Source organism: Zea mays, chromosome 6 (assembly GCF_902167145.1).
Source record: "Zea mays cultivar B73 chromosome 6, Zm-B73-REFERENCE-NAM-5.0, whole genome shotgun sequence".
NCBI lineage: Eukaryota > Viridiplantae > Streptophyta > Magnoliopsida > Poales > Poaceae > Zea > Zea mays.
The window spans coordinates 167,657,313-167,727,639 of NC_050101.1; the positions used below are offsets into that span (position 1 = coordinate 167,657,313).

The window sequence follows — 70,327 nt, forward strand, 5'->3', positions numbered from 1 at the left end:
ATATAACATAATTTGTTAGTGAAATAATGCATTAAGACAGTAATTAAAACATTAAATAGCTTATAGAAATCGACAAAACTCAAGCAATAGGCAACATAAATGAAAAAACAAAATGGCCCAAGACAGAAATCAACACTGATAGACCCGGTAAGACACGTCGTCGACTCCCTAACCCCCGCACGCGCATTCGGCCCAATAGCTGGCCCATGCAGGTGGTCCAGTGATTCTGCCTCCTCACGCAATCATCACATGTGCGCTATGATCCGTTAGCCGGTCCACGCAGTCAGCCTAACCAACTCAACTGCTCGTCTGTTCCATACAATCCTTACACGCGTTGCATTCAGATAGGCTAGTCCACTGCCTAGTTTAATTGGGGCGATGACACAGGGTCCCGAAAATTTTGCCCCCAAAATTGGGTTTTCTGAAAATAAATAATATAAGTCAATAAATATTGTTTGATGTTTTACAAAATAAACTACAAAAACTTGACTTTGAAGTGGATAATATGAGAGGGCAGGAATATGATAATAGATCAAAGGTAAAAGGATCAAATATAAAAGGGTCTATTTTAGACTACTTCTATCCCTATATATTGTAGGTCATAGGACCTACTTTTATGTTTTGCACCAGGGCAAAAAAGACTCAGAGACGACCCTACATCGAGAAACCCTAGCTCATTCATCTCCTCTTTTCTTCCAACATCATTCGAAGCCCAAGCTTGCGCTCGCATCACCACCATTGATGTTGTCGTGCCTCGTCCCGACACTAGCACCTTTGTGGGCCTTCTCGCTAGCGCCGCATATAAGCAAGTCGTGTGCGACTCTGTCGAGGGGTTCCACCTAGGTGTTTCTTTCGATGGCAAGCGCACACACATTAAGGACGACGAGTGACATGCCGACTCTGGGTCTAGCGAGAGCAACAGTGGACCAGTCTTAGGGTCCACACCATGCTCTGCCAGATCCACTCGTGCACGGCGGATCGTGAGCCATGTGACGAGTCGGGTCACGATGCGTCTGGCATGGCGACCCATGGTTGCACATGCGTCTCATGACCATCACACTCGTCAGACAGGACTACAACGTCCACGCGCGATGGCTCATTATGCCACATGTGGCCGTCAATAGGAACTTGGTAGGTCTCTTCTCATCTTAGGGTTAGGGTTATGGGATGGTAATTTTGGGAATTTTCTAATTTGGCTTTCTAATCATGCAATTTCCCTCCTAATTGCTTATGCATGCTTAGTTTCATGAATTAGCCTCTAATTGCTCTTAAGTTGGACTAATTTCGTGAAAACAGTGAAACCCTAGACCTACTCCACAATTCAATCCTTAATCTAACCTTAATTTCTTAACTTTAATCATCATGATTTGGCCTAAACATACACTGATCTACTTAAATTAGGCGCATATTTTTCTCACTAGGGTCATGGAATTTTAGATAGCTCAAGAATTTGAACTAAAACTTGAACTTGTTAAGGAAAAACTTAAACTTAAATATCAAATCGTGCATGATGCTTGCATGAATCTAATATACTGAGGCTAATTTCACATAAAACAAGCATCTAACACATCATTATCCACTATCTGGCACAAACCAATCAAAACCAACATGATCAGGGGCTCATCCTTAAGACTTAGGTGCTGGTGATGGATCTAGATAGACTAAGATGGCTATGATACCAAATATTAGTTAAAAATAGGATTAACATAATGAGTGATTACCTACAAGATCTCTTAGTCTATTACAGGATCAGTAGATCACGTATATAACTTAATCTTATACGGAATTGGGTAGGAAAATTGTATACGACACTTATAACGATCTCTCTGGTTGGTGTAGTGGTAGCAGAGGTGATGGAGTTCACCAATTCAAGAGCACAAGCTCTGAATCGACGCTTCAGTGGCTTGGGGGCGTAGCGCGTCCCTCTGGGCGCCACCGGCATTGGCTTGGATGCGGAGCACATGCATCTGACCTCTCCAGCGCTTCTTAGTGATCGATAAGGATTGGTGGATGCACTGACTCATTCAGAGAATAAATCCTCTCTTAGTTTATATAGAGCGTCGTGGAGCCAGGGTCATGTCCGAGTTTCCTTAGGTTTGTCGCCCGATCAAGGCAAGTCTTGGATGCTATAATGTTGTTTACTTATGCATTTCAATATGTTTACTTTGTGTTTTTTTCCGTATCTCTGCATTCCCTTTGTTGATCGAAATCACCCAAGGAAAGTCCTAACATTGGTCACGCCATCTACCATGCAAAAGCTTGTAGCTGTACCATTGCCCACCACCATGGACCTACCCCTCAATTAGATATTTGTAACTTTCAACGAATCATTCCACACGAGGAGTTATTATTATTCTTTTTGAGTTGTGTAATACTATCTCCGTTCTCAAATATTTATCATTCGATAGTGTATTTTTGAATTAAAGTGTGACAAATAAAAATGAACGGAGGGTACCACCCTTATTTATTTTTTGTGCATTTTTTTTTGCCAAATTCTATTTCCAGTTTCGATTTTCCACCCCCAATTACAAAATAGGCTGATATTCATTTTCTCTTAAATTCTTGATCTCTAAACCTTATTTTCCTTTGGTTTAGTGATAAAGGTCTTGTTTAGCCGTTTAGGGGAGCTCCGCTCTTTAATACTTCAGCTCTATTCCTTGATTTTCTGGTAGAGTGATTCTATCTTAGTCCTAGAGTGAAGAGCTGATGAGAATTAATTCTCTGTTATCCTCAATAAAATATAACAATGAGCTTGGTGAAGTAGAGTTTTTTCTTCTAGCTTTTAGTGTAAATGAAGAATTGATGCTCTCCCGTCGTCTGAATCAGTTGACATTTTGAGCGTTTGGAGTGCTTATCTTCGAAGTTTAACAGCTTCGGTTAAAGAAAAGGCCAGCTAGCTAGCTGTTAGAGCCTGTCCTGCGCATGAACTGGGTGCATGTATATATAATTCATTCCCGGGAAGCGTCTTGAAATTTCGCTGCCAATTCTGTGCATCGTTCCAACTTCCAAGGTGTGTGTGAAGAAAAGAACTTGCTAACAAGTTTCAAGCTCTTCATTATTTTTTCTTTTTTAGCCACGAACGCATACCTCGTGCAGTCACATGAAAATTTACTTGCATCACATTTTTTTCCCACCCCTGCCGTAGTTCATATCCTATCAGAAATTTCAAACGTTTGACGTTTACCACTACTTCGGTGGGAGAGGGGGGATTTTTTTGGACTTTATATATTGTCAGTTGTCACACAAGTGGGGGCCTTTCAATAGTTTTGCTGGTTTATATTCCTTCCGCTTCCGGCCTTTCAATGCAGCGAGCGCACGCAGCGCGGGAGAAGGCGAAGCGCGAGAGCAGAGGCGCAACGCGGCGCCGGCATGGACTCGGGCAGCAAGAGCTGGAGCATCGATAGCTACCTCAACGAGCACTTCGACATCCCCGCCAAGAACCCGCCCAGCGAGGCCCGCCTCCGCTGGCGCCGCGCCGTCGGCCTCGTCGTCCGCAACCGCCGCCGCCGCTTCCGCATGTTCTCAGGCCTCCACGCCCTCGACGACGCCCAGCGCCGCAACATCCTGGTACGTACCTCCCTCTGGGCCGGCACCGGCGCAGCTGTACAGCCGTACAGGCCGTAGAATTGGAATCCTTCTCCGCGTCGCTTTCGTTGAATTGCGCCGTTCAAAACAGTGAATGCGCATTACGGGCTTGCGAAATTGCTAGGAAACTTCCTCGGTCCGGATCAGCCTTGAGCCGTGGTACGTTATGTGGACGAGCACGCTCACCTCTGGCAGGCCATTGCTTTGCCTTTGTACTCGAGATCCATATCGCTACTCAGGAGCTTGATCGTTTTTCATCGACTCATCGACTTCATTTCCTTCAGCACCACTCTCAAAAAAGGCCTCGTAACCCTCTTTACAACACTACCACATCATCAAGAGTGTCATAAAACTAAGAATGAAACAGTATCTCTAAATGCAAAAATTCACTTCATTATTTGGTAGACTAACCTACCAATTAAATGCTACAACTGAATGAACAATAGAAATTAGTAAAATATGTGAAGATGAAACAAATCACTCTTAATGAAGGTTTCACACGGTTTCTAAGGCATTGGAAACGTGTTGACATGGTTTTATCCCCATAAAACTAATTTTATCTCACAAAACTCATTCATCTTAAATGTATGGCATGTCATCTAAAACACTGATATGATACACTATTAAATGTGCATTTGAGAATAGCCTAAAGACAAGTGGTCGTGCCAGCAGCCACGTTTTTGCTTGGCGAGCAAGCTGGCTATGCCGCCACATGGCACGCGAGGAGGCACTAGTGCCACGCCAGCCATACCTCGAGCAAGCAAGTCATCAGTGTCGAAGAGATGGTTAAGGCTGCGCTTCCAGGTCCATGAACTCCTTCCCGCTGGCCCTACTTCGCCATCACGGGTAAGCCCAATCCATGAGCTCTAGCTGTCCACCCTTCCGTTTCGAATCACGGCGGCATCCCGATGACCTCGTCATCGCCGGTGGTGTCGACCATTATGGAGACCAAGAAGGTCTTGCCTCAGGGACCAAAGGATTTAGATCCTCTGCAGTCAGTCGACTGTAGAGGCTATTAGGTGGATCTAGCGAGTGGATCTACATATGGTCACAGATGTCCTCTGCAGTGCAGAGGATCCGAGTCTACGCCGAAGATGGAGCAGGAGGAGGGGAATTTGGTGTAGGCGCGGTGGTAGTGGATGAGATGACTGGGAGGTTGGGAGCTTTGATGATTACGACATACATGAACGTGGTACATACTATATACGGTCATGTGGGGCGTGCTAAATGGGTCGATGTTAGACACGATAGGACCCGTAGTACTTCGATACGACATTGACACGATATATATAGTGCATGTGCTGGTACGGGGTCCAAGGTCGTCACCCCCGACATGAGCACGACACAATTAAGTTGTTGGCACGATTATACACGACTTAGGCGAACTGGCGGTCCATAAATGTGATTGTGATGTATGTGTCTATGTGATTGTGAATTGTTATTGTTTTAAATATAATAAACCCGTCCTATAATGGTTTCAATGTTCATATTTTAAAATTATATATGTAATCTTAAAGATGTTCTAGATCTTTTTGAGCTCTTAAAGTGAAATAGTACTTAGGTTGGCACAAACACTACTAGGTCCTAGTGTCATATTATAATGGTGGTATGGCACGATTAAGCATTATAGTGTCGTGTCTGGGCCGATGTTAGGTACTAGTGCTAACACACACAACACGACACGATTATTAACAATATCTAATAGTATCGTGCCTAATAGTATCATGCTTTATAGTGTCAAGTGGCAAAGGAATCGGTATGCCTTAGTATGTCAGCTGCCATACCTCAACTTTCAAAACCTTTGTATCTTTCGTTCTAATGATGAAGGTGTATGTGGCGGGTGGTTGCACTCCGACCTTTGCATCTACAGGTTGTGGGTTTGATTCCCACAATGTTGCAATATTTGCTCACTTTTTCTCATTTTTCTATTAGCTACTAGGTAAATTGCCCTACCTTGTTTTCCTTTTGCCCTCCGCCGCTTATAGTGTCAATGCCAATGTCGGCCGTGTGGTCTGTTTGGCCATCTACAGTGCAGAGTATAGAGGTCTGTTTGGCCATCTACAGTGCAGAGTATAGGGCATCAGCGACAGACTGTTGGGCTTGACATAAGGGAGGGAGGGAGTGACGGTCTAGCGGGTGGCGCGAACGCATGGTGCTGGCGGACGAATGTGCATAAGGGAGGTACAATATAGATAGAAGCTAACACTAAAACAATATGATTTCAGTTTCAATATAAAATAGGAGTTCAAGATGTTAGGTGCCTTCCTCGTTGCATCTTCGATCACGGGCTTCCCTCATGGCCAAACTCGATAATTTCATCATCTTGATTTCTACGTGGTTGTCATGATGCAAACATGAGAAAAATGGGTGATAGGGTGAGCACGATGTATACACCATGTGGAACATCTGGAAGGAGAGAAATCGGAGGATATTTGAAAACAGCGGCCTTATCCCTATCCAATTAGCCTTGAGGATTAAAGAGAATGTGTTCACTTTCAAGAGAGCTATGTTCTCCAGCAACAGGGCTGCTGCAGTGGTTTAGCTGCTTTGTGCGGGTCTGTTGGAAGCCTTCCTCACATGGTGTTTGATTGTCTGTATTGTCTCGGTCTTTGGACTTGTACAGTGTGTTTTCTGAACTCTCTCATTTTAATGATTAGGCAGAGCTTCTGCTATTTATTTCAAAAAAAAGATAGGGTGAGCACGATGTATGGAATGCAATTACTGATCATGACCTAATATCATTAAGTTATCATAATATTTTTGCAATTACTGATCGTGAACTATTTGAATACAAGATCCAGCATAAAAACATACAGTCAAAGTCTAATAGTAATTCATGACTCTTATTTTCTAAAGTTTTTTTTTGGAAAACGTTATATATGTAGGGATGAGTACAAAATATGTTTCCTTGTCTAAGAGATATTTGCGTTTTTTTTTTGAAGAATGATATTTGCGTTTGTTACCAGGGAAAAGTTCAGGTTGTAATTAATGTGCACAAGGCAGCGCTGCATTTTATGGACGGTGTGGATTCATCAACTGATACTGTCTGGCTTTCTTCTCTTACTATCATCACCCTGTTGCATTTAACCTTGATCACAAAATCACACAGGTATAAGACGATACCACCTATCTCCTGAGCTTATCGAAGAAGGATTTTGTATCAGTCCAGATGAACTGGCAGCAATTACTGGAATCCGTGAAGACTCTACGATCCTCAAGTCACATGGTGGAATCAGTGGAATATCTAGGAAAATCAAGGCATCATTGGATGATGGCATCAAGGAAACTGAAATAGCAACCAGACAGAAGCTGTATGGCAGCAACAAGCACACCGAGAAACCTCCTAGAAGCTTCTGGACGTTTGTCTGGGATGCGTTGCATGACCTGACGTTGATTATTCTAATCGTTTGTGCCGTTGTTTCTCTAATGGTTGGCCTTGCCACTGAGGGATGGCCGAAGGGCATCTATGACGGCCTTGGCATAATAACCAGCATTTTGTTGGTGGTGCTGGTCACAGCATCCAGTGATTACAAACAGTCACGGAAGTTCATGGAGCTGGACTACGAGAAAAAGAAGATATACGCCCTTGTCACTAGAGATAGGAAAACCAAAAGGGTACTGATTCATGATCTGGTTGTGGGTGACATCTTGCATCTTTCAGTAGGCGATGTGGTTCCTGCAGATGGCCTGTTCATCTCTGGCTACTGCCTAGTCATAGATGAATCTAGCTTATCAGGCGAGAGCGAACCAGTTGATGTTTCTGAAGAAAAGCCTTTCGTTCATGCTGGAAGTAAGGTGGTAGATGGGACTGCCAAGATGCTTGTGACTGCTGTTGGTATGCGTACTGAATGGGGCAAAGTCATGGATACTCTGAGTGCTGATGGAGTGGATGAAACCCCTTTACAAGTTAAGCTCAATGGTGTGGCCACGATCATTGGACAGATCGGGCTGGCGTTTGCTATCCTCACATTTCTAGTGCTCCTAGTGAGGTTCCTGGTGGACAAAGGAATGCATGTTGGGTTGTCAAATTGGTCAGCAAATGATGCGCTGACAATAGTGAACTACTTTGCTATTGCAGTGACAATCATCGTTGTCGCAGTGCCCGAGGGTCTACCACTGGCTGTGACTCTTAGCCTCGCGTTTGCCATGCAGAAGTTGATGAATGACAAAGCGCTAGTGAGACATCTCGCTGCGTGTGAGACCATGGGTTCAGCAAGTTGTATTTGCACTGATAAGACTGGAACTTTGACGACTAACCACATGATCGTTGACAAGGTTTGGATGGGCGATGTATCCAAGTCTGTCAACAGTGATACAAATATGAACGAGCTGAAGGATGCTACTGCAGAAAGTGCTGTGGACTTACTTGTTCAGGGAATATTTGTGAACACTGCTGCTGAGATCGTGAAGGGAGATGATGGCAGAAGATCTATCTTAGGCACACCAACTGAAGCAGCGTTGTTGGAGTTTGGCTTGGGCTTGCAAGGAGATCTATACGGTGAGTACAATAAGATGGCAAGAGTCAAAATAGAGCCCTTCAACTCAGTTAAGAAAAAGATGTCTGTGGTAATACAGTTACCTAATGGAGGCCTCCGGTCCTTCTGCAAAGGTGCATCAGAACTTATTCTAGGGCAGTGTGACAGCTTCCTCAACAGTGAAGGAAATTTAGCACCACTGTCAGAAATGCAAAAGCAGAATGTCTTAGATATAATAAACTCGTTTGGATCTGAGGCGTTAAGAACGCTCTGTATCGCGTTTAAGGATCTGGGTGAAATTCCTGACGACCAAACAATACCAGAGGATGGTTACACACTAATAGCGCTTTTTGGCATAAAGGATCCAGTCCGTCCCGGTGTGAGGGATGCAGTGATGACCTGCATGGCTGCTGGAATTAAAGTTACAATGGTGACTGGAGACAACATCAATACTGCTAAAGCCATTGCCAAGGAATGTGGGATATTAACCGAGGATGGAATCGCAATAGAAGGAAGAGAGCTTCACGATAAGAGCATGGATGAACTGAAGGAGATCCTGCCTAAAATTCAGGTTTAGTTCAAATTTCGTTTGATGTTTGTTTTACTAATTGATTTTGGTGATCCACTTCTCAAGCAATGCCCAAACCTATTTCGTGAGTTTAGGTAATGGCCCGGTCCTTGCCGATGGACAAATATAAACTGGTGACAAGCCTAAAAAGTATGTATCAAGAGGTGGTGGCAGTTACTGGTGATGGAACCAATGATGCCCCAGCATTGAGTGAGTCAGACATAGGTCTGGCCATGGGAATTGCCGGCACTGAGGTATGTCTTCGAGTTTCTATGCCTGCCTTGCGTACTCCCTCTGATTCCAAAGGATTCATCATGGAAAAATACTTTCATAGCATATAGCTTTGAGTAATTCAAATAATATACTTTACAAAAGTTGCAAGTCAAAGACTCGCATCGGAGTCTGTGTCAATCTCCTAAACGATTTATATTTGGAATCAGAGGGAGTATCATGCATGTTTCCTGAATTAGTACTGTCTGCATTACTTTTTTACAGGCATAGTCCCTAAATAAATCCCAGGATTGTATTGTTGTGCTTCATTCTGTCAATGCTCACTTTCCTAGTATAGGTGCTACAGAGACAAGAGCTTTTCTTTGCATGTGTCTGCTACTTCCCTTAGAGCTTGTTTGGACGCACATGTATCCACTTCAATCTATGTGGATTGGAGTGGTTTGGTGTGGATTTTAAACTAAATTTCACATCAAACCACTCTAACCCATAAGGATCGAGGTGAATCCTGAAAGACCACTTTAGGGCTTGTTCGTTTCACCGTTAATCCATTTGGATTGGGTGGTATTGAGTCAGTTTAAATCCATAACAAGTCAAAATCCATCCAAATCCATTCCAATACACTTCAATCCACATGGAACTGGAATAACCGAACAAGCCCTTAGCTGAGATTGTATTTGTTATTCCATTCAACTAGGCTTTTCTTTATGATACAAATTGTTAGTGTAGATTTATGATGCAAATGTTTGGCTGGATGCAGGTCGCAAAAGAAAATGCCGATGTTATAATAATGGATGATAATTTCAGTACCATTGTAAATGTTGCTAGATGGGGTCGTGCGGTTTACTTGAACATTCAGAAGTTTGTGCAGTTCCAGCTTACAGTTAATATAGTGGCTCTGATAGTGAATTTCATCTCAGCGTGTATCATAGGTGTGCAAATCTAATCATGACCGCTATGAAGTCTTCGTTTTCTGCATGTTTTTTTTGTGGATGGATTCATACATTATCCACTTTGAACTAACATGTAGGTACTGCACCACTTACTGCCGTCCAGTTGCTATGGGTGAACATGATCATGGATACATTAGGAGCCTTGGCCTTAGCGACAGAGCCGCCTAACGATGAAATGATGAATAGACCACCAGTGAGACGGGGGCATGGTTTTATCACTCAGGTCATGTGGAGAAATATTCTTGGGCAGGCTTTATATCAGCTCCTTGTGCTTGGTACTCTCATGTTTAATGGGAAGAGGATCCTTAACATCGAAGGCCCAAATGCTGATAGAACTATCAATACCCTCATATTCAACTCTTTTGTGTTTTGCCAGGTATGACTAGTTCAAGCCACCTTTTCTGATACCTAATGCTTGCAATTTGTGAAGCTTTGACATTGGCTTACTCAGTAGCAGTAAGTAGCAAATTCAACTACTTGATTAGCCCTGCAACTAATTGTCTAATTGAGGGAACTAATGAGCTCAATGTGATATGGATTTGGATCTAGCATGACCTGATGCTGTTTTCCCTTTTTATCAGAAAAAAAAACGATCCAGACAAGTTTGAAAGATTAACAACAACTCAAAGCAATTTTGAACCATCCATAAATGCACATCAGTAATGGGGTGTAGGTTCTAGCGAGAATACATGAAACATTGCGCCTGTTCTAATGACGTAGCTGCGTTTAATTTTCTCATTCTTTCAGGTTTTCAACGAGATAAATAGCAGGGAAATGGAAAAGATCAACGTGTTCAGAGGGATACTGAAAAACTGGGTCTTTATCGGTATATTGACAACAACCATCATATTCCAAGTAATCATAGTAGAGTTTCTTGGAACCTTTGCAAACACCGTACCATTGAGTTGGGAGCTATGGTTGCTCAGCGCTATTCTTGGCTCGGTCAGTTTGGTTATCTCTGTTATCCTCAAGTGCATTCCCGTCGAATCTAGGAAAACGGATATTAAGCCCCATGGCTATGAGTTGATTCCTGAAGCCCCAGAAACAGTTTAGGCCGATTATTCCTGTCCCACATGAATTGGATGAGATTAGAGAAAATTATAAAGGATTTTGATTTATTTGGAATTGAGAGGGAATTAAGTTTGGCTTGTACATAATTTAAATTAAACGACGCTTATTCTAGGATGGCGTATCTATGTCATGTGTGCACACAACACCAAGCTAGTGAGTAGTGATGGTGCCTTTGCGTGCGATATTCTCGTCCAGTCGTCCACAGAGGAGAGAGGCAGACACACGTCTTACGAGCGCTGCACGCTCGGAAGTTGAGCTGCCAAAAACTGCCAAGGAACGACGCGCAGCTCCTGCACTGCAGCACTGGACATATTATATATGTGTGGTTGATTATTTAGTCAGCGTGACACCAAATTCAACCAAGAAACACACGTACGGCCGCTGCACATAACACACGGGCACAAGAGCGCGTGTCCCAGCTGCTAGCTCACCTTGGCTATTTGCAAACGGCGCCGCTTTCCCATGAACCATCTACTACAGATACCGTACTTCTACTATAGTGGCCTTTTTCACCGAACCCCCCATTAAATTTTATCCACGGTTCTAGTGTTGTACAGCGGCTCTTCTTGTTTTTTCACCTCGTCCAAGAGCAACAAGAAGAGAACCGAAAAGGCTCCGCGGTTCCTTGCACTATTGTATCAGCTTTAACTTGGGAACTGAATTACCGCCTTGCGTGCATTGGCATATATACTTGTTCGTTGGTACTAGTTCATTCGCAGCTGTATATATCTAGGCGTGATGAGAATGGCAAGCAAGCTAGCTAGCTTTCACTGGAGAGGTTAAAAATTCGCCGCCAAGAAAATGTTCGCCATCATGCATGCATCAAGGTTGGTACGTAGACAGGGTACGTTGCACCTAATCTCCAGAGGGATCGATTATGTGGCGGTAGTGCATTTGCATGGCATGGTACTTAATTAATTTTAATGCACGCGGAATTGCAGACGGGACGCATGCAGCGCTGGTAGCGACCGGTAGGCCTAGCAGCTATATCCGCGTGTTGACATTTTTGTCTTGCTAAACATCCATAGATTTCTCACTCTCTCTTTTCTTCTTTTTTTTTGTCTGTGGCCTCTGTAGGCTCATAAATCGCACTCATATGTTTCTCAAGTACAGTATAGTACAGTACAGTACAAGCATCTTTCATTTGGTGACCTATAATCTCTTGGTGTTGGACGACTTTGATCCCATTTTACAAATCTGCATGCGTACGTGCAGATATCTTTTCGTCTTGATCGTTAGACGCTAGCTAGTAGCTAGGTTAGATGTGGCTCAGATATTTTTTAACGTATTTCTTCAGTTCAGGGTTTCTTTCTTCTGCCTGCTCCAAAAAAAAATAAAGAAAGGAAGTGTTTTTTTAGATCCATTGCTACGATCCCTTTGCATCAAGGTCCAGGGATACGTACACCAATCAGCTCATTTATTACTGGAGTTGACTCAGTCTTCGACAGGCAAAACAAGATTACCGTACACATACCAGCACACTAAAACAACTTTATACATTGGTTTATTCAAAATATATAGTATGTATATCTCACGTCCATCGTGTACTTAACTGGATACTACTCTAAAAGAGTCCTCTCCATCTATTGTGGTCGGTGAAATATACCGTGTGTTTGGTTTCCTGTCTCCGCCGAGCTCTTGCACCCGCGGATTCCTAAAGCATCTTTTGTTTGTTTTCCTGCATAACGTAACCAGGCTCCGCACATGCAAAAATGGTTTCTCAGCCAGGCTCGTCAGATACGCGCGCCAGGAGCGTAGCTGGTGGAGCAGGCCGCTGCATACATCTTTGGTCTGGCACGTATTCGTAGAGCACTTTTTATTTTGTTTTTCCATTGTATATTTTAATTGAAATATTTAATCACTAAACCAATTTTAGATCTGTGTTCTTGATATTTTTACGAACAAAACTAGATTACACTTGCTATATAAATTTTAAAGATTTATTTATTTATTTTATCCCATCTTTATTTTGGTGCGGATAACCAAACAAATGATACACTTGGTCTGAATGCACTAATACAAACAACCAAACAAAAGTCTGTTGCATGGATCTAGCCTGATCATATGAGCCTGGTGTTGGGGCGAAGGCATAGCCGCCACCCTCCGCTCGAAGTCCTCGCCGGTGCCGCTGGTCCGACGAAGACAAAACGGGCAGGGACACCCTTCGCCCGGTACGACGCCAGACGAAGGCCTGCGACGAGGTCCTCCCACCGTGCGGCCTCGTCCAGTTCGGAGGCCCACGTACGATCCGGCCCATTGTAACGGGCCCTGCGTGGTCGCTGTGTGCTACGGGCCTCATTTGTAAAGGCATTCCTGTAATTACGGTCTGTAACCCTGCTTTATGGGAATATTCTGGGGATAACCTGGGTAGCTGAGGGCACATGCGTCCTTAACACAAGGCGCTGGGCGCTCAGGTACCTATAAATACCCCCGCACAGTGCCCGTGAGAGACTAGATTGACAGAGCTATTACCTCCTAGCACGTAACCCTGTTGTCACCACTGTTCACCCTTGTTGGCCTCCTTGCGTTTGAGAGCAAGTTCCAACATTTGGCGCCCACCGTTCGTGCTACGACAAAACCACCCGCGATGGCACCCAAGAGAGCTAACCCGAAGGCTGACGAGGCTGCGAAGGCAGCACTGCTCGCCGCAAGAAAGGGCAAGGCCCTCGCCCTCACCCAATCCACCCACCAAGAGCCCACCGAAGACAATGTTCCCCGCACCTGCGAAGACGACACCTTCCGCACCTGCGGGCTCGAAGGACAATCGCAGCCGCCCCCAGGCTTCGCCCCACTGGAAGGCGCGGACCTCACTGAGGACGGTGAGGCCCTCGGTGTCTCAACGGAAGAACAGCTACAGCTGCGCGCCCTGCGCCTCAAGAACCGCAATCTTCAGAGGCAGAAAGAGATACTGGAGGCCAAGCGCCAGCGTGTGTCCGCACTAGCCAAAGTGCGGCAAATGATACGCGACGAGGAGCAGAAGGCCCAAGACCTCGAGCGCGAGATCGCGCTAATGCAGCGCGAAGGCCACCTTGGCCTGCAGCAAGAGCCACCCCTCCAGCCGCGAGCACAACCGGAAGACACGCGCGAAGACTACCTCGGCCTGCAGCATGGGCCACCCCTGCAACACCGAGCACAGCCGGAGAACCCGCGTTTTCCCCAGCGTGACTACACCTTCTAGCACGGCGCGCCATTCCAAGGGGTCAACTACCTCGACGAGCGAAGTCCCCTCGCGCCACACCTGCAAGTGACGCCTTGGCCAGCTAACTTCCGAGCAGGAACCTATCCCAAGTACAACGGCAGCACCGACCCGGCGCAATACATAATGAGCTATCAGGTCGCCGTTGCATCCGCCGGAGGGGACGACGCCACAATGGCGAAGTCTTTCATCATCGCCCTAGAGGGCCCAGCACTCACCTGGTTCACCAGATTGCCTCCGCTGTCCATTGATTCATGGAGAAGTCTCAGGGACAAGTTCCTGCTCAACTTCCAAGGGTACCGCCCAGACACCGACGCCTTGGCCGAGCTCTCGCTTTGCAGGCAGCTGGAAAAGGAGACCCTGCGGGAGTATTACCGCAAATTCTTAACACTCAAGTCACAGCTGCCCTCCGTCGATGATCAGATCGCTATCCACTACGCCATCAGTGGCCTTCGTGCCGGCGTCCTCTATAGTCATTGTATCAGAGATCCACCCAAGAACCTCCAGGAGCTATATCAGCTCTTTGAAAAATATGCCAAATCCGAAGAGCTCCACCAGCGCAAGGTTGAGTCATAGCGGAAGCCCAAAGATGCCCCGTAGTCCAGCCGCACATGGACGAGGACTCCGCAGCCAGACTCCGGTCGAGACGGCCTGTCACACCCGGATTTTAGGGGTCCAAAACCCGGGCGCGAACATAAACACCAGGTGTGCTGGGACCAAGTCTCACACATATGATGCATCATGGCACAGGATCGAATGTCACATATTTACTAAATAATAGGAGTTCTTTACAAAATAAATAATTACATTATAAGGAGACAACGGTCCAGCAACCCAAAGTTGACTGGGAGACGACGACCTAAATCTCTCACGAACTCATCGCAGCATCCTCCTTGCGCCTCATCCTGCGGTACCTGTTCTTGACCTGTGGGGGGGTGTGAGACAGCAAGAGTGAGCTCACATACGTTCATCGCTCAACAAGTTGTGGGGAATAATGTGCATGAACTCGCCAAAGGTGGGAGCTCACGTGAAGTGTAAGGCTTACCAACGGAGATGGTTGAAGCTGAGCATTGCTTTTAAAGTTGGTCAAAATTTTATTAGCAATTACTAAGTATAAGTAAATACCAACCCAATTAAGTAGTAGAACAGAAGTAACAACATCACCTGCGATGCAATGCATATGACAAATTGAATTTAAGTTCCATAAATTAATCATGTGAGGGTCCGAGCTGCTCATGACCGTGAGCACGGCTAGTATACCAGTTTTACACTCTGCAGAGGTGGCGCATCTTTACCCACAAGTCATGTTACCCATCTGCCAAGGGATCGCGACTTCCCATACACCTCTACCGAGGAGGCGAGGCAGGGTAACACTACGAGGCCTTTACAAAGTTCCACTAGCTTCAGAAAACCCGCTACAGTTTATAGGAAGCTCCAATGCAAGAATTCCCTTGCAGGACCGCCATCGCAGCAAAATCCTCCCGAGGGCCTCCCTACACTGACCACTCCCCTACTGCCCTTGCCCCTTTCGGGTAAGGTAGTCCTCCACTAGCTTTCCTAATTAATCAGCCAAGGGCGTCCCATTATACCCTTGTGGTAGCACTGTTTTCCCGGGTGGTCGCTCCATGTTCCAATTAACATAATGATCTTATCATGAACAGTGATAATAAACAGATAATAAAAGTGTGATCATGAATAATGTATCTTCATACCCAAAACCACATAAAGCACTAGCAAGTACTACCCAAAAAGTTCAGTGGTAAACAAGGTATAAAGATAATCAAACTAGGGTAACCTATTGGGTCCCATCAAAATTAACCTATGCAGATCATTATGATTAATCAGAACATGAGTAGGTAAAAAGAAGTGATCAAGGGCACAACTTGCCTGAGACTTGAGATTCCAGGTACCAGGATGATCTTCAGATGACTCGTAACCTCACGCTAGTCGTAGCAATACAAATAAACAGGGTATAGGTAAAATTAACATCACACCAAACATAAGATCAAACTGCATAATAATATTCTACGCGTTGTAACAAGATCGTGGGAACGAGAATCACTAAATTCGGAGCTACGGTTGGGAAGATATGGTTTTCCAAAGTCATAGGTGATTAAAAAATAAAACTATATTTTATTAATATAAGTTATGTGGGAAAAGACATAACTAACTCAACTTTTAATCTAAGTTACAACATAATCCTATTTAAGAAGTTGATCTATACTGAAATCCCATATTAACTCAGATTAAACATGTTAACCTTATTTAGTAAAATAGATCTACTATTCATAGGGTACATGAATATCTAATTATAAAAGTATGTGCTATAACAAAATAAGGTTCGCTACCGTGTAGACAATTTTATTATAAAGCCAACGCAACTTGAATGGGCTAAATCGGAGTTAAAATGCACAAGTTATGAATTATCTAAGTTTATAGATTTATTTTTATATTTAAAATCGATTTTCCATTTTTATTTTCTACACTCTGACCTCTCTGGACCGCGCACAACATTTGCACAAAGATCAGGGTTAATTCCACAAAAACCAGGACTTGTTTGTATGGCTTCCTTAACTGTCTGGGATGGTGGGTTGATTTAATAAAACGACAGGGTCTCTTTAGCAAATGATACACAGCGGCAGCACAAGCTTCGTTCTAGGCCGCACATCTGCCGATCAATGGCCGAGGCGAGCCCACACCGAATCGTTACCTGATCTCTAATCCTATCCGTCTGTCCACGAGCCAACGCTCCAGATCCACTCACCAAAAGCGCCATTTCGCGCTCAATCCGTATCGTTCGAAACAGGATCCAACGGTGAGCGATCGACCCCCCCCAAACCAGACAGACGACGCCGGCACCGTCCCCAACCTCCAGCTACCGTGCACGGCGGCGCGAATACTGGGAGTAGCACGCCTGGTTTAGCCGACCGCTCCAGCGCTCCCACGGCGGACGCGCCACTACCGCCGCCGATCTCCACCAAAGCACTGGTGATTCCCAGGCCCCGACCGCGCCATCTTCTACCCCCGGTTCTCTCTCTCTCTCTCTCTCCTATTTCTTTCCACCGCTAATCCGCCATGGCCGAACGCCATGGACATGGCAGCGAGCGAATTTGAGCTCGCCATTCAAATACCATACGTCAACAAGAATATCACGGAGGTCAAATGGCTTACCGGATATGGTGTGCAGCGCCGACGGGGCAAGTAGCTTACAGATGAGATCCCCCGAGCTCTTTTCCCCGCTCATGGTGATACTCCCCCCTGGTCGTAAGCTTATATACCCACGGACGCCCAGCGACTTGCGCGAATCAGCGGCACCCATCCCGCGAATTCCGCGCGTTAGGTAGGGAAGGAAGTCCGTGCTCCGTCGGAGTGCCCCACGAGGCGGCGAGGGAATCGCGTAGTTCTGTTATGGCCTTGAGTCCGATACAGGGGAGGGGGATGTAGCTGACACAAAGGGGCCACATGACAGGGACTCAATGGAAATGAACAGAGGGGGAAGGTGGGCTGTGCAGGAGGAGTAAGTGGGGAGTTGGGCCGCTCGCAAGGTGGATACGGCCCATGGCGCGAAACTGTCTCATTCCTTCTTTTCTGATTCTATTTTCTACCTCAATTTCTATTTAATTCAAAACTAAGTTCAGATTTGTTTCAATTTTGAGTTCGAGGTTTACTGCACAAACAAGAAAACTCCAACATGATGAATATTTATTATTGCTATCCCTATTTCTCTAAGTTAGAATATTTTAACATATAACTTAATAGAAATCAGACCACATCATTAAATGATTAGGGATCAATTTTCCTACCATTCTTTAAATAAAATAAGTAATCAATTCAAATGTTTATTATATATTCATAAATGATCATGAAACCTTTATTGGTCTACACTTTGGTGAAATTCATTCGGAGAATCTTTCAAAGTATAAGTTTTAAATAAAAGGATTATTTTACTCCTCGAGGCTCATTTCATTAGTATTTTGTTTCATAGTATTTCGATCTTGATATACATTTTCCTAATTTGCCTAAACATGATTTTAGGGTTTTACAAATTCTACCCCCCTTAATAGAAATCTCGTCCTCGAGATTTGTAAGGAAAGGAATGTAAAATGCTTTATTTATAGTTTAGCCTTTAACTTATAATTAGTTTAAGAATAAGAAGTTTCGTGTAATTAGAAAGTGACTAGGAAAGCATGGTTATATATATGTATAGTCATTTTATTATAAAAGATGGGTAGGTTAGGGCAAGAAGAGCATGGGGTAAGAAAGTTTATGGTGAGAAAGAACTCGGTGTTGGGTGGTAATGCATCCGAAGGTCGAGTTTGACTTCTCTCCTTCCTTGACGAGGTTGATCTTGTCCTTTTCCAGTCTTGCTCTTTGGTGTCTCCATCCGGGTTTGGGACAAGAGGCGAAGATAGATCTGTTATGTAGGTCAAGTTATTGGGTATGGCCGAACTGATCTGAGTCACCAATTTAGGCTTAGGAGCATGGCCATATCTTTTTGCACTAGCATTAATTAACTCACTCTAAATTAGATCATAATAGATTAGATAAAATCTAGATTAGATTGGATACGACTAGATTAAACTAGTTAAGATCTCATTATTTTGGATTAGGTCCCGGTGGTTACTTTAGGATCAGATAAATATAGTGGTTAGGATAAAACGAATCTTTCATGATAAGATGAATCTATTAGGATAAGGATAACATCTTTTCAAGGTAAGATGAATCTATTAAGGTAAGAGAGAATCTTTTACGATAAGATGGATTTATTAAGCTTAATATATTTCAGTGGGGATAATCTAAGTTGCCTAGTTATTTTATCAACATTTTTCTTACTATATATATTTATAGATGCAATTGTGGACGTTACTCCACAACTCATCACACTCAATCAAAGATCCAAATCAGGCAAGTATCATAAGAACAATCATTCAAGCATATAGAAAAAAAATAGTTTTGTTTTTGTTCCTAAGATTAGGTCTCCTATTCCTAAAAGTCACTTTAGGTACAGGATTTCAAAGTGTGAAATCCATATTTGTCTTTTGGAAGGAAAAGGTAAGAGTAATCAGAGTAAAGCGGAAATAGATGAGAAAAGATTAAGATAAGTTTAGAAAAAGAATCAGAGTAGCAAAGGTAAGTAGACAATGGTTGTCCAGTTCTATCTAGGTTTCGTCCTACAGTCAACATTCCTCTGATACCACTTCTGTCACACCCGGATTTTAGGGGTCCAAAACCCGGGCGCGAACATAAACACCAGGTGTGCTGGGACCAAGTCTCACACATATGATGCATCATGGCACAGGATCGAATGTCACATATTTACTAAATAATAGGAGTTCTTTACAAAATAAATAATTACATTATAAGGAGACAACGGTCCAGCAACCCAAAGTTGACTGGGAGACGACGGCCTAGATCTCTCACGAACTCATCGCAGCATCCTCCTTGCGTCTCATCCTGCGGTACCTGTTCTTGACCTATGGGGGGTGTGAGACAGCAAGAGTGAGCTCACATACGTTCATCGCTCAACAAGTTGTGGGGAATAATGTGCATGAACTCGCCAAAGGTGGGAGCTCACGTGAAGTGTAAGGCTTACCAACGGAGATGGTTGAAGCTGAGCATTGCTTTTAAAGTTGGTCAAAATTTTATTAGCAATTACTAAGTATAAGTAAATACCAACCCAATTAAGTAGTAGAACAGAAGTAACAACATCACCTGCGATGCAATGCATATGACAAATTGAATTTAAGTTCCATAAATTAATCATGTGAGGGTCCGAGCTGCTCATGACCGTGAGCACGGCTAGTATACCAGTTTTACACTCTGCAGAGGTGGCGCATCTTTACCCACAAGTCATGTTACCCATCTGCCAAGGGATCGCGACTTCCCATACACCTCTACCGAGGAGGCGAGGCAGGGTAACACTACGAGGCCTTTACAAAGTTCCACTAGCTTCAGAAAACCCGCTACAGTTTATAGGAAGCTCCAATGCAAGAATTCCCTTGCAGGACCGCCATCGCAGCAAAATCCTCCCGAGGGCCTCCCTACACTGACCACTCCCCTACTGCCCTTGCCCCTTTCGGGTAAGGTAGTCCTCCACTAGCTTTCCTAATTAATCAGCCAAGGGCGTCCCATTATACCCTTGTGGTAGCACTGTTTTCCCGGGTGGTCGCTCCATGTTCCAATTAACATAATGATCTTATCATGAACAGTGATAATAAACAGATAATAAAAGTGTGATCATGAATAATGTATCTTCATACCCAAAACCACATAAAGCACTAGCAAGTACTACCCAAAAAGTTCAGTGGTAAACAAGGTATAAAGATAATCAAACTAGGGTAACCTATTGGGTCCCATCAAAATTAACCTATGCAGATCATTATGATTAATCAGAACATGAGTAGGTAAAAAGAAGTGATCAAGGGCACAACTTGCCTGAGACTTGAGATTCCAGGTACCAGGATGATCTTCAGATGACTCGTAACCTCACGCTAGTCGTAGCAATACAAATAAACAGGGTATAGGTAAAATTAACATCACACCAAACATAAGATCAAACTGCATAATAATATTCTACGCGTTGTAACAAGATCGTGGGAACGAGAATCACTAAATTCGGAGCTACGGTTGGGAAGATATGGTTTTCCAAAGTCATAGGTGATTAAAAAATAAAACTATATTTTATTAATATAAGTTATGTGGGAAAAGACATAACTAACTCAACTTTTAATCTAAGTTACAACATAATCCTATTTAAGAAGTTGATCTATACTGAAATCCCATATTAACTCAGATTAAACATGTTAACCTTATTTAGTAAAATAGATCTACTATTCATAGGGTACATGAATATCTAATTATAAAAGTATGTGCTATAACAAAATAAGGTTCGCTACCGTGTAGACAATTTTATTATAAAGCCAACGCAACTTGAATGGGCTAAATCGGAGTTAAAATGCACAAGTTATGAATTATCTAAGTTTATAGATTTATTTTTATATTTAAAATCGATTTTCCATTTTTATTTTCTACACTCTGACCTCTCTGGACCGCGCACAACATTTGCACAAAGATCAGGGTTAATTCCACAAAAACCAGGACTTGTTTGTATGGCTTCCTTAACTGTCTGGGATGGTGGGTTGATTTAATAAAACGACAGGGTCTCTTTAGCAAATGATACACAGCGGCAGCACAAGCTTCGTTCTAGGCCGCACATCTGCCGATCAATGGCCGAGGCGAGCCCACACCGAATCGTTACCTGATCTCTAATCCTATCCGTCTGTCCACGAGCCAACGCTCCAGATCCACTCACCAAAAGCGCCATTTCGCGCTCAATCCGTATCGTTCGAAACAGGATCCAACGGTGAGCGATCGACCCCCCCCCCCCAAACCAGACAGACGACGCCGGCACCGTCCCCAACCTCCAGCTACCGCGCACGGCGGCGCGAATACTGGGAGTAGCACGCCTGGTTTAGCCGACCGCTCCAGCGCTCCCACGGCGGACGCGCCACTACCGCCGCTGATCTCCACCAAAGCACTGGTGATTCCCAGGCCCCGACCGCGCCATCTTCTACCCCCGGTTCTCTCTCTCTCTCTCTCTCCTATTTCTTTCCACCGCTAATCCGCCATGGCCGAACGCCATGGACACGGCATCGAGCGAATTTGAGCTCGCCATTCAAATACCATACGTCAACAAGAATATCACGGAGGTCAAATGGCTTACCGGATATGGTGTGCAGCGCCGACGGGGCAAGTAGCTTACAGATGAGATCCCCCGAGCTCTTTTCCCCGCTCATGGTGATACTCCCCCCTGGTCGTAAGCTTATATACCCACGGACGCCCAGCGACTTGCGCGAATCAGCGGCACCCATCCCGCGAATTCCGCGCGTTAGGTAGGGAAGGAAGTCCGTGCTCCGTCGGAGTGCCCCACGAGGCGGCGAGGGAATCGCGTAGTTCTGTTATGGCCTTGAGTCCGGTACAGGGGAGGGGGATGTAGCTGACACAAAGGGGCCACATGACAGGGACTCAATGGAAATGAACAGAGGGGGAAGGTGGGCTGTGCAGGAGGAGTAAGTGGGGAGTTGGGCCGCTCGCAAGGTGGATACGGCCCATGGCGCGAAACTGTCTCATTCCTTCTTTTCTGATTCTATTTTCTACCTCAATTTCTATTTAATTCAAAACTAAGTTCAGATTTGTTTCAATTTTGAGTTCGAGGTTTACTGCACAAACAAGAAAACTCCAACATGATGAATATTTATTATTGCTATCCCTATTTCTCTAAGTTAGAATATTTTAACATATAACTTAATAGAAATCAGACCACATCATTAAATGATTAGGGATCAATTTTCCTACCATTCTTTAAATAAAATAAGTAATCAATTCAAATGTTTATTATATATTCATAAATGATCATGAAACCTTTATTGGTCTACACTTTGGTGAAATTCATTCGGAGAATCTTTCAAAGTATAAGTTTTAAATAAAAGGATTATTTTACTCCTCGAGGCTCATTTCATTAGTATTTTGTTTCATAGTATTTCGATCTTGATATACATTTTCCTAATTTGCCTAAACATGATTTTAGGGTTTTACACGGCCGCAGTCAGCAGCAAGTGCACAATATCGCCAACCAGCATCCCGCTGCTGACCCCCCTCGCCGCCAGGAATATCCCCCCCAGGGCCGCGGAAATGGAACTCGTGGCAGGGGCCGAGGGCGCGCGCAGCCGCCGCGCCGATTCTACTGCCTTTTTCACGGCGAAGACTGCGCCCACCAAACCAAAGACTGCCCCGAAACGAAGGCCACCAGACAGAATGGCACGGGCGCAGCCAGCCGACAACCCCAGAATTGTCGCGCACAACTACCAGCAACCCCCTCCACCATATATCCACGCCCCCGCTCCGCATCCACCGCACCACGCTTACCAACACCATCAGGAAGTACAAATCGTACCTCCTCCACCCCCACCTCCACACCAGCAACATCAAAACATCCCCCATGCCCCCAAAACAGGAAGACTTCGCCGATCAACCATATCGCGGAGTCATTCACATGATTACAGGGGGGGTCAAGCACGGACTTCGACACCAAGCGGCAGAAGCGGGACCACTACCGCAGCATCAACCATGTCGCCGTCACCGGCCCAGTCGTGTAGACAAAGTGGTCCCACATACCGCTAACCTTCGACGCACGAGACGTCGACCTGCGCAGCGCCCCCCACATCGACGCCATGGTCATCAATTGCAGCGTGGCAGGCTGGGACTTACACAAAGTCCTAGTCGACAACGGCAGTCAGGCGGACATCATCTTCCTCCACGCCTTCGACCGCATGGGTATAAGCCACAACCTGCTCAAGCCTTCGGACAACCCGTTGTATGGATTCGACGACAAGGGCACCTTTCCCGTTGGCAAGATAGAGTTGCCCCTCTCCTTCGGTGTAGCACCCAATGCCCGAAGTGAGCAAGTAACCTTTGATATCGTGGACATGGTATATCCATACAACGCCATCATGGGCCGGGGCTCCATCAATAAGTTCGAAGCTGCCATCCACGGGCTGTACCTATGTATGAAGATACCAGGTCCGCTAGGCGCTATTACGGTCTACGGCAACCAGCAGACGGCGCGCAACATAGAGCGGGACTTTGTGCCTGGTCAGAGGAACGTGCACTGTCTCACGACCCAGCGCGAGGTCCCTGCGCCCGCCAGCCCAACCGATAAACAGCACGACAAGGCACAGCTGCAGAGCCAAGACGGGACCAAGATTGTCCCCCTCGATCAGGCCACGCCCAAGCAGACAGTCACTATCAGCGAAGACCTTACATCACATGAAGAAGAGAAGCTTCTCTACTGCCTGGCCAAGAATAAAGATGTCTTCGCCTGGTCCGCCCTCGACCTGGTCGGAGTCAGCCGATCCATAATTGAGCACAGTTTGGGAATTGACCCTTCGGTGCGACCAAAAAAGCAAAGGCTTCGCAAAATGTCCGACGAAAAGACAGAGGCCGCCAAGGCGGAGGTGCACCGCCTCCTAGAGGCTAAATTCATCGAGCCAGTGGCTTACCCCACGTGGCTCTCCAATGTTGTAATGGTGCAGAAAAAAAGTGGGAAATGGCGAATGTGCATAGACTTCACCAGTCTCAATAAGGCCTGCCCAAAGGACAATTTCCCACTGCCACGGATCGACAAAATAGTCGATAGCGCGGCCGGATGCGAGGTCATGTCACTCCTCGACTGCTTCTCCGGCTATCACCAGATATACATGAAGGAGGAAGACAAGGCCAGCACCAGCTTCATAACACCCTTCGGCACTTATTGCTTCATCAGAATGCCGAAGGGACTCAAGAATGCCGGGTCCACCTTCTCCAGACTCACCAAAACAGTACTCGAAGGGCAGGTTGGCAGAAATATATTTACATATGTGGACGACATCGTCGTCGCCAGCAAGAATAAGGAGGACCATCTCGCCGACATCGCCGAGACATTCGCGAGCAAGCGAGACGCACGACTCCGCCTAAATCCGGAAAAGTGCGTCTTCGGTGTTCGCCAGGGCAAGATATTGGGCTACCTGGTATCACATCGCGGCATTGAGTCCAACCCAACCAAGATCCAGGCCATCATAAACATGACGCCTCCGCAGTCCGCCAGGGACGTCCAGCGTCTGACAGGCAGATTGGCCGCTCTCAACAGGTTCATCTCTAGGTCCGCCGAGCGAAGTCTCCCCTTCCTCAAAACACTCCGCGGTGCAAAAGACTTCGCCTGGGGACCGGAGCAGGCAGCGGCCTTCGCCTCACTGAAACAGTACCTGTCGGAGCTGGCAATCCTCACGAGCCCCGACTCCTCGCTCCCCCTATTGCTCTATGTCGCGGCTTCGCCGCACGCGGTCAGCGCGGCACTAGTGCAAGAGCAGACGGTTGAGGGTACGGTCAGACAGTGCCCTGTTTACTATGTCTCCGAAGTACTGACACCGTCCAAGTGCAACATGACAGAGCTGGAGAAGATCGCCTACGCAGTCGTTACGTCTTCGCGCAAGCTGCGCCATTACTTTGAAGCATTCAAGGTCCGAGTCACCTTAGACAGGGGACTCGGCAAACTATTCAGAAACCCGGAGGCATCGGTGAGGATTGCCAAGTGGGCAGCCGAACTATCCGGCTACCACATCAGCTTCGAGCCCAGGATAGCCATCAAGTCACAGGTCCTGGCAGACTTCATCGTCGACTGGACTGGGCCAATAACGCAGCCAGACCCGTCCACAGAGAAGGTTTGGACTATCCACTGCGACGGTGCATGGTGCCATGCGGGGGCAGGCATCGCTGCAGTCGTCACCTCACCAGCCGGAGTCAAACACAGATATGCAGCACGCCTCAGCTTCGCTCTGGAATCCGACAGATGCACAAACAATATAGCAGAGTATGAAGCGGTTATCCTCGGCCTCCGCAAGCTAAGGGCCCTCGGAGTCACCACATGTATCATCAAAACAGACTCCAAGATAGTTGTCGGCCAGGTCGAGAAAGACTATGCAGCAAAAGACCCCGCGCTCATGCAATACCTCGCAGCCATCCGAAGTCTCGAGAGACAGTTCAAGGGATTCACCTTGCAGCATGTGGATAGGGCCAAGAACGAGGAGGCCGATGCATTGGCCAAGGCTGCCGCCAGGGGCGAGCCCTTGCCCTCCGACGTGTTCTTTCACACCATCGGCACGCCAGCCGTCCGAAGCCCCGAAGGGCTCCAAATAACTAATGGTAGCGAGGGCCACCGCATAGTCAACCTAATCATGACCGAAGACTGGCGGGCACCAATAACCCTGTTCCTACAGGGGTACTATCATCCAGCCGACGTCAGTGAGGCCAAGCGCCTCAGACATCGAAGCCGGGACTTCGCACTAATTGAGGGCCAACTCTACAAGAAAGGGGTCAGTCAGCCAATGCTTAAGTGCGTCACCGAAACCGAAGGCATGCAGATCCTACGTGAAGTCCACAGTGGCACGTGCGGCTCGCACGCAGGGCCAAGGGCCCTGGCTGCCAAGGTGATCCGCCAAGGGTTTTACTGGCCCGCAATGATCTGCGCCGCAAATCGGGTCACAAGGTCCTACGAAGCCTGCCAGAAGTTTTCTCCTCGGTCAGACAGCCCCTCGCAGTATACAAAGCTGATTGCCCATACATGGCCTCTCCAGCGCTGGGGCCTGGACATTGTCGGGCCCCTGCCCACCGCTCAGGGGAACCTCAAGTTCGCCTTCGTAGCCGTCGAATACTTCACCAAATGGATTGAAGCAAGGGCTGTTTCTACAATAACATCAAAGACTGCCCAAAAATTCTTCTGGCAAAACATTGTTTGCCGCTTCGGAGTACCGTCCGAGCTAACAGTTGACAACGGTAAGCAGTTTGACAGCCAAGATTTCAAGGATTTTTGTTTCTCCATCGGCACCAAGCTTGCCTTCGCTTCAGTCTATCACCCGCAGTCCAATGGGGTCGTGGAGCGCGCCAATGGGAAAATCTTCACAGCTGTCAAGAAGATGCTCCTCGATGAAAAAAAGGCAGATGGACCGATTTGTTACCGGAGGCAGTCTGGGCGCTAAACACAACTGAGTGCAGGGCGACTGGGTTCACTCCTTTCTGCCTTCTATACGGGTCGGAGGCCATGACCCCGCAAGAAATAAAGCATGGGTCCCCGCGTACAGTTCCGTCAGCCGTCCCCGACGTGGACGAGCCAACTTCAAAAGATCTCATTGATGGAGAGCGGGTCTTCGCCCTACAGGCCCTAAACAAATACCAAGCCCAGACCAAAGCCTGGCGCGACCACGCAGTCATCCCGAGGGAGTTCAGCGAAGGGGACCTCGTACTCGTCCGAACAGCTCGGACGGAGTCCAGGGGCAAGCTGGAGCCCAAGTGGGAGGGCCCCTTTATAGTCAAGACAAAAGCTTCCCCCAGCGCCTACAGGCTCACAACGCCAAACGGCGAGGACCTGCAGCACTCCTGGAACATCGACAACCTTCGCAATTTTTTTGTTTGACTCATCGGGGCTGATTCTGCCCTTGTAATTCGCCAAAAACAATCTTGTACCGGCCCGCACTCTTTTCCTCCTGGGGGGTGAGGTTTTTAATGAGGCAGAGCCATGTAATATATGTGTGAAAAATCCCCCGCAAAAACATGCGTCGAAAAAAGACCGCGACGACGGTCTTCGACATTCGACCAATTCGAGGTCACCGCGAGGCTAAGCGCTAGCCACCCTCGCGTGCGACAAATCCGCGCAGAAGTCGCCTAAGGGTGCAGCCGGACTAAGCACAACAAGTGCGAAAAAACCGAAGTCTACTGCGTAGACTGTCCGCGCAGAAGTCGCCTAAGGGTGCAGCCGGACTAAGCACAACAAGTGCGAAAAAACCGAAGTCTACTGCGTAGACTGTCCGCGCAGAAGTCGTCTAAGGGTGCAGCCGGACTAAGCACAACAAGTGCGAAAAAACCGAAGTCTACTGCGTAGACTGTCCGCGCAGAAGTCGCCTAAGGGTGCAGCCGGACTAAGCACAACAAGTGCGAAAAAACCCGAAGTCTATCGTAAAGACTCCACGCAGAAGTCGCCTAAGGGTGCAGCCGGACTAGCACAACAAGTGCGAAAAAACCGAGGTCCACCGCGAAGACTGGCCGTGCAGAAGTCGCCAAAGGGTGCAGCCGGACTGGCACAGCAAATCCAGAAACGACAACTCCAAACCATCCGCGCCAAGACCGACTACAATCACATCAGACAAAGTGTAACACCCTGAATTTGGGGGTATAATTTTTTTTTATTTTTTTTATTTTCTAAGATCCACCAAATTCAGGTGTTACTTCCTTTTTCCTCTTTCTGTTCGCTCCTTTATTCTTTTCTTCCCAAGTAATAAGGAATGTTACTTCAAATATAGTTGCTAATAAAACCCTACAGGAATTGTTATTGACATATCATGCTGGAACATATGTTCTGATTGACGAATTTATTGGATGTGCATTCAATTAGTTTGTTTGTGCACTCGATGCTAAATTTAAATGATAGAAAAAGAAACAAAATAAAGAAAAGAGAAAGAAATGAAAGAAGTAGAGAAATCCAGCCCAGCCGAGGCCCTTGCGTGCCTCTGCCTTCCTCCCCGCGGCCCAACGCCCGCGCGGCCCAGCTCCAACTGCCCTGCCGTGCCTGCCGCGCGCGGGCAGTTGCCCAGCGCCGCCGCCACGAGTGAGACCCGCCTGTTAGCCTAGTGCCACACTAAAAGTCTCCACCTTCTCTCATCCCCATTTCCTCCCCACGCCCCGTCGGTTTCTCTCATGCCAATTTCTCTTGCCCTGGTTCTCTCTCGCTCGTCGGCGCGCAGTTGGAGTCGCCGAGAGCGCCGTCTGCGCCGAATGGTACTCGCCGTCAAACTCCGTCGTGGTGAGTCCGCTTTCCCTTCCCACCTCATCCCTCCCCTCTCTGCCCCCTGCCGAGCAGTTCGTCTCCTCCCGACGAGCCCCTGCACGACTCCCTTTCCCTCCGATGCGCGGCTCCTGCGCAGGGCGCGGCGCGGCGGACAGCCAGCGCGCCCAGGCGTCTGGCCCCTGCGCGTGGAGTCGTCGTAGACGTGCTGCTCCATGCCTCCGCTGACCATGTGCGGCGAGCCCCACCGGCCATGGACGCTGCTGTCGCGTCAACGTCTAGGCCCGCTAGAGTCCGACTAGAGCCGTCGCTGTCCGGCCATGGCCACCGGGCCGGTGCCACCCGCCCCGCCTGCTAGCCTCGGCTGGAGCAGCACTTCCCCATCGCCTTTGTGCATGCGTGCTCGTCCTAGCCGATGGAAGGAGGAAGAGAAACCTGTTGCTCATCATAGGCTCGTAGCTGATGGAATTGAGAAAGAAGAAATAACCGCTCGTGGGGCCCGCATGCATGTCTCCCACACATTCCTCACGCCATGCGCACGATTAGCATCCTGGAAAGTGGAAACCGCCTGGACCCCATCGCATGGCATGCATCTTCTTTTTGCATCCCTCTGTTGCGTTTTTTTTAAATTCTTTTCCTACGCATGCTTGGAAACTCCCTCGTGTTAGATCTACTGCGTCCGCGACTTCGTAAGCCTCTGTGTGGCTTGGCTCTAACCAGTCATATTGCGTCACTGCATTAAATCTGGACGTTATTAAATACGAGTTACCATATGTGTTAGACGTCCGATTTATTTCGTTGCAGTTTCGTTAGCTTCACAATAATGTCATGTATAAAAATATTAATTTATCGTAACACATGTTTTATGTAGTTAACTAATTATTGGTTTAATCTTCGATTATTAAAATGGAGATCTAATAAAAACTAAGTTATAGTTTAAATTTACGCTTTTATAAATACAAATTAATGTGATAAATGTCAACACAGATGATTTTGAATTAATACTTGTTTAGTATAATCACGACATCTGTTAGTGGTGCTCGTGTGTCGCGCGCGCTGATTACGAGTTATTCGCGTGTGTTGCGCTCGTCGTCGTCATGTTGTTCCCGTGTGTAGCGCGACATCTGCGCGTGATAATAAATTGTTTTTGCTTATAAACACTCATGTTAATAACGTTAATTCGTCGGGCCACATATTTTAGATAATTAACTTAAGATTTGCTCGATTAATATTTATTAGATTAACTTTCTAATTAGATTGAATATGTAGGGTTCAACTTGCGCTTTTATAATAAACGTTAACATGACTAATATTAACTTAACTACTTTTTATTTATTTAATATTTGTTTAGTACAAATGCGTCACCTATTTAGTTGCTTGTCTGTCGTGCGTGCTGTTCCGCACGTGGTGTCGTGCTGGTTCGCGCGTCGTTCACACTAGTCGTGCGCACTGCTTCGTGTGTCGTGAGCGTGCTATATCGCTCGTGTCCACACGTCGTTCTGCACTATGTAGTGCTATTTTGCGCACCGTGAATTTGTCTCACTTAGGGTCGCTGATGTTATTTAATTTGCTTAATTAACTGACAAGCTGTTAGAGTAGCAGACTAATCGAGATTAAATAGTAGTTATAATTTATATTTGAGAAATGTCAAATTAAATATTCTAACTAATACTTGCTTAGTGTAAACACGCTAACCCCTCGACTATAGCTTCGACTATCGCGGTTCTTTTCCTCGCATAATCGTAGAAGCGCTCTCTATTTTATATTGCTCGCTTTTATAACATCTTATCTTGTATGATGTAATGTTCTTATGTATATGTATATGTTTGTTTGCTTGTGCCTGTTCATCTTCGCTTCGCGTGCGATTATATCGCGATTCGTTTCTGAGCTTTGAGGAATCGACGATCAAGCATGGCGACAAAGTGATCGAACTCTTCGAGTTCTACGAGATCGAAGACCCTGAGCATCTGTTTGGTGAAGGCAAGTGTCCTTTGACCTATCTATGTCCTATTCATTCTTTAATTCACCTCCCGCGTTACACATTTATACCTAAGGATTGACTAGCTTTTGTTATCCATGTCCTTGTTTACCTATTTGGGTCGGATTATTACTACTTAGTCTGATGCTATTGCTCAACTCTAATCAATGAACATGATGTGATTATCTATGATACGCTGTTTTCCCGTTCTTCTTTATGATTATACTTGTGGTTTTCAAGGGGACTCGAGCGGTTTCTCGAGTGCCTCTCCGTAAGGACCTGTTCTATGGATGACCGCCCGGGAAAACAGTGCAACCATGAGGGTGGAATGGGGTGCCCTTAGCTGAATAATTAGAGGATCCGGGGTGTAGTTCACTTAGCCGTCGTGCCGTCAATGGGGCTCGGTGTATGCGGCTCGCTCTGCCAAGTTTGGGTTCGCCCCTTGGGGAGGAGTGCGGTGCATTTAGGAAACCTAACGGGTGGCTACAGCCCCGGGGAATCTTTGTAAAGGCTACGTAGTGAAACCCTGCCTATTCACCTTGGTAGTGTTTAAGGGTTTGATCGGCCCGAGGCAAGAGGGAATCACGGCTTGTGGGTAAAGTGCACAACCTCTGCAGAGTGTTATGAAACTGATATATCAGCCGTGCTCGCGGTTATGAGCGGCCAAGGGAGCTCCAGTGATTAGTGGTACTTGATCAGAGACATTGTGGTACAGGTGGTTATGAGATTGATGGTTTTGGTTATGACTATGGTGCTGGTAAGTGGTATTCTTTCCGTTTGGAAAGGGTACATCGGGTTAATAACTTGGGTAATGCTAAAACTTGGCTTTCTACTAGTAAATAATAATCTGACCAACTAAAAGCAACTGCTTGACTTATCCCCACATAAAGCTAGTCCACTACAGCCAAACAGGATACTTGCTGAGTATGTTGATGTGTACTCACCCTTGCTCTACACACCAAACCCCCCCCCCCCCAGGTTGTCAGCATTGCAACCACTGCTCAGGCGAAGATGAAGCTGTGGAAGGAGACTTCCAGGAGTTCCAAGATTACGACGAGTTCTAGGTGTGGGTTAGCGGCAACCCCCAGTCGGCTGCCTGTGAAGGCCGCGGTTATCTACGTTTCTTTTCCGCACTTTGATTTATTGTAAGAACTATATGGACGTCTCAGACGTATGATGTAATCGACTATTTCCCTTATTAATACTAGTTTGAGCACTGTGTGATGATGTCCATATTATGTAACTGCTGTGTACGTGAATAACTGATCCTGGCACGTACATGGTTCGCATTCGGTTTGCCTTCTAAAACCGGGTGTGACATAAGTGGTATCAAAGCCGTGCTGACTGTAGGACCGCTAGCCTAGAGTAGCATTGGCCGTTTTAAGGACTTATTGATCATTACTTCACCTCATCCTTGATGTTGTTTCAAAATATTAGTCACCTCGACTAATTCTATGTTGTGCTCCTATATGCCCCCTTGCCAAAAGTATTTTATTCCAGTATGGTCTATACTTTTCTCAATCTATTAGATCTGATCTCACTCTTGTGCTTGCGATATCTTTGTAGATGCCCCCTGACCATAACCTTCTTGCCTTTTGGGATTTATTCTTCTTCCATCACTAAATTTTTACAATTTGGCAATCCTTATTCCTTTGTTATTGACATGCTCGTACCCTAGATTCTTAAATACTCTTGTTTCAAATACTTACATATGAATTTCTACTGCCTACTTAAACATTTCAGTTTATATGTCCATCATCATCCTGTCTTTTGAGACCCTTTCCTATTCTGTTGCTAAGTCGCTATCTTTTGGCAATTCGTACTCCCTTGGTCTTGGTATGCTCGCACCTTCGTAATCTTGCATACTTTTACTTCTTATATAAATGCTTACCTTTGTACCCCAATGTCTGTTTAAAACCTTTCAGTTTACATACTCTTGACCACCTTTGTTTCTTCATGATCCATGAGCGGTCATTTTATTTTGCATATCCTTGGTAATCTTGTTGTCTCCTTGTAACTCCACTTGGTAATTGATTTTCTTTACTTCAACCATTCTGTTGCAACCTTACCTATCTTACCCTTGACTGTTTTCTGCACTTCGCCACCTAGCGAGTCTTGCTTGAACTCTATCCTTATTCTTTTCATTATTATCACCTTTACCTTTGACACTTCTATATCTTACTTGATGTTTGTCTCATACCTGCCCTTTAAAATCACCTCTCTCCCGTCTTATTCTGAGAGCTATACACCTATCTTTACCTTGGTCGCATCCTCTTCTTTGGCTTGCGAGTTTGTAACTTCGTTCTTTGCTATGCTTTTGTTTGTTACTGCCTCCACCTATCCCATATCTCAATCTTACCTTGGTGATTACATTATTTTTGTTATCTAAAATCTCCAATCTCCTATCCCAATTTGAGAACAGTGTTTTACTTATCTTATCCTTGGCAACGTCCTATTCTTTACCGCGTGTAAGCCTTGACATACCTCCATTCTTTATTGTACTTATACCACTGGCTCTTCTATGCCTTCACCTTTTCCCCTATACTCTTGTCTGTTATCGCCTTTGACCCTTGCGATATTTATGTCATCTACCTAAATGCTTACCTTAAACTTATTCTTTAAAAGCCTCTCCTTTATTTTGAGAAAGTTTGAGAGTTGTGAGTTACCCATCTCTCCCTTGATTTCATTTCACTTCTTATCGCCTTACAAGTCTTGTCTTAATTCCATCCTTTGCTGTGTGTTTTATTTGCTATCACCATTACCTTGTCATCCATCGGTCTTGCCTTGACACTTATCTTTATTCTTGCTCTTTAAAAAAATCTCCTCTCTTCCACCTCAATTTGAGAGTGGCAGTTTACCTATCTGGCCCATGGACGTACCCTCTCCTTTTCCATTTGTAGGTCTTGTCTTAACTCCATCCTTTGTGGTATTTATATTCTTGGTTCTTATGAACATTTACCTCCTCTCCTACATCCTTGTCAGTTATCACCTTTAAACCCTCGTGATACCTATGCCCTTGCCATATGCCTACTTTGAACCTACCTTTTAAAGCCTTCTCTTTTCTGTCCCTATTCGAGGGTAATGCCTCACCCACTTCACCATTGATTGCTCCCCCTTCTTTGACGCCTTGCAAGTTTTGTCTGAAATACACCCCTTCATGTGTGTTTGTCTGTTATCACCTTAACCCTTGTTATTCCTCGATCTTTACCTTGATGCCTATCATGTACCCATATTTTAAAGCCCCCTCTCCCGTTTTAGTTCAAGAGTGTTGTCTTACCCCTCCCCACTCTTGTTCGTTCCCTATTCCTCTATCGTGTTGCAAGTCTTGTTTTAACTCGATCTTTTGGTGTGCTTTTCCTTGTTACCTCCTGTACCTTTGTAATCTCTAGATCTTTCCATGATGTTACATTATGCCTACCTTTTGAAATATCATATTTTCCATCTCGATTTGAGAATGGTGTTTTACCTACCCTGCCCTTGGTTGCATTTTCTCCCTTGTCGATTACAATCCTTGCTTTAGCTCCATCCTTTACTATGCTCATGCCCCTATCCTACATGTTTTATCGCCCCCTTGTCTTTTGATGGTCTTATAGTAGTTTCCACATTGTAAGAAAAGACCACCATTTAATTAAAAGGAACGTATAGCAACGAGATGTTGGTCGTTGTGTGCTCATGATGTTTGTCCTTCTGCTATGACTGATTTGCTTCTTTGGAATGAATGTTGATGTGTTGTGGCCCTTGGTCCGCAATGTCATTAGTTTGCTAGGTGAGTGCCATATATTTAAGTAGTTGGGTTCTCCCCCTGCTCTCTCTAATCCGTCTATACTTCCTTTTCTCGCTATTCTTTCCTCTTGCACCTGTCCATTTGGCAACCTCCAACTCCTCCAAATCGGTCAAGGTCAGAGTCGGCAACATCTTCACCAAGTGCATATCAACGCTCCTGTTAAGGGGGTTAGCCGCTAACCCCAAGGAAGACAATGTGATCAACATCAACCAACAAGATCAGAGTGGCGTAGCGAAAGCGTGTGTGGGCCCATAACCCACAGGTCCAAGAGATCCTCAAGAATTGCATCGATCGGTTTCAAGCATTTGAAGACCAAAGCAACCAGTCCACAAGTTAAGCTTGTAGAGTCAAAGTCAACTCAAGAAAGTCGTGAACAACCTATGAACCAAACCTGTTTCCTTGCTAGCTTCTTCTTGAATCTCGGGGCGAGATTCCTGTTAAGGGGGTTAGATTTGTAACACCCTGAATTTGGGGGTATAATTTTTTTTTATTTTTTTTATTTTCTAAGATCCACCAAATTCAGGTGTTACTTCCTTTTTCCTCTTTCTGTTCGCTCCTTTATTCTTTTCTTCCCAAGTAATAAGGAATGTTACTTCAAATATAGTTGCTAATAAAACCCTACAGGAATTGTTATTGACATATCATGCTGGAACATATGTTCTGATTGACGAATTTATTGGATGTGCATTCAATTAGTTTGTTTGTGCACTCGATGCTAAATTTAAATGATAGAAAAAGAAACAAAATAAAGAAAAGAGAAAGAAATGAAAGAAGTAGAGAAATCCAGCCCAGCCGAGGCCCTTGCGTGCCTCTGCCTTCCTCCCCGCGGCCCAACGCCCGCGCGGCCCAGCTCCAACTGCCCTGCCGTGCCTGCCGCGCGCGTGGGCAGTTGCCCAGCGCCGCCGCCACGAGTGAGACCCGCCTGTTAGCCTAGTGCCACACTAAAAGTCTCCACCTTCTCTCATCCCCATTTCCTCCCCACGCCCCGTCGGTTTCTCTCATGCCAATTTCTCTTGCCCTGGTTCTCTCTCGCTCGTCGGCGCGCAGTTGGAGTCGCCGAGAGCGCCGTCTGCGCCGAATGGTACTCGCCGTCAAACTCCGTCGTGGTGAGTCCGCTTTCCCTTCCCACCTCATCCCTCCCCTCTCTGCCCCCTGCCGAGCAGTTCGTCTCCTCCCGACGAGCCCCTGCACGACTCCCTTTCCCTCCGATGCGCGGCTCCTGCGCAGGGCGCGGCGCGGCGGACAGCCAGCGCGCCCAGGCGTCTGGCCCCTGCGCGTGGAGTCGTCGTAGACGTGCTGCTCCATGCCTCCGCTGACCATGTGCGGCGAGCCCCACCGGCCATGGACGCTGCTGTCGCGTCAACGTCTAGGCCCGCTAGAGTCCGACTAGAGCCGTCGCTGTCCGGCCATGGCCACCGGGCCGGTGCCACCCGCCCCGCCTGCTAGCCTCGGCTGGAGCAGCACTTCCCCATCGCCTTTGTGCATGCGTGCTCGTCCTAGCCGATGGAAGGAGGAAGAGAAACCTGTTGCTCATCATAGGCTCGTAGCTGATGGAATTGAGAAAGAAGAAATAACCGCTCGTGGGGCCCGCATGCATGTCTCCCACACATTCCTCACGCCATGCGCACGATTAGCATCCTGGAAAGTGGAAACCGCCTGGACCCCATCGCATGGCATGCATCTTCTTTTTGCATCCCTCTGTTGCGTTTTTTTTAAATTCTTTTCCTACGCATGCTTGGAAACTCCCTCGTGTTAGATCTACTGCGTCCGCGACTTCGTAAGCCTCTGTGTGGCTTGGCTCTAACCAGTCATATTGCGTCACTGCATTAAATCTGGACGTTATTAAATACGAGTTACCATATGTGTTAGACGTCCGATTTATTTCGTTGCAGTTTCGTTAGCTTCACAATAATGTCATGTATAAAAATATTAATTTATCGTAACACATGTTTTATGTAGTTAACTAATTATTGGTTTAATCTTCGATTATTAAAATGGAGATCTAATAAAAACTAAGTTATAGTTTAAATTTACGCTTTTATAAATACAAATTAATGTGATAAATGTCAACACAGATGATTTTGAATTAATACTTGTTTAGTATAATCACGACATCTGTTAGTGGTGCTCGTGTGTCGCGCGCGCTGATTACGAGTTATTCGCGTGTGTTGCGCTCGTCGTCGTCATGTTGTTCCCGTGTGTAGCGCGACATCTGCGCGTGATAATAAATTGTTTTTGCTTATAAACACTCATGTTAATAACGTTAATTCGTCGGGCCACATATTTTAGATAATTAACTTAAGATTTGCTCGATTAATATTTATTAGATTAACTTTCTAATTAGATTGAATATGTAGGGTTCAACTTGCGCTTTTATAATAAACGTTAACATGACTAATATTAACTTAACTACTTTTTATTTATTTAATATTTGTTTAGTACAAATGCGTCACCTATTTAGTTGCTTGTCTGTCGTGCGTGCTGTTCCGCACGTGGTGTCGTGCTGGTTCGCGCGTCGTTCACACTAGTCGTGCGCACTGCTTCGTGTGTCGTGAGCGTGCTATATCGCTCGTGTCCACACGTCGTTCTGCACTATGTAGTGCTATTTTGCGCACCGTGAATTTGTCTCACTTAGGGTCGCTGATGTTATTTAATTTGCTTAATTAACTGACAAGCTGTTAGAGTAGCAGACTAATCGAGATTAAATAGTAGTTATAATTTATATTTGAGAAATGTCAAATTAAATATTCTAACTAATACTTGCTTAGTGTAAACACGCTAACCCCTCGACTATAGCTTCGACTATCGCGGTTCTTTTCCTCGCATAATCGTAGAAGCGCTCTCTATTTTATATTGCTCGCTTTTATAACATCTTATCTTGTATGATGTAATGTTCTTATGTATATGTATATGTTTGTTTGCTTGTGCCTGTTCATCTTCGCTTCGCGTGCGATTATATCGCGATTCGTTTCTGAGCTTTGAGGAATCGACGATCAAGCATGGCGACAAAGTGATCGAACTCTTCGAGTTCTACGAGATCGAAGACCCTGAGCATCTGTTTGGTGAAGGCAAGTGTCCTTTGACCTATCTATGTCCTATTCATTCTTTAATTCACCTCCCGCGTTACACATTTATACCTAAGGATTGACTAGCTTTTGTTATCCATGTCCTTGTTTACCTATTTGGGTCGGATTATTACTACTTAGTCTGATGCTATTGCTCAACTCTAATCAATGAACATGATGTGATTATCTATGATACGCTGTTTTCCCGTTCTTCTTTATGATTATACTTGTGGTTTTCAAGGGGACTCGAGCGGTTTCTCGAGTGCCTCTCCGTAAGGACCTGTTCTATGGATGACCGCCCGGGAAAACAGTGCAACCATGAGGGTGGAATGGGGTGCCCTTAGCTGAATAATTAGAGGATCCGGGGTGTAGTTCACTTAGCCGTCGTGCCGTCAATGGGGCTCGGTGTATGCGGCTCGCTCTGCCAAGTTTGGGTTCGCCCCTTGGGGAGGAGTGCGGTGCATTTAGGAAACCTAACGGGTGGCTACAGCCCCGGGGAATCTTTGTAAAGGCTACGTAGTGAAACCCTGCCTATTCACCTTGGTAGTGTTTAAGGGTTTGATCGGCCCGAGGCAAGAGGGAATCACGGCTTGTGGGTAAAGTGCACAACCTCTGCAGAGTGTTATGAAACTGATATATCAGCCGTGCTCGCGGTTATGAGCGGCCAAGGGAGCTCCAGTGATTAGTGGTACTTGATCAGAGACATTGTGGTACAGGTGGTTATGAGATTGATGGTTTTGGTTATGACTATGGTGCTGGTAAGTGGTATTCTTTCCGTTTGGAAAGGGTACATCGGGTTAATAACTTGGGTAATGCTAAAACTTGGCTTTCTACTAGTAAATAATAATCTGACCAACTAAAAGCAACTGCTTGACTTATCCCCACATAAAGCTAGTCCACTACAGCCAAACAGGATACTTGCTGAGTATGTTGATGTGTACTCACCCTTGCTCTACACACCAAACCCCCCCCCCCAGGTTGTCAGCATTGCAACCACTGCTCAGGCGAAGATGAAGCTGTGGAAGGAGACTTCCAGGAGTTCCAAGATTACGACGAGTTCTAGGTGTGGGTTAGCGGCAACCCCCAGTCGGCTGCCTGTGAAGGCCGCGGTTATCTACGTTTCTTTTCCGCACTTTGATTTATTGTAAGAACTATATGGACGTCTCAGACGTATGATGTAATCGACTATTTCCCTTATTAATACTAGTTTGAGCACTGTGTGATGATGTCCATATTATGTAACTGCTGTGTACGTGAATAACTGATCCTGGCACGTACATGGTTCGCATTCGGTTTGCCTTCTAAAACCGGGTGTGACACAAAGTATACAACGCCTTCGCAGATATAGCCAAGCGAGGGCACACAACTACATCACACAAGCCTCTACACATATACAAGCGAGGGCACCTCACTCTACATCGGCTCAACCTTAGGAATAATTCCCATCTCCCTATAATTAAATAACATTATCCTAAGCTCTTCACCCGCAAAAAGACTTCGCAGTTCCCCTTCACCTGTACTCTCGGCGGCCGGCGACGACAGCAGTTCCCGCCGGCCAACCCTACTCACGCGAAGCCGAGCCCCCTCCGCCCCACTAACTCTACGCTTCGCAACCGCCCTTCGTCGTCGTCGCCCGGTGCTAGGACCTGGCACATCTGCGTCCGCGGCGTGCGGCGAAGCCTCCGCCGCAGCCACGTCCAAAGCCGCAAAGTAGTCCAAATCCTCCTCCGACGATTCCTCAGTCCACTCAACCGAGCTCCCAGAGTCAGCAAAATCAAAAGACTCAGATGCAGATCCACCACATTCATTACCACCTTCCGCGGTCGAAGCCGCCAAAAATTTAGTAGTAGCGGTTGCGTGCGCAGGCCCAAAATCTTGAACCTGCGCAACAACCAAAATTCAGCAACATATACAAATTTCCCCAACCCTCTACACCCACTACGCCACCTACGAAGGCCCTGACGTTGCGGGAGCCTCCGCCGCTGGCTCCGCCGTTGTTTCCGCCGTCGTTTCCGCCTCCGCCACGGGACCTTCAGCACTCGGCGCAGCAGCTGCGGGGGCATCAGGCGCGCCTTCGGCGACCTCTGGGGGGCATCAGGCACGACTTCGCTGGCCGCAGCGGATGCGGAGGCATCCGGTGCGTCTTCCGCGGTCTCCGGAGATGGCTCCAGGCCGACCCCGGGCACGGCCTTCGCCGGAGTCGGATCCGGGTCAGGCAGCATGTCGTTCAACGCCCCGAAGTCGTCCACCCTCTCGCCACGCGCCGCCTAAGACAAAGCACACAAAAAATTCACCACAAACACACAGTCCACAACCAACAAACGCCAAACAAACGAGCACATTACCTGAGCCCTCGCCGTCTCGGCCCGCTCCCTGACCACCTCGCGACCGTACGCACCCCACAGCCGGTCGTAGATGGCTCCGGCGGATTCCTTCACTACGGGGTCCTCAACCTTAAAGATATCTCGCTCGAAATCTTCATCGGCTTGGTCGAAGACCTCGAAGTGCCGACACCCTTCGCGGGAGAGCGCGTTCATCGCCCCCTCGCAGGTGACCAGGGAGGCATACGACATAAACCCCTCCACAACAGTGGGGAGCGCTTGCAATTCCTCCTGCACCCACTCCAGGCAGCGAAGTCCGGCCTCTCGGTCCGGCACTTCGAATTCACCGGTCCCCGCGCCCAGCTCACGGTATGTATCCATGAGCTGTTTGCGCATCCGCTCTGCCTCCGCACGCGCCACGGCCTCGGCCCTCTCCATGCGGCTCTCCAGGGCAGTGAGCCGCTCCTGCAGCTGCTCGACGCGCTCCCTGGCAATATTGCCCTCCGCCTGCGCCAATTTGGCCTCCGCCTGCGCAGCCTTCTCCTTGGCGAGGGCATCGTTGGTCTCCCTCCTCTCCCCCGCCAGTTGGCGCCGGAGGTCAGCCTTCTCCTTCTCCAGTACGGCCACCTTGTCCGTCAGCTTACGGCACTTGCTGTCAGCGGCCGATTTTTCGCGGACGGCGTCGGCGTGTTGTGTCCGAAGTCTCTCGACTTCGGCAGACACAGCCGCCGTGAGGGCCCCCGACGCTGTACGGTCGGCGAAGTCAGCCACCTGCAGAGCACAAGTAAGGCCGCGGCCTAAGATTCAAAAAAAAACACACCTCCTTCAGCCGGCGGGACGCCTGGCTCAGCGCCTCCGTCACCTCCGCCAACCGGCGGGACGCAGCGCCCGCCTCGTCCCTGACAGCCGCGAAGGCCGACGCCTCGCCCCCGGCGCTAAGAGCCCCGCCCTTCGCCTTCGGCACCACGGCGGCCGTCGTGGTCGCCGCGGCAGGCGCAACTATAGCAAGTTGGCCTTCGTCCGACCCTGCGACATACCGACGAATAAATTATATCTACATATTAATAAAAAAACAAAGCGAAGCCAACGACTTACCAACAAGATAGTCGTCCACGCTAATGTTGGTGGCGAAGTCGGCGACGCGTTTGCCTGACAACGGCAACGCTTGGGCCGCCTTCGCGACCTCCGCCACTCCGCCGGCAGGCGGCACCACCTTTGCCGATTTGGAGCCCCCGGCGCCTGCCGTTGCCTCCGGCACCTTGCTAGATGCAGGGGCGCCCGACTTCGCCGGCAGCGGCGGCTTGCCTCCGTCGGGGGCCGCAGCCTTCGCACCCAACCGCTGCCTCTTCGGCCTGGCTTCAACAAGCCGGATGGCCGCCTGCCGCTTTTGTGCAGCTCCCTGGCGATCCTTGTCCATCACTGCCGACACAACAGCAGCAATATTCCGCCCGTAAGGAAAAACTCTCCATTTACGAACCATGCGAGATGTAAAAGAGTCTTCGTCGGCCGCGGAGGGGGATAGGAACATTCCTAGGCCAGCAGCCCCCGGTAACCTTCAGCATCCGAGCCGAAGACCCCCAGAGCTCGGGCGAAGACATCCTTTCCCCCGGGGCCGCGCATGTCCTCATCAACTCTCTAGCAAACCCATCAGAAACCCCAAGTCCTCCCATGGCAATACCTAGTTTTCTCTTCTTAGAGGATGGGGCGGCCGCCGGCGCAGGGTCGTCTTTAGCCTCCACCACCGGTTTCTTCCCCCGGCGGTCCGCGTCGTCTTGACCAGGATAGCCGTCATATGGCAGTTGGTTCAATTCGAAGACCCTATTCAGACGGTCATTCGACCCGCGGATCTCCCAGCTGCGTTGGCCCTCGGTCCTCGGCACATAACGCCCAACAATCCGCGCCGCCTCATCCTCAGCTTCACGCACGAAGGCGGCCGGATCACGGTTTCGCAGATTTAGCGCGAAGGCGGGACTCCGCACCATCTCTCCACCACGGAAAGGCATCTGGCGAGGGCATACTTCGCCCAGCGCCCAACCATGCGCCAAGGGCCATACCCCGTAAGCCACAAACTCTTCAACCAAGTCGCGCCCACTACTCTGGCCGGCGGCACACCGAAGGGCCCCTTCGTCCACATCATCCTCTGCCACTTCAAAGGGCGGGTACGCCGAGTAAAAATAAGAGCACATCTCGGACACGGGAAGTCCCTCGTGGCCTTCGACGGTACCCTCAGCAACGCAAAACCAAAATTCATTCCAGTTGCCCCACTTGTTGCGGGCGCAAGGGACCAACTCGACTACTGGCATCGTGGTCTTGCCGGTCTTCGGCGTGAATGTGCAGGACCCAAACTGAGCAACCTCGTCCCCGATCATCCTCTTTTGCCAGTGTAAACAATAATGCTTCGCAAAAACTTCGACCGATGGCTGTCCGCCGTACGAAGTCGTCGCCCAGACATACTTCGACAGGGCCACCACGACATTCGGCGTCAGCTGATGTATTTGCACGTTGAACCTGCGCAGGACTTCGCCAACAAACCGATGTGCAGGCAAGCGGAGACCGGCGGCGAAAAACGCCTCGAAAACAACCAACTCGCCCTCCGGCTCGGGGACTTTCTCCGTCCCCGGGGCACGGGCAACTCCGCCGCCGAAGTAGCCCAACCGCTGCATATCCTCCACGCGGGCCGACGACATTCGCGACACGCCGAAATCAACAGAATCGCCGGCGCGCAACTCCTCCGGCATCAAACTGCTCAGCGTCTCCTCCGACGAGGCGGCGGCCGGCGGCGAGGAACCGGCCGGCGGCGTAGCGGCAGCGGAAGAAGAGGAAGACGGCATCGCTACGTACCGTCGGCGGCGGCGGGCAGTCTGCTTCACTCGCGCCAGATCTCCGGCGAACAAGAGCACGGCGGGCAGACGAGCAGCAAGACGGCGGGCGGCTAGGGTTTTCGCGGAGCGCGGAAAGTAAAGTTCAAAAAGCGCCGGCCCCGCCCCCTTTTATAGGCAGGGCGCGGCTCTTCGGGAAACCCGTAATCCAACAGAGCGCGGCGCTTCGGGAAACCCGCAATCCAACAGTACGCGGTCAATCAACGGTCACATCAAAAACCCCCGCGGAACCACTTCGAGCGAGGGCAGCGTCTCCGCCATCTAGCGACGTCTTCGGCACCAGGTGACTTTGTCGAACTGGTCCCTCGGAGGGCAAATGTTGGGGCGAAGGCATAGCCGCCACCCTCCGCTCGAAGTCCTCGCCGGTGCCGCTGGTCCGACGAAGACAAAACGGGCAGGGACACCCTTCGCCCGGTACGACGCCAGACGAAGGCCTGCGACGAGGTCCTCCCACCGTGCGGCCTCGTCCAGTTCGGAGGCCCACGTACGATCCGGCCCATTGTAACGGGCCCTGCGTGGTCGCTGTGTGCTACGGGCCTCATTTGTAAAGGCATTCCTGTAATTATGGTCTGTAACCCTGCTTTATGGGAATATTCTGGGGATAACCTGGGTAGCTGAGGGCACATGCGTCCTTAACACAAGGCGCTGGGCGCTCAGGTACCTATAAATACCCCCGCACAGTGCCCGTGAGAGGCTAGATTGACAGAGCTATTGCCTCCTAGCATGTAACCCTGTTGTCACCACTGTTCACCCTTGTTGGCCTCCTTGCGTTTGAGAGCAAGTTCCAACACTTGGCTTCTCAGCTACTGGCCAAGCCGAACCCGGTTGCCATCATGATGCAACCAATCACATGGATATATTATGTATATCTCACGTCCATCGATCGAGTAATAACGCGCATGCTTGAAACGACAGTTTTGGATAAAACTGTACGTACTGTTGAATTTTGAACTGAAGAAGCTGTGATACCACCTGATCTGAACCAAGCTTCTACTGTAAACGGTGGAGAAGATGATACATCAGCTGAGTTTTGAGGACGGCCAAATCCATGTTGTCCAAGATCAAGAAGATAATGCAGCCTTGAGTGAAGATCGAACACATTTTGATCTCAGCATGAGTGCAGGTAACTCTCGTTTCGATCGCCACACACAAAGTCTGTATGTTCTTGGCGCAATTGTTTAGTGTTCATGAGTGCAGGTAACTCTCCTTTTTAATTTATATATTTCTGCACTTGATTATATATTGCCTCAGCGTTAACCTTGTATCCCTAGTTTGGATACTCAAATCCTCTTAGCTATTGAAGAGGATTGAAGAGGAAATTAGTTTATTTTTACCTCAATCCTCTCCAATCCCGAAGGGGATTTGAGGTTCCAAAGTAGACCTGATCCTTGCATTCGTGAACGGAGGAAGTAGATCTCAAGACGCGGTCAAAGCAGCAACGGACGCCCTCCACTCCGGGGCGTCGATCGGGTCCACGTGGAGGGCCCCTGCACGAGCGCGCCGTCGATTCGGTCACCCGAACCGTATCAAACTCAAACCGCAGCTCAGGGCCTCAGGCAGCACAGCGCTTCCTTGACCCGCATGTCTGCAGTTGTCTAGCCGAGTCGTGCGGTTGGGTGGCTGCCCGCCCACGTTGGATACTGGCCCACTGCCCTCCACTCCCAGCCCCTGCACGTAAACAGAGCAGTTGTGCTTGGCTTCTTGCCCGGTGCCTGCCTGCCTGCCTGCTGGTCGCCTCTTGCCTGCCCTTATATATAAACAGAGAGCACGGCAGAGAGTTGAGAGAACAGACATCAGGCAGAGCAGATCAGACACGAAGAGCTCAGAGTTCAGACAGCAGGGCTTTCTCTCCTATCGCTGTTCTGAACGACGGCAGCGCGCGGCGGTGGTACGAGGATGACGTCTGCTGCTGCTGCCGCGGCGCCATGGGTTAGCGTCTGCAGCTTCTTGCTCTGCTTGGCGGCCTTCCAGGGTGAGTGCCGCAGTCCGATCGACGGTTCAGTTTTCACATGCGCTTTGTCCGGTTCATTTATTTTTCTCCGTCTTCTTCATGCATGCGAGCAGCAGTCCACCCATGGCGTTCCTCTTGATTCTGCGGCAACTGTGCGTTCGCTCGCCAGTTAACACTAGCACTGCAGTTTCGCGTCGTCTGCTATAGTTAGTCCGGTCTGTCCATTTATATGATCATATGTATGTGTTGATGTTGTCGAGCAATTTCGATCAGTAGCCTGCCTAGCTAGCTAGATTCCAAGATCTGTTCTTGAGGGTTTCCCTTTTCTCCCCACTGCAATTTCGCTGGTCCAGAGCATCCCAGCTCTCCAATGGCTTGGTTGGTGGTGCTCCATTAGATCTGGGTTTCGCAGTTGCACCTGCGTTAGGATAACGTTTCGCGTAACGGAGGGAGGATACCTTAGGATAAAGAGGGCGCCAAATGGTGATAAAGTTTGTGGTAGAGCCGTAGAGGTGGTTGACAGGTTTATCCTTTGTGTTCTTGCTTAGGTCTCTCGGGATATTATATTATAACCAAACAAGCCATTGGTTTCATGGTTTTCTCGTCTGCTCCTCTTCTACATATTTGTTTTTAGATGGATTATCGTGCGCATATCCATTTTTTTACGTCAAAGATTATTCACCAGTTCATCTAGTAGCAGGGCAAACATTGGGAAGAAAAAAAAAGCAAACTCATGCTCTACCTATGTCTAATCACTGATCAATTTCTAGTTCGCTATTGACACCAGATCAATTCTGTCCTTTTTCACTAAAACGGCACGTCGGGCCAGTAGCCCAGTGCAGAGAGTAAAAAGCTTGGGCCACGCCTACCTAAGGCTATCCGCACTCATGCTACTCTAAATTTCTACCCTAAAAAGAATATTCTGTCCTGATCAGCAAAATTCTTTACTCTATACCACAATTCTCCGCGCTCATGTTTACTCTATATCTCAACCCTATACCAATTAACATATATAATATTATTTACACAGTGCAGCCGCTGCTCCTCAGGCTGGCGTCCGTGCATGGCCGCCGTGCATGTGTCCACCTCCAGCCCACCTCCTGTCCCATCCCAGTAGCACAGAGCCGACGCTGGAAATAAGGTTTGAAGCCTCGTTTTAGAGTTTACCGCACCGGATACAGTATGTGGTTGCAGGCCTTTTTTACTGGATGCCTTACTCCGTGTGTGTACTGTTTCGTTTACCGCTCGCGGCTGCGGACAGCCTAAGGCCTCATATTTTAGCGTTGGTTTATTAGATGTCACATCTCCACCCGATTTAGTAGTAATCTGCCGAGCCTACTTTTGCGTGACGAAATAGAAAGGTAGAGCCCTTTTTATGACGGGGCTTTAATTTGTGTCCCGTGAGATGTCGGTACATCCGAACTTGACAAGGTACCACTGTAGCACATTTCCTTTTTTTATTATTTCTGAATCTCCCTTGCGTAGGCTTGCTCAGTGCATCATACAACCAGAGGAAAAAGTATTCACGAAAATCGAAAACAATAGAGGCGAGAGTACTTTCTTTATAGGGATCATATCCTATAGGCAAAGAAGGCACATGTTTCCATGTATAAAATGCATCAGTTTTGTATCCAACGGTGTTATGACATTTTACAAATAAGCCCTCCCACGCTCTTCATGTTGGTGCTGTTCATTAAAAAAAAAGACCACAACACCGTTAGATACTGGACGGATAGGTCATAGGTTGGATGCATTTTACGCATGGGAGCACCGACGTCCTTTACGTACAGAATATGCTCCCTTCCTTATAAAGTCTTGTTTCACCCATGCATCATTTAAAAAAAAACTTACGTGTTCTCATTGTAATCCTATAAACCTACAGTAATTAGGGCATCTAAGTAGTTTGAGGGCTCTTTTGGAACAAAGGAAAAAATCTTAAATCTTGTGTTTTTGAACTAATTCTTGTAAAATTTTTATACTGTTCCTATGAAATTCCTGTGTTCCAAAGGAACGCGGACTCTTGGACGTGCTATGAGCCTAAGTGCCTAAACATATGAGACTTTTCGCCGTAAAATCACATCAAGCCTATCCATCACTAGCTAGGGGAGAAGAGCTGCTTTAGGAACGTGCTATGAGCCTAACTATATGAGAGGTTAAGGGCAAGATCATTAGCAAGTCTTCACAACTTTTGGCCGTAGAATCCATCCTCTAATTACGCTGCGCAGTCTAGTTTAATTAGTTTGCGCGTTATTTTAACGTGTGAACTGAAAGTGATTTGTTTGGACCCTGGACACCAAGATGCGTCTTCTTCTTTTCACAAGCATATCTTTGACTACGGTTGGGACCACGACACCGAGTTGAAAAAGCTATGTCTATTGCGTTTTTTACTACGTGTACCAGTAACAGTAAGTACTACGAATGACGGTGTTGGCTTGGTTACGATTGGAAATATACTTTTTTTTTTGTATCTTCATCCATAGATGTTGCTTGCATGTGCTATGTGGAAAAACGTAAAAAAAAACACGTGGAGTTGTACACGGAATTACTTGGTACTTGCGGTTCGTCCCCTTGACAGTTCTGCTCTGGAAGCCACTACCTGCTACGTTTTTCTTCACCATTTCATAGTGGGCACAGTTTTGAGTTTGCAATTTTGTGCGAATTGATGGTTACTCGTGTTGAAGATAAAATTCACTTTTTTTTTGTTTTAGTTGATGATCCAATCTAATCCTGAGCCATCAATCATCAAACTAATAACGCAGGAGCTGAAGGCGCGATTGGCGTGAACTACGGCATGGTCGCCAACAACCTGCCGGCGCCGGAGCAGGTCGTCTCCATGTACAAGGCCAAGAACATCAGCTACGTGCGGCTCTTCCACCCGGACACGGACGCGTTGAACGCGCTCCGCGGCTCCGGCGTCGGCGTCGTCCTGGGCACGCTGAACGAGGACCTCCCGCGCCTGGCGTCCGACCCGTCCTTCGCCGCGTCGTGGGTGGCCACGAACGTGCAGCCCTTCGCCGGCGCCGTCCAGTTCCGGTACATCAACGCCGGCAACGAGGTCATCCCGGGGGACGCCGCGGCGCGGGTGCTCCCGGCCATGCAGAACCTGGAGTCGGCGCTCCGGTCCGCGGGGGTCACGGGCGTCCCCGTCACCACGGCCGTGGCCACCAGCGTGCTCGGCGCCTCGTACCCGCCGTCCCAGGGCGCATTCTCCGAGGCGGCCGCGTCGGTGATGGCGCCCATCGTCTCGTACCTGTCGTCGAAGGGCGCGCCGCTGCTGGTCAACGTATACCCGTACTTCGCCTACTCGAGCAGCGGCGGGCAGGTGGCGCTCGGGTACGCGCTGCTGTCGGCGGACGCCGGCGCGGCGTCGTCGGTCACGGACGCCGGGGTGGTCTACACCAACATGTTCGACGCTATCGTGGACGCGACGCACGCCGCGGTGGAGAAAGCCGGGGTCCAGGGGCTGGAGCTGGTGGTGTCGGAGACCGGCTGGCCGTCGGCCGGCGGCGAGGGCGCCACCGTGGAGAATGCCGCGGCGTACAACAACAACGTGGTGCGGCACGTCGGCGGCGGTACCCCGCGCCGGCCAGGGAAGGCCGTGGAGACGTACCTTTTCGCCATGTTCAACGAGAACGGCAAGGCCGAGGGCGTGGAGCAGCACTTCGGCCTCTTCCAGCCGGACATGAGCGAGGTCTACCACGTCGACTTCACGGCGGGATCCCCCTAGGTCTAGGGAGGAGGCGGCTTACCCGCTTCTTCACTTTTAGTAGTAGGCTCATCCTTCATTCCCCTGATCTACTTCGTTTTGTTGGAGTAGCAAAACTGCCGCACGTCACGTTTACTGTTTATTTTTTAATATCTTATATAGAAAAATAATATCAACATTTATTCTTTAAATAAGTTTATGTTTACTATAAATATTTTTTTAATTCATCTCATACTATTTATTACAAACTCATACGTATAGTATTGTTTTATATTTTTTGTTAAACTTTAAAATTTCAACTTCTTGGTAGATAAGATGTACACTTATTTTGAAAGAAACGAAAGTACTCGTTAGTATGTAAATTGCATGTTGTTACACGGCGTCATGGATTTGTCATTTGTCTACGCTGTTGAGCCCACTAGTACTCTACTAGTGATGCATTTGCGTTTTTTTTCTGTTCTGTTCATAGAGCACGATGTGAATCTGCTGTTGGGCTAGGAACCGTGGCCCAGTCTAGTGGCCCATCGGGCTCAGCGGTCGCATAGGGCCAGCCATGTATCCACTTCGCTTGGCACGTGTCGATGCAGTCCGTGACTGCAATAGAACATCCTGGCCAACACCGGTGAGCGAAGAGAAACGATTCCATAGTCGAAGCGTAGATCGCAGCGGAGCAGAGGTAAGTTCCTGAATCTTCCTCCTGAGCCTGCTCATCAACCCGGCAGGTGCGATCATGCGTTTGCTATATGTTGGGTTCTCCGCGTACTTCGGGTGGCTTGCCCTAGTGATTCGTGTGGACTAGGGACGGGTATCTTGCTTGGTCGCCTGAGTATCCCTCTCTTGCAAATCAAGACTCCTGGACGCGGCCGGCGTGCGCTGATTTGCAGCTTTGCTGGGAAATCGAGATAGGGAGGTGGGTGGGTCCATGGGGGTTTTCTCGATGTCTGTTGCTTAGAAAGTTAGAAGGGGAAAGGTTGGGTTTGTTTGGACGGATAGTGGCAAATCTGTTCTGTTATTACAGCGTCTTGGCGATTGGTGGAGTAGGAGAGTGCATTGGGTGTGTAATACACTAACACTGTTCTAGTCGAGACTGTAACAACTTCGCGCTGAATCCCGACTGAGCCACAAGTTCACTGAACTTTGTGGTTGCAATGGCTTTATGCTGAATTGTTATAGATTGGTACTGACCCACAATTTGTCTACAGTAGGTGCAGACTGCAGACCACCCACGTTAATAATCTGAGTGGAAATTTCTCTCCTTTTAGGTTTAGTATTGAATGCGCTGTAAATGATTTATCTCTTCAGCTTTCTAGGATTGAAGTTTATGGGCAATGTTTGTTTTCAGTTTCACTTTCACCTCAATGTGTAGTGGACGATTATCACAGTTTTGATTCACAATAAGCTAGGAATTTCTTGTTGTACTTTAACTGGTTGAATGTTCAGATCGCGTGAGAAAAAAATGGAACTGTCTCCTTACAATGAAAACCATACTCCAGTCGATATATTGGATAGCCAGCGGTTATCTAACTGTGTACTTTGACCTTGCTGTGGAGAGGGTTTTAGTTTTATTGTTCTTGAAGGAGCTAGTTTCTTTTGTTTATACGGCACTCCTCCTAGGATTCAATGATAATATGATGTATACACAACGTCACTTAGGCCAACTCCAGCAATAGCGTGCAAAACATTGTTTTGCGTTGTAGATGCACTGTTTACAGAGTGGAGTTTGAAATGGGGACTGAGATAGGGAGTGGGATAGGGAGCTGCTGGAAATTGCTAGCAGTTGGATGCTCCTTTATTCACATTCCTTTGGAACGTGGGAAATTTTCCTTTTCCTTCATTTTTCCAGTGATTTAACTGATCCCTGTGAAATTTCTGTGTTCCAAAAGTAAGCGTTTTGCTCCTGTGTGTCTTGCCTAGGAACCTCACATCTACCAATTCATTGCAGGCATGGATGGAAAGAGCTTTAGCAACGAACAGCAAGCCCAACAAAAGAACCCAGACGCAGTGACAAACAGTGTTCCGAGCCAAGGCCAGGAGCCCTTGAACACGTTTCCAGATTCAGACGATGGAAACACGAACACCGGTCCGTTGAATGGCCATGCAGCAGCTCATGTGAACATGGAAGCTGCCATCTCTACGGAGGACGTCATACGGGCTGGCGGGTTCGGAGCGAAGGATGACATTGGCAGCCTCCTCCCGACGGCAATTGATTCCACCGATTTTGAGGCCTCGCTGCGGGATGCCCGTGGTTTCGAGGGCGAGAAAGCGGCGCCGTCGCATCCTGGACTAGGGTGGAAGGGGGAGAAAGCTGATGGTGGAACCAAACTGGCAGATGTGGCGGAGCAGTGATCACGCTTTCCTCTTCTGTAGCCCAGCTCCAGCCTTCAGAAAACCTTGTTTTCTGCCACGTGTGTCTGGAGAGCTGCCCTGCGTATGAACTTTCTTTGTCACAGTGTTTTGTGTGACACATAACATTCTGTGTATGAACATGAGGATGTCGGTTCTATGCTGTCTGTCGTATAGCTCTCAATTGTGTTGGATGTCTGCGGAATGTGTAGTCCAGCATGGTTTGCTGTCTCTTTTAATCGCCTGCTGATGAGTGGCCACAGAGTTGCAATATGTCAGTGGAGCCGATACTACTTGCCCATGTTCCGAGCGCCCTGGCCTGGTGTATATGCAACACAGGGTGGACCAACAGCCAACAGGTCTGCAAAGCATCGGAATTGATCCTCTGTTATTTTCCCTTGCAATTAAATGGTTACAGGTTCTTGACAACAGAGACCGGCAGCTCAGCACAGCGTCCTGCTTATTAGATGGCGATCGGGGGGAGTCGAGACAGCGATTGTGGGCACGATGAAGACCACTCGTCCGGGCGGCGAAGAGGGCATCAACGGCGATTTCCATTAGCTCAAATAGAGGAACTAAAGCGAAAATTTTCCAGCTAGTGCCTGAGACAAGAGAGAAATTTTACAATGCCAAGGTCCAGAAATTTTCGGTAGCAGACCTCCGTAACGTGACATCTAGCTTCCCACGGGGCATCAGCGCACGCTAGAGTTTGCTTCTCTGGCAAAGAAAAGAACAAAAGAAAATTCACACCTTGCTCAGCGAAGCTAGTCCTGGTGCACAAAGTGAATAGCCAAGATTGCCTTTGAATGTTTTTTATATCACTAGTTACGTTACCGAGGAAAGATCACTCGGTAAATCACATACTATTAGGGTCGTCGTTGTTCAAACGATTTCCATTAGCTCTATAAAACATTGGTCTCTTACATTTCGGGCGAGCGGCTGAGGAGGTGCAAGTGCAAGCGAGAATGTAGCAAGTATACAACGGCACGTGAAGACGAAGACGAAACAAAATGAAAGCATGCTTCATACGGTCACAGTGGCGGCTTCATTCAACGCAACAACTCCCGGAAGCTCCTTTCCTTCCAACAATTCCAGGCTAGCGCCACCTCCCGTGGAAATGTGGCTCATAACGTCAGCAACTCCCACCTTCTCGACGGCGGCGACGGAGTCTCCGCCTCCGATGATAGTTGTGACGCCCTTGCCGCTGAGTTCTGCCAGCTTCTTTGCCACAGCCTACAAAAGACGCATCAGCAGGATTAGGTTTCTTTTATCGTTAACCTCTCCTCAGTCCTCAGTTCGATAGCTAAGCTGTATCAGCGTGTTTGAGCAGTGCTTTACCTCGGTTCCTACAGCGAACTTGTCAAATTCGAAGACACCCATGGGCCCGTTCCAGATGACCGTCTTGGTTGTATCCAGGGCTGCGTTGAATGAAGCGACAGAATCTGGGCCAATATCCAGGCCCATCCAACCATCAGGAATTGCAGATGCTGGAACAATCTGTAGGAAAAAAAAAATTATATGGTCAAGTTTCTCCCTACGCAGCAGAACTGAGAGATGCTTCAGCTCCACTACAAAAGATCTGCTGATTAGGAAAAAGAGAAGATGCAACAAACCTGGCTGTTAGCATCAGGGGCAAACTTGTCAGCAATGACAACATCGGTTGGCAGCATAAGGGAGACACCCTTTTCCTTAGCCTTTGCAAGTAGAGACGTTGCAAGCTCGAGTTTGTCTTCCTCGACCAATGAAGCACCAACAGGGAGACCTTGTGCCTTGTAAAACGTGAAGATCATACCACCACCCAAGAGAAGGATATCACACTTCTCCAACAGGGACTCAATAACCCCGATCTTGGATGACACCTTTGAACCACCCACGATGGCAGCAAAAGGGCGTTTAGGGCTTGAAACAGCTCCGACAAGGTAGTCGAGTTCCTGCAAATTGATTTTATTAGATATAAAAGGATCAGATTGAGATCAAGGAGGGGCGTCTTTCATAGAGTTACAAAATGGAACATGTAGACATAGAGAGATAACCTTCTGCAGAAGGAACCCTGCAACAGAAGGCTGCAAAAACTTGGTAACTCCCTCGGTCGATGCATGCGCCCTGTGGGCTGTTCCAAATGCATCGTTAACATAAAGATCTGCTAGGGAGGCAAGCTTCTGTGCAAACTCTGGGTCATTCTTCTCCTCTTCCTTGTAGAATCTTACGTTCTCAAGCAGCAGAACCCCACCGTTGGGCAAGGCCGCCACCAGCTTCTCAACTTCAGGGCCAATAACATCGTCGGCTTTTTGCACCTATTTGTATGTATAGATACGCTTTAGTCAGAACAATCAATTAGCACATGTGATTTCATTACAAGTACCAATGATGTAGAATAAATCAATACCTGAATGCCAAGAAGCTCAGACAACCGTCCTACAAGGGGAGCTAAGCTAAACTTGGGTGTAAAACCCTTAGGGCGACCCTGCACATCCAGAGCAAAAGGGAGGATATTAATCATGACTGGATGAAAAGATTATTAAGCAGCAATCTGAGATAAATATATTGGTTCAGCAAATCTTTCATAAAATTATCATTGAACCCAATAAGAAAATCTGCAACTAATAGCCAATCTGTATATACAAAACCAGAACTTTAAATAAACAATATCCTATGCAGGTCCTTGGCTGCTACATTGTGACTTGTGAGTGTATGCGAAGAGCAACAGTTACAGAGTCCAATTTTCTAAATTGGAGTCACAAACAGATTCTGAATTAAAAGAGCAGTTTTTCCCTACTTATGTAAGTTCTTTTTTCCTAAAATAAGTATCTTTCACCTTTGCAGAAATTACCAGTTTGTGCCCAAAAACGAAAATAGAATTGATATACTGATAGTTAGCTATGTTGAAGATAAGCTAAAATCATATAGCATGGGAAGCAAAATCACAACTAATAGCTAGGGTCCATATGTATGTACTCCCTCCGTTCTTCTTTATTTGTCGCGGTTTAGTTCAAAAATGAACTAGCGGGCGACAAATAAAATGAGCAAATCAGATTATCACAAAGACCTGAATCCAAGGAGTACTGAATTCCTACATAGTGTGAAGAGCGTGGATATGGGAAGGTCGGACGCCGGGAACTCACCAAGTGGCTTGAGAGGATGACCTTGGCGCCCTTGCTGAGGATGTACTGGATGGTGGGGATGGCGGCCCGGATGCGGGTGTCGTCGGTGATGTTCTGGTTCTCGTCGAGCGGCACGTTGAGGTCGGCGCGCACGAAGACGCGCTTCCCCTCGAGGTCGGCCTCCGTGAGTTCCCCTACGCTCTTCTTCGCCATGGTGGCCATGGCCCGCGTGCCACGCCCGGAGAACGCCTGCCGGCATCGCGACGCGACGTGGACCGCGAGCCGCGCGTCGCCCGCCGCGAAAGCCAGAGACCGTGCCGGCTGGCACGCCGTGGCGAGGCCTCCCCTGCGCAGCGGGGCGGCGGCGGCGGCGGCTGCCCTGGTGGCCGCGCGGGCCGCGAGGGAGAGGGAGGTTGGAGGGGCGGCCGCGGACGCCATTGGGATTCGGGGGGCGGAGGCGACGGCGGCGGCTGGAGCGCAGGGACAGAGAGGGAGCGATTCGGGAGGGCGGGAAGAAGGCTTTGTGGACGATAAAGTGGGGAGGAGATTTGCTTATCGCTGGCGAGAGGTCAGGACGACGGTTCCGGTGGGTGTGTGGGGGAGGAGACGGCGGTGATCGATTACGGCGATGGATGGCGACGTGTGGGGGCTCGGTGGCTTCGTTTTCCCCTGTCCTCTGTGTGATCTGGGATCGCCGTCCCTTCTCAGTCCCACATTTCCGAAACTCGGTGAGTTTACTGGATTTGTCCAAAGGCGGCAGCCCTCAAAAAATAAGTTTTACTCCATACTCGCCAAGCTTTGCAGCCGGCCGCGTTCTCGCCTAAGGTGAATTCCCTACCGGAACAGAACAGGCCGTCGTCTATCTGTGTTCGGCTGCAGCCGCACTGGAAGAAGAAGCTGCGGCTGTCGTTTTTTTCAATCCCACCCAATTCAAGATCAAAACGAACAAGCCAGCGCTGGGTTCTATTCTGCTTAGTGCTGGTCAAGCCGCTGCTGTGGCAGAGTCCGAGATCAGACCATTGTGAAAGCGGCAGCCGTCAGGGACCTTGGCCACGAGTTCTTTCTATCTTGCATATTTGCATCGAGAAATCTTACTCTTCTTCTTCATATACTAGGTGAGTGCCCGTGCGTTGCAACGTAAACATATAATACCACAATAACTTATGTACAAATGTGTGTTATACTATTATAAGAAAATATTTGAGCTTGCACAAACACACTATTTTTACCTCTAACTTGCAATAGTCGTAAATCTTTGTATTTATAAGAAAGAAAAGAATGTCTGAAGTACAAGCCTTCCTGTAAAGGGAGGATGAGACCCACCAAATAACAGAATTACATCTATGGTACTAAACAAAAAAACGCAAACCCCAGACACACAATACGCCTAAAAATAATCCAGATGTCTCCAAATCAAACAAACACATACTATTGATTCCAGAATTTCACCATTTGAAAAAAAAATAAATGAAGGTTAACCTTACAATACAAAATAAACTTCTGTCTTGCGAGGAACAGTAGATTGTTTCTATGAAACAAATGCAAGTACTGTGAGGGTATGGCGGCGTGGTGGCCGGGTCGGGGTTGACGCAGTTTGTGGGGTCTCATACGAAGAAAAAGGTATCTACAAGTCAAGAATCAAGTAAAACCAGATTCTTAGTCATATTCTCCAGATGTAAAAAGTAAAAGTGGGCTGCATTTTAATAAGTGCACCATGACAGGGAATATGGAGACAGAACATTGCTGGATCAAACATATCGTTTTTAGCTTTTAGGTAATAGTATGATTTTGGAAGGATTACATTTCGACAGTTTTATACTGAGAGGCGATGCAACAGAAAATCACAATAAAGTTGAAATGCAAAAGAATATGAAAAATATTACATCCATCAAAAGAAAGTCATGTACGGTTGTACACTGAACTGCAGCCTTCTAGTCACAAAAACTAAGAAGCACAAAAACATGTTTTTGTGAGTCATGCTGGCAACACAAGCGTAGGTTCAAGAACATAAACGTGTGATGAGCCCATGTAATATCATCACAAATCGCTGCATGTTTCTTTGGGTGCAGAATGAGAATAATAAACACAAATTAAAAGGTCAGACGTGTACTAACCTGAGAAGAACAATGAAGATTTTTGGAAATCAACCATTCTACAGGGTGGAAAGAGATGGACCAAATTAAATTATGTACATAGTAAATTTTATAATTAATGTTATTGCTAGAAAGTTTTGAAAGGGAATTAGGCTTACACCTAGTTCCTATATAATTTTGGTGGTCGAATTGCCCAACACAAATCTTTGGACTAACTTGTTTGCCCAAGTGTATAGTGTATACAGGTGTAAAAGGTTCACACTCAGCCAATAAAAAGACCAAGTTTTGGATTCAACAAAGGAGCAAAGGGGCAACCGAAGGCACCCCTGGTCTGGCGCACCGGACTGTCCGGTGTGCCACCGGACAGTGAACAGTACCTGTCCGGTGCACCAGGGGACTCAGACTCAAACTCGCCACCTTCGGGAATTTCCAAGGCGACTCGGCTATAATTCACCGGACTGTCCGGTGTACACCGGACAGTGTCCGGTGCGCCACGGAAGGTCGGCCTCAGGAACTCGCCAGCCTCGGATTCGCGCGGCAGCCGCTCCGCTAAAATTCACCGGACTGTCCGGTGTGCACCGGACTGTCCGGTGTGCCAGCGGAGCAACGGCTCCCTGCGGCGCCAACGGCTCCCTGCGGTGTATTTAATGCGCGCGCAGCGCGCGCAGACGTCAGGCACGCCCATACCGGTGCACCGGACATCAAACAGTACATGTCCGGTGTGCACCGGACACCCAAGAGGGCCCACAAGTCAGAAGCTCCAACGGCTAGAATCCAACGGCAGTGATGACGTGGCAGGGGGCACCGGACTGTCCGGTGTGCACCGGACTGTCCGGTGCGCCATCGAACAGACAGGTTCCCAACGACCACATTTGATGGTTGGGGCTATAAATACCCCAACCACCCCACCATTCATTGCATCCAAGTTTTCCTACTTCTCAAACACTTACAAGAGCTAGGCATTCAATTCTAGACACATTCAAAGAGATCAAATCCTCTCCAATTCCACACAAAACCCTAGTGACTAGTGAGAGTGATTTGCCGTGTTCATTTGAGCTCTTGCGCTTGGATTGCTTCTTTTCTTTCTCACTTGTTCTTGTGATCAAAACTCCATTGTAATCAAGGCAAGAGGCACCAATTGTGTGGTGGCCCTTGCGGGGAAGTTTTGTTCCCAGCTTTGATTTGAGAAGAGAAGCTCACTCGGTCCGAGGGACCGTTTGAGAGAGGGAAGGGTTGAAAGAGACCCGGCCTTTGTGGCCTCCTCAACGGGGAGTAGGTTTGAGAGAACCGAACCTCGGTAAAACAAATCCGTGTGTCACACTTCATTATTTGCTCGCGATTTGTTTTGCGCTCTCTCTTGCGAACTCATTTATATTTCTAACGCTAACCCAGCTTGTAGTTGTGTTTATATTTGTAAATTTCAGTTTCGCCCTATTCACCCCCCCTCTAGGCGACTATCAATTGGTATCGGAGCCCGGTGCTTCATTAGAGCCTAACCGCTCGAAGTGATGTCGGGAGATCACGCCAAGAAGGAGATGGAGATCGGCGAAAAGCCCACTACAAGCCACGGGAGCACTTCATCGGAAGAGTCACGCACCAAAAGGAGGGAGAAGAAGAAGAGCTCCTCCAACAAAGGGAAGGAGAAGAAATCTTCTTCTCACCACAAAGAGAAGAAGGAAAAATCTTCTTCCCACAAGCCGCATCGGAAAGGCGACAAGCACAAGAGGATGAGGAAGGTGGTCTACTACGAGACCGACACTTCATCAACTTCTACCTCCGACTCCGATGCGCCCTCCGTCACTTCTAAGCGCCAAGAGCGCAAGAAGTATAGTAAGATTCCCCTACGCTACCCTCGCATTTCCAAACATACACCTTTACTTTCCGTCCCATTAGGCAAACCACCAACTTTTGATGGTGAAGATTACGCTAGGTGGAGCGATTTAATGCGATTTCATCTAACCTCGCTCCACAAAAGCATATGGGATGTTGTTGAGTTTGGCGCGCAGGTACCATCCGTAGGGGATGAGGACTATGATGAGGATGAAGTGGCCCAAATCGAGCACTTCAACTCTCAAGCAACAACAATACTCCTCGCCTCTCTAAGTAGAGAGGAGTATAACAAAGTACAAGGGTTAAAGAGCGCCAAGGAGATTTGGGATGTACTCAAAACCGCGCACGAGGGAGACGAGCTCACCAAGATCACCAAGCGGGAAACGATCGAGGGGGAGCTCGGTCGGTTCCGGCTTCACAAAGGAGAGGAGCCACAACACATGTACAACTGGCTCAAGACTTTGGTGAACCAAGTGCGCAACCTCGGGAGCAAGAAGTGGGACGATCACGAAGTGGTAAATGTTATTTTAAGATCTCTCATTTTTCTTAATCCCACTCAAGTTCAATTGATTCGTGGTAATCCTAGATATACTAAAATGACCCCCGAGGAAGTTATCGGGCATTTTGTAAGTTTTGAGTGCATGATAGAAGGCTCGAGGAAAATCAACGAGCTTGGCGACTCATCCGAAGCCCAACCCGTTGCATTCAAGGCAACGGAGGAGAAGAAGGAGGAGGCTACACCAAGTCGACAACCAATCGACGCCTCCAAGCTCGACAATGAGGAAATGGCGCTCGTCATCAAGAGCTTCCGCCAAATCCTCAAACAAAGGAGGGGAAAGACTACAAGTCCCGCTCCAAGAAGGTTTGCTACAAGTGTGGTAAGCCCGGTCATTTTATTGCTAAATGTCCTATATCTAGTGACAGTGACCGAGGTGACGACAAGAAGGGGAGACGAAAGGAAAAGAAGAGGTATTACAAGAAGAAGGGCGGCGATGCCCATGTTTGTCGCGAGTGGGACTCCGACGAGAGCTCAAGCGACTCCTCCGACGACGAGGACGCCGCCAACATCGCCGTCACCAAGGGACTCCTCTTCCCCAACGTCGGCCACAAGTGCCTCATGGCAAAGGACGGCAAAAAGAAGGTTAAATCTAAATCCTCCACTAAATATGAATCCTCTAGTGATGACAATGCTAGTGATGAGGAAGATAATTTGCGTTCCCTTTTTGCCAACCTTAACATAGCTCAAAAGGAAAAATTGAATGAATTGGTTAGTGCTATTCATGAAAAGGACGACCTTTTGGATTCCCAAGAGGATTGTCTAATTAAAGAAAACAAAAAACATGTTAAGGTTAAAAAGGCTTATGCTCTAGAAGTAGAAAAATGTGAAAAATTATCTAGTGAGCTAAGCACTTGTCGTGAAATAATTGACAACCTTAGGAATGAAAATGCTATTTTAAATGCTAAGGTTGATTCTCATGTTTGTGATGTTTCAATTTCCACTCCTAGAGATAATAATGATGATTTGCTTGCTAGGATTGAAGAATTGAACATTTCTCTTGCTAGCCTTAGAGTAGAAAATGAAAAGTTGATTACTAAGGCTAAAGAACTAGATGTTTGCAATGTTACAATTTCTGACCTTAGAACTAAAAATGATATGTTGCATGCTAAGGTTGTAGAATTAAAATCTTGCAAACCCTCTACATCTATTGTTGAGCATGTATCTATTTGTACTAGATGTAGAAATGTTGATATTGATGCTATTCATGATCACATGATTTTAATTAAGCAACAAAATGATCATATAGCTAAACTAGATGCTAAAATTGCCGAGCACAACTTAGAAAATGAGAAATTTAAATTTGCTCGTAGCATGCTTTATAATGGGAGACGCCCTGGCATCAAGGATGGCATTGGCTTCCAAAGGGGAGACAATGTCAAACTTAATGCCCCTCCCAAGAACTTGTCTAACTTTGTTAAGGGCAAAGCTCCCATGCCTCAGGATAACGAGGGTTACATTTTATACCCTGCCGGCTATCCTGAGAGCAAAATTAGGAAGATTCATTCTAGGAAGTCTCACTCTGGCCCTAATCATGCTTTTATGTATAAGGGTGAGACATCTAGTTCTAGGCAACCAACCCATGCTAAGTTGCCTAAGAAGAAAATTCCTAATACATCAAATGATCATGCCATTTCATTTAAAACTTTTGATGCATCTTATGTGCTTACTAGCAAATCCGGCAAGGTAGTTGCCAAATTTGTTGGGGGCAAACACAAGGGCTCCAAGACCTGTGTTTGGGTACCCAAAGTTCTTGTTTCTAATGCCAAAGGACCCAAAACCGTTTGGGTACCTAAAGTCAAGAACTAAAATTGTTTTGTAGGTTTATGCATCCGGGGGCTCAAGTTGGATACTCGACAGCGGGTGCACAAACCACATGACCGGGGAGAAAAGGATGTTCTCCTCATATGAGAAAAACCAAGATCCCCAACGAGCTATCACATTCGGGGATGGAAATCAAGGTTTGGTCAAAGGACTTGGTAAAATTGCTATATCTCCTGACCATTCTATTTCCAATGTTTTTCTTGTTGATTCTTTAGATTACAACTTGCTTTCTGTTTCCCAATTATGTCAAATGGGCTACAACTGTCTTTTTACTGATGTAGGTGTCACTGTCTTTAGAAGAAGTGATGATTCAATAGCATTTAAGGGTGTGTTAGAGGGTCAGCTATACTTAGTAGATTTTGATAGAGCTGAACTTGACACATGCTTAATTGCTAAGACTAACATGGGTTGGCTCTGGCACCGCCGACTAGCCCATGTTGGGATGAAGAATCTTCATAAGCTTCTAAAGGGAGAGCACATTTTAGGATTAACAAATGTTCATTTTGAGAAAGACAGGATTTGTAGCGCATGCCAGGCAGGGAAGCAAGTTGGAGTCCATCATCCACACAAGAACGTCATGACAACCGACAGGCCGCTTGAGCTACTCCACATGGATCTATTCGGCCCGATTGCTTACATAAGCATCGGCGGGAGTAAGTATTGTCTTGTTATTGTGGATGATTATTCTCGCTTCACTTGGGTATTCTTTTTACAGGAAAAATCTCAAACCCAAGAGACCTTAAAGGGATTCTTGAGACGGGCTCAAAATGAGTTCGGCTTAAGGATCAAGAAGATAAGAAGCGACAACGGGACGGAGTTCAAGAACTCACAAATTGAAGGCTTCCTTGAGGAGGAGGGCATCAAGCATGAGTTCTCCTCTCCCTACACGCCACAACAAAATGGTGTAGTGGAGAGAAAGAATCGAACTCTATTGGACATGGCAAGAACCATGCTTGATGAGTACAAGACACCGGACCGGTTTTGGGCCGAAGCGGTCAACACCGCCTGCTACGCCATCAACCGGTTATATCTTCACCGAATCCTCAAGAAGACATCCTATGAACTCCTAACCGGTAAAAAGCCCAACATTTCATACTTTAGAGTTTTTGGTAGCAAATGCTTTATTCTTGTTAAAAGAGGTAGAAAATCCAAATTTGCACCTAAAACTGTAGAAGGCTTTTTACTAGGATATGACTCAAACACAAGGGCATATAGAGTCTTTAACAAGTCCACTGGACTAGTTGAAGTCTCATGTGACGTTGTGTTTGATGAAACTAACGGCTCTCAAGTAGAGCAAGTTGATCTTGATGAGATAGGTGAAGAACAGGCTCCATGCATAGCGCTGAGGAACATGTCCATTGGGGATGTGTGTCCTAAGGAATCCGAAGAGCCTCCACAAGCACAAGATCAACCATCCTCCTCCATGCAAGCATCCCCACCAACTCAAAATGAGGATGAGGCTCAAGTTGATGAAGGGCAAAATCAAGAAGATGAGCCACCTCAAGATAATGGCAATGATCAAGGGGGAGATGAAAATAATCAAGAAAAGGAGGATGAGGAAGAACCAAGACCGCCACACCCAAGAGTCCACCAAGCAATCCAACGAGACCACCCCGTCGACACCATCCTCGGCGACATTCATAAGGGGGTAACTACTCGATCTCGTGTTGCTCATTTCTGTGAACATTACTCGTTTGTTTCCTCTATTGAGCCACACAGGGTAGAGGAAGCTCTCCAAGATTCGGATTGGGTGGTGGCGATGCAAGAGGAGCTCAACAATTTCACAAGGAACGAGGTATGGCATTTAGTTCCACGTCCTAACCAAAATGTTGTAGGAACCAAATGGGTCTTCCGCAACAAGCAAGACGAGCATGGTGTGGTGACAAGGAACAAAGCTCGACTCGTGGCCAAAGGGTATTCACAAGTCGAAGGTTTGGATTTCGGTGAAACCTATGCACCCGTAGCTAGGCTTGAGTCAATTCGCATATTATTGGCCTATGCTACTTACCATGGCTTTAAGCTCTATCAAATGGACGTGAAAAGTGCCTTCCTCAACGGACCGATCAAGGAAGAGGTCTATGTTGAGCAACCTCCCGGCTTTGAAGACAGTGAGTACCCTAACCATGTCTATAGGCTCTCTAAGGCGCTTTATGGGCTCAAGCAAGCCCCAAGAGCATGGTATGAATGCCTTAGAGATTTCCTTATTGCTAATGGCTTTAAAGTCGGCAAGGCCGATCCTACACTCTTTACTAAAACTCTTGAAAGTGACTTGTTTGTATGCCAAATTTATGTTGATGATATTATATTTGGGTCTACTAACGAGTCTACATGTGAAGAGTTTAGTAGGATCATGACACAGAAATTCGAGATGTCCATGATGGGGGAGTTGAAGTATTTTCTAGGATTTCAAGTGAAGCAACTCCAAGAGGGCACCTTCATCAGCCAAACAAAGTACACTCAAGACATCCTAAGCAAGTTTGGAATGAAGGATGCCAAGCCCATCAAAACACCCATGGGAACAAATGGGCATCTCGACCTCGACACGGGAGGTAAGTCCGTGGATCAAAAGGTATACCGGTCGATGATTGGTTCATTGCTTTATTTATGTGCATCTCGACCGGACATTATGCTTTCCGTTTGCATGTGTGCAAGATTCCAATCCGACCCTAAGGAATCCCACCTTACGGCCGTAAAACGAATCTTGAGATATTTGGCTTATACACCTAAGTTTGGGCTTTGGTACCCTCGGGGATCCACGTTTGATTTGATTGGTTATTCGGATGCCGATTGGGCGGGGTGTAAAATTAATAGGAAGAGCACATCAGGGACTTGCCAGTTTTTGGGAAGATCCTTGGTGTCATGGGCTTCAAAGAAGCAAAATTCAGTCGCTCTTTCCACCGCCGAAGCCGAGTACATTGCCGCAGGACATTGTTGCGCCTAATTGCTTTGGATGAGGCAAACCCTGCGGGACTATGGTTACAAATTAACCAAAGTCCCTTTGCTATGTGATAATGAGAGTGCAATTAAAATGGCCGACAATCCCGTCGAGCATAGCCGCACTAAGCACATAGCCATTCGGTATCATTTCCTTAGGGATCACCAACAAAAGGGGGATATCGAGATTTCTTACATTAATACTAAAGATCAATTAGCCGATATCTTTACCAAGCCACTTGATGAACAATCTTTTACCAAACTTAGGCATGAGCTCAATATTCTTGATTCTAGAAATTTCTTTTGCTAAGCTTGCACACATAGCTCATTTGAATACCCTTGATCATATCTCTTTTATATGCTATGACTAATGTGTTTTCAAGTCTATTTCAAACCAAGTCATAGGTATATTGAAAGGGAATTGGAGTCTTCGGCGAAGACACAGGCTTCCACTCCGTAACTCATGCTTCGCCATCACTCCGAGCAACTCTCTATTCCTTGGGGAGAAATGAGCATCAAAGAAAAGGACTTCATCCTTGGGGGAGAGAGTAAAAGCTCAAAAGCAAAAGGACCGGACTTCATCTTTGGTATAATCTTAACTCGTTACTTATGACCAAAGGGGAAGAAATTTCTTCAAGGGCTCTAATGATTCCGTTTTTGGTGATTCATGCCAAAAAGGGGGAGAAAGGAGCCCAAAGCAAAAGGACCGCACCACCACCAATTTCAAAAACTTAGTGTTTTCCAAGAAATATTTATCAAATGGTATCCTATTGTGTTCAAAAGGGGGAGAAAGTAGTATTTCAAAAATGATATATCAAAACCCTCTTGAACGCTAAGAGGAGGATTTAATTTAGGGGGAGTTTTGTTTAGTCAAAGGAAAAGCATTTGGAACAGGGGGAGAAAACTTCAAAATCTTGAAAATGCTTTGCAAAATCTTATTCATTCACCTTTGACTATTTGCAAAAGATCTTTGAAATGGAATTACAAAAGAATTTGCAAAAACAAAACATGTGGTGCAAACGTGGTCCAAAATGCTAAATAAAGAAAGAAACATTCCATGCATATCTTGTAAGTAGTTATATTGGCTCAATTCCAAGCAACCTTTACACTTACATCATGCAAACTAGTTCAATTATGCACTTCTATACTTGCTTTGGTTTGTGTTGGCATCAATCACCAAAAAGGGGGAGATTGAAAGGGAATTAGGCTTACACCTAGTTCCTATATAATTTTGGTGGTCGAATTGCCCAACACAAATCTTTGGACTAACTTGTTTGCCCAAGTGTATAGTGTATACAGGTGTAAAAGGTTCACACTCAGCCAATAAAAAGACCAAGTTTTGGATTCAACAAAGGAGCAAAGGGGCAACCGAAGGCACCCCTGGTCTGGCGCACCGGACTGTCCGGTGTGCCACCGGACAGTGAACAGTACCTGTCCGGTGCACCAGGGGACTCAGACTCAAACTCGCCACCTTCGGGAATTTCCAAGGCGACTCGGCTATAATTCACCGGACTGTCCGGTGTACACCGGACAGTGTCCGGTGCGCCACGGAAGGTCGGCCTCAGGAACTCGCCAGCCTCGGATTCGCGCGGCAGCCGCTCCGCTAAAATTCACCGGACTGTCCGGTGTGCACCGGACTGTCCGGTGTGCCAGCGGAGCAACGGCTCCCTGCGGCGCCAACGGCTCCCTGCGGTGTATTTAATGCGCGCGCAGCGCGCGCAGACGTCAGGCACGCCCATACCGGTGCACCGGACATCAAACAGTACATGTCCGGTGTGCACCGGACACCCAGGAGGGCCCACAAGTCAGAAGCTCCAACGGCTAGAATCCAACGGCAGTGATGACGTGGCAGGGGGCACCGGACTGTCCGGTGTGCACCGGACTGTCCGGTGCGCCATCGAACAGACAGGTTCCCAACGGCCACATTTGATGGTTGGGGCTATAAATACCCCAACCACCCCACCATTCATTGCATCCAAGTTTTCCTACTTCTCAAACACTTACAAGAGCTAGGCATTCAATTCTAGACACATTCAAAGAGATCAAATCCTCTCCAATTCCACACAAAACCCTAGTGACTAGTGAGAGTGATTTGCCGTGTTCATTTGAGCTCTTGCGCTTGGATTGCTTCTTTTCTTTCTCACTTGTTCTTGTGATCAAAACTCCATTGTAATCAAGGCAAGAGGCACCAATTGTGTGGTGGCCCTTGCGGGGAAGTTTTGTTCCCAGCTTTGATTTGAGAAGAGAAGCTCACTCGGTCCGAGGGACCGTTTGAGAGAGGGAAGGGTTGAAAGAGACCCGGCCTTTGTGGCCTCCTCAACGGGGAGTAGGTTTGAGAGAATCGAACCTCGGTAAAACAAATCCGTGTGTCACACTTCATTATTTGCTCGCGATTTGTTTTGCGCTCTCTCTTGCGAACTCGTTTATATTTCTAACGCTAACCCGGCTTGTAGTTGTGTTTATATTTGTAAATTTCAGTTTCGCCCTATTCACCCCCCCCCCCTCTAGGCGACTATCAAGTTTACTTAGAGTAGAACTGAAAACTCCCTGAAGAAGATGACAAGAGCTATTGTTGCATGCAACAAGTGAAACACCTCATGAAATAACTATTTAAACCAGATACAAATGTAAACAAGTCTGTACTCTCAAGATGATAATAAGTATGTAATGAATCAAGCATTGCTTATAAGTGTAAGCCATCATAGCACTTAGCAGTTAGATTTAGGACAGACCCAGTGCTGGCGGCTCCCACATGAGTGGAGTTTGAGGAAAGAATAACCAAGGCAAGCCTTAACACTGTTTTTGCAGAGAGACTGCGTCAAAGCGAGGACCTTTGGATCAGTGGGGAGGCTTCTCACCACTGTGCCAGGCCTATCCTTCACTTAGCAGTCAGATTATGAAAATAAAAAAGTGAAAGCCTAGATGTTATGTACCCGAGACCTGACTAATAATTTTGTATCATGACACCCAGTGTCTTTCATAATGTCTCACCTCAATGACTTGACATGCTCATTTAAAATGATCTTCATAAGAACTTCGTTATGCTCAATGTGTGAGATTCTAAGTTCATTTTTAGTTCAGATAGAAGCTTGACCTGCAATTGTAAAAACGTATAGGTAAAGAGTACAGAAGAAAGCAAACAGGTAACATGCTTCTCTTTCGAATTATAGTGCAGTTCGGCTTGTCCTGAGCCAAATCTCTCTAACTTTGACCTTGTTTTTCAAAAATGTGTCAACATCTCGAGGTTCAAATAAATGTTCTTCCAATAGTAGTTTCATGGAGAATTTAATGAAATAAACTTCATGCTGCAGATATTGGTGTGAATTTCTATAAAATTGCTCAAAATTTAAGAAGTTTGACTTGGGACAAAACCAAAGTGAACTATAATTCAGAACTAAGGGAATACAGTACAAGAATATACAATTTATCTAATGATTATATCATCTATGATTTGATTACTTATATCTGGAGCTTGTAGAGAAAAATGTATAGGTAACAATTGTACCAATGAGAGGTGGGCTTGTCACAGCACAGAGCTCATAACACTGATAAATATGCTAATCGCTCCAAGCAGTGAATCTGAAACACAGTACCTCCAAAGGAAGAATTGGGTAATTATGACACCAAAACAGGTATATCAGAGCGATTTCATGTCTCCAGCTTCATCATACATAAAAATTAAGGAATAAGTAAATGTAATACTCTTCAAATGGAATCCAGTACATGGAGAAAACAAGAATAACTATAGTGTTGATGAGTGGTTTAAATGAAAGACGAAGTTTATCTAGAAAATAAACTATCTTCACATATGAAAACTGCTATGGGATCGTGACAGTAAGACAATGGATTCCCAAAATAAAAAAATGCAATAGCATGAGAAGTCTGGCATAATCTGGAGCAACAAAACTAAGATATTCATAATTTCATAACATGTTGTCCCTTTAGAGTGGTAGAGTTCTGCAAATATTAAGGGTTCAAAATTCATCCCACGACCAATCAACTCCTAAGGCTCCTGCATTATCCCTACCTAGCAGTGAGGGCCTAATGAATTCAACAATTAGGCCAGTGGCATGATCATCTGTGTTGGATACTGATCATCTGTCTTTCTACCCAAAACAAAATCGTGAGGTACACCCAATCCAAGTAGCTTGACTGGCACAGGCAACACATTAACCTAGCTGTTGTTCAAAGTGAATATCAGCAGGCCTCATTCATCATAATTAACAAGTGATCAGTTTGGTACATAACAAGCCTGCTAGAAACATAGCCTGTTCTTTGATTTATATACCAAAACAAATGATATAATATCCTCATACAAAAGCTGAAGATACAGAGCAATAGCGGACGACTATGCATACTGACTGACAATTGGTTTGATTGTGACAGAGAGCAAAGTGAAGCCAAAAATAAAAAACGTAAAGAAGATAAGAATAAAACAAAACTCATATTCTTCTCTGTATGTATGCTGCGCGTGGGACCATATCTTCAACTAAACAATACCATTATCCATCCTGTGAAGTTTATCTGCATGAAAGACCTAGCCCCTTTAACTTGACTGTCCACCTTTCATCTTGGCTTCAAGGTCCTTGACAACTTTAGTAAGAGGTCTTGCATCCAGAGCCTTAGCCAGTTTACCATCTCCATCAAACTACAGGAAAAAAAGTGGGAAGGGATATCAAGATCAACCTGTGCATCTAATTGCATCCAGAGCCTTAGCCAGTTTACTAAGGTCTTGAAAACATTAGTAAGATGTCTTGACAAAAAAACTAATGTTTATTTTATACAATAATCAATTGAAAAGATTGGCAAGGTTACCAGACCAAACTGGGCGTCTCTGTTAAAAATCAATCTCATCACAAACACTGTACATATATCAGAAGCAAATAGGACGGTGAGTGCTGAGCCGGCTGTCTGGTTATCGTCAGTCTTGAAGCTGAAGCATGAGGCATCCAGCACGCGAGATGGACTCGCAGTGTAGTCTGTTTTCTTCTTCACTAATCCCACTTCTTGCAATGCTTCATGGCATATCCTTACATTTTCCTAGAAATGTAAATACGTACATTAAAAAAAATACTAAACCTTCAGTTATTGACAGGGATATTAGAAGCTAAAAGAGCGCCACTTAAGGCAATGACTTGAGACTCAGCAGCTGCTGACAGAACCACTGCTGCCATCTCAAAAGGCCTGAACTGTAGGAGCTTCGTTGCTGCAAATCAAATGCACACAGACGAACACGTGCTTATCGAATGGAAAAAGCGGGCAAGTCCGATTCGCTCAAGTAATCTGATGTACCTTCAAGACTGCCAAGTACGATCTCGGTGCGCCGAGAAATGAATCCGCAACTTAGCGGCTTCCCGCCAGTGAACTTGTCCACGAAATAGTTGATGTAATAGAATGGCGTCACAACTTGCATCCTCCAATTCAGAGAGTCTAGAACGTAAATCTCCATCCTCTGAATAGCATCTAAATCGAAACTGTACTTCTCGCTGGGAACCTGTGACACATATATATAAGAGAAATAAAGATTTGGGGAACTCAAACGTGAAACTGTACTATATATCCATTTTATCCACCTGATTCTGATGGATGTCCAGACGACGAAGAACCACAGTCTCCTCCATCTTGGCTGCAATGGTTAGGCAAGCAACATACATCAGTTGTGGCATCCAGGGCTGCTAGTCAGCATCAGCCTACACCAACAAGAAACATAAGGTTAAAGAATGTATGGGCACAGCGAGCCTTCCATCAACGGAAATCTGCAGAACACGACGCAGGGAGCAGAGCGGAGGCGCGGGATTAGGGGCAGGCGCGTAGAGCCGAGGCGCGCAGAAATCGTAGGCTGCCCCCCGCCGCCATCATCGCCCCAACCTCGCGAACGAGATCCGCAGAACATGTCGCAGGGAGCAGAGATAGACTGCGTGAAATGTGGAGGCCGCGACGCGAGATTGGGAGCAGAGATCCGCAAGGCCGAGGAGGACGAGCAAGGAGCGTGAGCAGGCGGGCCAGACGACGTAGGGTCAGTGGGTGCGAGGAGAGCGTGGCGGCGTCAGTGGAGGCGGGCTTGCGCATCGCGAGTCGGGCGGGCGCGACGCGGAGGACGTCGGGGGCGGCCATGGCGTGGTGGAGGAGGATGTCGCGGGGGATCCAGGATCTCATCGCGGCGGGCATGTTGGGGACGCGCGACGCGAGATCTAGGGGAGCGTAGGGAGAGACGGGGCTGGGGCGAGAGGCCGCGATTCTTGGCACAGAGACGCGGCGCGACAGACGGGGCAGGGTATGGGCGCGTTCGGGATGGGCAGAACCGTGCGTCATCCTGTTGTGGACGCCTACACTACGTTCTTAAATAGTAGTAGAGATTATTCCTTCTCTATATTAGCACGTCGATAGACTCATAATTTCCGTGTGCTTAGATCGTTCTTAAGTGCGGATAGATTAGGAGTTTATACAAACAGTTGGTGAAGAACTAAAAAACAAGATTGGGAGTTGATTTTGGAACCCTTGCAGATGATCACATCCAATCATGGATAGATTGAACCACCCTTCGTGCTTGCCACTGGACGTTTTAGATTAGAGCTGGTTGTTTAAGCTATTGCATCTGTAATGTATATAGACAAGTATATTGAAGAAATAGTAAAAGTCGATACATATTGAAGTTAAACAAATAAGGATTTCTATGATATATTAAATAAATCACGGAAGTTACTGTCAAGTTCGATAGAAAGAAAAATAGAAACGGTGTAACCAACTATGGGCATGTTTAAACATTATGTCAGATAGAACTTAGCCCTGTTTGGAAACGGAGTTTTTAAAAACACGGTTTTTGAAATACTACAGTATACTTTAGTTATGACAATACCATAGCTTAAAATGCTATAGTTTTGAAAACTTGTTAGCTGGCGTTGACTAATAAATTGGCTTATATTTTAGCTTTATATTAGATGGGATAGAGCTAACTTAGACTAAAAATAGTAGGCTAACAATTAGTGAGTGCATCCAAACATGACTACATGACCAGCTGGCTAGTTCGTTTTCTTTTCATACAGAGGCAACAACAAGAAAGAAGTACCTAGCCAACTTGAAAGATGACAGCCTGATAGGTTCATGACAGCGGTACATATATATTATCTGTATGGAAAGAAAACTCACGACGCACATCATCTCGTTTTTTTAAGACAGACTGATGAATTACCCAGTGTTAAATACAGCGTACGCACGAAACACACGGAGCATGGTGCCACCCTTGTGCTGCCACCCTTGAGGCGCCGATCGAAGGAACGAACGCCAGCTACTTGTGCTGCCACCCTTGCGGTATCTTTGGCGTGCTCACGCAGCTGGACGACGCGGACGCCGGCGACACGGGGAAAGAGAAGGACGCGCGGCCGCCGTGCGGCATGACCCGGGACGACGACAGCGACCGGCAGCGCCAGTGCGAGAAGGACGAGGACGACATGCTCCCAGCACCGGCTTTCATAGTCGGTGCCACGGACGCCGACGACGCCCTCCTCGGCGCGACGGCGA

The 70,327-nt window shown here is 47.0% G+C and overlaps 5 protein-coding genes across 13 annotated transcripts in view; 3 read left to right on the plus strand and 2 right to left on the minus strand.

The window, feature by feature from the left end:
- The first annotated feature begins 3,242 nt into the window (after positions 1-3,242).
- LOC103630548 (probable calcium-transporting ATPase 6, plasma membrane-type) lies at positions 3,243-11,023 on the plus strand. 3 transcript variants are annotated; one of them, XM_008651597.4, is made up of 7 exons: positions 3,243-3,567; positions 6,552-6,606; positions 6,695-8,631; positions 8,724-8,882; positions 9,617-9,788; positions 9,887-10,185; positions 10,557-11,023. In XM_008651597.4, the coding sequence occupies exons 1-7, from the start codon at positions 3,370-3,372 to the stop codon at positions 10,860-10,862; spliced, it is 3,126 nt and encodes a 1,041-aa protein (XP_008649819.1). In that variant the 5' UTR covers positions 3,243-3,369; the 3' UTR covers positions 10,863-11,023. The 3 variants fall into 3 exon arrangements, with proteins under 3 accessions (XP_008649819.1, XP_008649820.1, XP_008649821.1); XM_008651598.1 differs by having other exon boundaries at positions 3,483-4,431; positions 6,528-6,606; XM_008651599.1 differs by having other exon boundaries at positions 3,483-4,431.
- A 20,913-nt stretch (positions 11,024-31,936) lies between these two features.
- Positions 31,937-48,355, plus strand: LOC100501744 (uncharacterized). Of its 5 annotated transcripts, none has more exons than XM_035959818.1 (3): positions 31,937-35,312; positions 45,453-45,563; positions 47,182-48,355. In XM_035959818.1, exon 3 carries the CDS (start codon positions 47,214-47,216, stop codon positions 48,147-48,149), a length of 936 nt encoding a protein of 311 aa, XP_035815711.1. In that variant the 5' UTR covers positions 31,937-35,312; positions 45,453-45,563; positions 47,182-47,213; the 3' UTR covers positions 48,150-48,355. The 5 variants fall into 5 exon arrangements, with proteins under 5 accessions (XP_035815711.1, XP_035815708.1, NP_001353862.1 ...); XM_035959817.1 differs by lacking the exon at positions 31,937-35,312 and adding an exon at positions 44,355-44,443; XM_035959815.1 differs by lacking the exon at positions 45,453-45,563.
- A 331-nt stretch (positions 48,356-48,686) lies between these two features.
- On the plus strand, positions 48,687-50,710 carry LOC100193361 (Mediator of RNA polymerase II transcription subunit 23). Of its 3 annotated transcripts, none has more exons than XM_008649151.4 (2): positions 48,687-48,804; positions 50,071-50,710. In XM_008649151.4, the coding sequence occupies exon 2, from the start codon at positions 50,073-50,075 to the stop codon at positions 50,472-50,474; it is 402 nt and encodes a 133-aa protein (XP_008647373.1). In that variant the 5' UTR covers positions 48,687-48,804; positions 50,071-50,072; the 3' UTR covers positions 50,475-50,710. The 3 variants fall into 3 exon arrangements, with proteins under 3 accessions (XP_008647373.1, XP_008647375.1, NP_001131965.1); XM_008649153.4 differs by having other exon boundaries at positions 48,704-48,850; NM_001138493.1 differs by having other exon boundaries at positions 48,776-50,669.
- A 122-nt stretch (positions 50,711-50,832) lies between these two features.
- On the minus strand, positions 50,833-53,999 carry LOC100281237 (phosphoglycerate kinase). Its single transcript, NM_001154156.3, has 7 exons — positions 53,594-53,999; positions 52,858-52,935; positions 52,505-52,765; positions 52,085-52,402; positions 51,810-51,968; positions 51,501-51,704; positions 50,833-51,188 (listed from the first exon to the last, which is right to left on the minus strand). Exons 1-7 carry the CDS (start codon positions 53,792-53,794, stop codon positions 51,174-51,176), a joined length of 1,236 nt encoding a protein of 411 aa, NP_001147628.2. The 5' UTR covers positions 53,795-53,999; the 3' UTR covers positions 50,833-51,173.
- Positions 54,000-69,809: 15,810 nt separating this feature from the next.
- Positions 69,810-70,327, minus strand: part of LOC103630549 (SH3 domain-binding protein 1) — a 966-nt gene continuing 448 nt past the window's right edge. Inside the window, exon 1 of the mRNA XM_008651601.3 lies at positions 69,810-70,327. This exon is cut by the window's right edge and continues 448 nt beyond it. Coding sequence (XP_008649823.1) covers positions 70,095-70,327 — 233 coding nt within the window. The 3' untranslated portion in view covers positions 69,810-70,094.

What these genes read in the sequence shown, in the direction of transcription:
- LOC103630548 (XM_008651597.4), top strand. Translation starts at nt 3,370, where the DNA reads ATGGACTCGGGCAGCAAGAGCTGGAGCATCGATAGCTACCTCAACGAG. An exon ending in AGCGCTGCATTTTATGGACG is followed by an intron (nt 6,607 to 6,694) that starts GTGTGGATTCAT and finishes AAAATCACACAG; the next exon opens with GTATAAGACGATACCACCTA. An exon ending in ACTCTTTTGTGTTTTGCCAG is followed by an intron (nt 10,186 to 10,556) that starts GTATGACTAGTT and finishes TCATTCTTTCAG; the next exon opens with GTTTTCAACGAGATAAATAG.
- LOC100501744 (NM_001366933.2), top strand. Translation starts at nt 37,097, where the DNA reads ATGTTCTTATGTATATGTATATGTTTGTTTGCTTGTGCCTGTTCATCT. An exon ending in TGAGCATCTGTTTGGTGAAG is followed by an intron (nt 37,275 to 47,181) that starts GCAAGTGTCCTT and finishes CTAATAACGCAG; the next exon opens with GAGCTGAAGGCGCGATTGGC.
- LOC100193361 (XM_008649151.4), top strand. Translation starts at nt 50,073, where the DNA reads ATGGATGGAAAGAGCTTTAGCAACGAACAGCAAGCCCAACAAAAGAAC.
- LOC100281237 (NM_001154156.3), bottom strand. Translation starts at nt 53,794, where the DNA reads ATGGCCACCATGGCGAAGAAGAGCGTAGGGGAACTCACGGAGGCCGAC. An exon ending in CTGAGCTTCTTGGCATTCAG is followed by an intron (nt 52,766 to 52,857) that starts GTATTGATTTAT and finishes ACATACAAATAG; the next exon opens with GTGCAAAAAGCCGACGATGT. An exon ending in CAGGGTTCCTTCTGCAGAAG is followed by an intron (nt 52,403 to 52,504) that starts GTTATCTCTCTA and finishes ATCAATTTGCAG; the next exon opens with GAACTCGACTACCTTGTCGG.